Source organism: Delphinus delphis, chromosome 6, assembly GCF_949987515.2.
Source record: "Delphinus delphis chromosome 6, mDelDel1.2, whole genome shotgun sequence".
NCBI classification, from domain to species: Eukaryota; Metazoa; Chordata; class Mammalia; order Artiodactyla; family Delphinidae; genus Delphinus; species Delphinus delphis.
This window is the reverse complement of record NC_082688.1, coordinates 80,954,798-81,009,371: the sequence shown is the minus strand read 5'-3', so window position 1 is coordinate 81,009,371 and position 54,574 is coordinate 80,954,798. Positions and strand designations below refer to the sequence as shown.

Sequence of the window (54,574 nt, the reverse complement as noted above, 5' to 3'; positions counted from 1 at the left end):
TCTCTGCCCTACTTTCCAGTGTGGCCTAGCAAATGTTGAAGTGGTTCACATCTTCTGCCAGGGCCTTAGCTTCCATCCCTCATCCCTCTCCCTGCATGCCTGGATCTGTACAGCCCAGGGGAGATGGAGAGTCATGATAAAAATAGCTATCAATTATATCCTTTCTCCTGGTTCCTTCTCACCAGTATTTAAACATGCCTGTGTAAGAAACACATAAGAAATTTTTAGAAAAGAAAGAAAACTTCCTCTAATCCTACATCCTTCTGTATCTATTCTCCTTCCACCTAACTTTTCCAGTCAATCATCTATACTGCATCCACTTCTTACTCATGAAACCACTAAAAGCTGGCGTCCACCACATACCCCATCTCTACTGTCCACTGCAACTACTTCTTGCCAAGATAATCAACAACCTCCTTGTTCTTAAATCCAATGGTCCCTTTCTATAAACTACTGGACCTTCTATGACATTTTGGATTGCTGACCTCTCCCTCCTTCTTGAACCTCTGTCCTTTCTTGGCTTTCTTAAAACTATGTTCCCTTCCAGTTTTCCTTCTCTCTGAGAGCTTCTTCCTTATTTACGTTGAATATTTATCTTTTCCCCTGCACCCATGAACGTTAGTATGGTATCCTTTTTTACATTTTGTTTCCCTTCTGGTGGGAACTCATATGGTTATCAGGGGAGTCACCATCCTATGACCCCACCGCCCACCCCCTCCACAGGTCACTGGTGCAGGGAATGGCATCTGACCAAAGCCAGGCTGATGAGAGCCAGTCCCTAGAAATTTTGGACCTGGAACTGAGAAGAATAAGCCTGAACTGGAACTGAAAGGGATGAGCCAACATTTTGTTAGGTACCTGGATTTAAGCTATAAAATTGAGAACTGTAAGAAGCTGGGTTTATTATTATTATTATGTGGACTGAGAAAGCATCAGAAGCTTGTCAGGAGAGAAAAAAGGAGAGAGAGAAGGCAGGGTGGGGACAAAAAGCAGGGCTTGTTCAATTCCTCTGGCTCTTCCAACGTACCTCCACCCTGATTTCTGGGACCTCTCAGTTTCCTAATCAGGGCATCAACATCAGTGAACGGCCAATAACTCAGCGTCTACAGTTCAGCCAGGCGCATAATGACCTAGCTCCTAGCAGTCTGAGGTCAAGAATGAAACACATTTCGTTATCCAAGTTAAATAAGTTAACACTTACTCTGTTGTCCTCTAACTGCTTGCAGACCACCATTTTGGATTTACCCTTCCAGGCACATGTGACGGTGCCTCTCATCGTAAAATGAGTTGAATGGAATGTAGGCGACGCAAAGGCATCATTCAAGGGCAGGTTGAAGAAGAAAGGTTTCCAGTCCTGTTACTCCAGCCTAAGATGTCCCATGAAGCCAGAAGCCATAGTCAGAGAGATTGAAAGAGCCCCCAGATGTAGTGCTACAAAAGGGAAACTGCTCCAAGAGCTTGCACAGACCTTGCATCTTCTTGACAAACCTGAAGATTCAGAGAGCAAGGTCCTACAAGATTCTAGTATTGATTATGGAAGTGGAAGTCTGTTGTATTCATGGATGTGTTCAACTTTTAAATAGTTTTTCTACATGGGAAAATTCCCATTTTAAAACCTAGCCTCCTCAGTACAGAAGTCAGAACTAAAATTCCCAGCACCCCTTGCAGCTTGTCTATAGGCATGCTACTTCCCCCACGTGAGATTTTGATTGGAAGTGAGTGATATGAGCAAGGTAAATATCACCAAAGTTCACCAATATTTCTGGTTCTCCTCTCCTTCTAAGCACAAGGAGGATTGCACTTGTGGCCACGAGATTTGTTTTGATCAATGCCATGTGAGCAGAAGCCAGTACACGTTTTCCCTCACTCTCTTCTGCCACAGCCAACTCTGAAGGTTCATATCAAGAAGGTGGCATCATTGTAAGATGGTGGAGCTTCCAAAAGCTTAGATCCTTGAGTGACCGCAGTGAGCAAGGCTCTTCCTCCCCACTTCACCCATGCTGGAACTGTAGCTGAGCAAGAAATACATCTTTGCTATTTTAAGCCAGTAAGATCTGGGGGTTGTTTGTAACTACTGTGTTGCCTAACGAATTCTGACTGATGAAGAAAGGAAGCAGGTTGGACATAGGACTTCATTTTCGTATAGCGCAAGTATCTAGCTTTTGGGAATGGTAGTAGTAACAGCATTGGTTTCCTAGTGGTTGTAGAACCGAGTTCTTACCACAGAAGTGCCGTAGAGCTTAGTATTTGGAGTGGTAATGACTGTGATTTCCTCAACAGGTTGTATGGTATGGTTTGGGTGTTGTTCCTAGAAACTTATCCTCAGGTCCATTTCCCTAGCCCTCCTAACGATTCTGAGCTAAGTAATATCTTTTTTTTTTCAGTACGCGGGCCTCTCACTGTTGTGACGTCTCCCGTTGCGGAGCAACAGTCTCCGGACGCGCAGGCTCAGCGGCCATGGCTCACGGGCCCAGCCGCTCCGCGGCATGTGGGATCTTCTCGGACCAGGGCATGAACCCGTGTCCCCCGCATCGGCAGGCGGACTCTCAACCACTGCGCCACCAGGGAAGCCCCTTAAGTAATATCTTTTAACAAATCCCTTTTATGCTTCAACTATCCAGTGGATTCTATTATTTGTGATAAAGAACTCTGACTGATAAAATTACTATATTTAGTAGATCACATGTTCCATCAATTATAAGAGGCAAGTTATTTGAATTACTAAATGAATAACTAAAAAAAAAGCGGCTTAAAAACTATTACATGCCGTTAATTGTAAGACATATTCTGATTTTAGAGTTGTTTAAACTAGAAAAAAATGTGCCTTAGGATCAATGAAATATAGTATTAGCCAAAGGAATTCTCCCCACCCCCCCACCCCCCACAGATGAGACTAACAGATGGCTGATTTTAAAAGAATAGTTGTAAAAGAATTGTATCATCTGGGAGGAAAAATAAAACCATACCCAATCCTCATAAATGCAGAGATCTGTGATTGCTCAATTCCAGGAAAATCCCTAAGACACCACCAGAAAGTGTAGTGCTAAATAGTAGAGTACCCCACAGAGAAATCCTCCACAATGGTGCTCTCAGAGCACTGGGTAAGAAATCTTGTCTTTGTGGGCAAAACCTGGGGCAGCCAGATTGGCTGATGGAGGAACTCTGCAGCCAAAGAAGTGAGTCAACACACAGCTGCCAGGAGATTTCCTAGTCCCATCATCGTCATTGTTATTCGTGGCCAAAATATTATAGACAATGTTCTGGATAGTGACCACCATACAATGCTTTCTTTTTACTCCATTTTATTCTCTATTTCTTCCATCTCTAAATATCAGGGGTTTTTTGGGGGGCGTGGGGAGGAGTGGTTTAAAGGTAGTTCAAAGGCAGTTCAAACAAAGGTAATGGGATTATTAGAAGCCATGTTCACACCCTATAGAGACCTGACTAGAACATGAAGGGACATTACCCAGGGAAACTATACACGAAGAATATTGGTCCTATGATATAACCTCCAGAAGCAGTAGCTGGATGTGTCATTGAGCTGCCCTCCACTGAAAAGGAGATGAATTTATTGGCATATGTACAGTGAGATGGTTGGATTATATAGGTGAGGGCATTTGGGGAATCATACATATAGGGAAAAAATGTGTTTGTGTTGGGCAAAGGATGGACTATAGTGAACAACTGCCGTTCTGCTTTTTCAGAATCTCTCTTCTCCTCCTCCACTCACCCCAGTGTCCATGCAGTTATGATGTGGGTCATGTTAGGCAATCTGATCCTCATCGATCCCTTGGCCCCAGTTGATTGGTCCAGAGTTAAGCATCTAACTAAGCTGAGCCAATCAGAGTACTTCCTGAGAAATCTGCAAACGGCAACCAAGAAAATGAAGCCAGTGTCTTGTTGGATGCCTAGACATTAAGATTTTAAGCTACGGGATTGTCTGAAGTCTTGTTTTTCACCACGTGGACCAGAAGAGCATTGGAAGCCAGACTGGGGGTGGGGATGACAATGCTGGGGCAGGGCAGGGGACAGAAATGAAGGAGACAGGCAGAAAGTAAGAGATAAGTGGAGAGAGAACCTAATGGCTTTTGTGTCTATTAGTTCCAGTTGTTCTTGAGGCATCCTTGTCTTTAGGTTTCAGGTATCTGATTATAAATATATCTTTTTCTTTAAACCAGTTCCTATTCTTCTTGGGTGAGTTCTTCCACTTTTCTGGTTTGACTACTACTGTTTTGCTGAAACTCACACAATGTTACCTTCAGCCTGGACCTCTCTCCTGAACCTCAGACCTGTTTACCCAACTGCCTATTGAACATCTCAACTTGGGTGTCCAATTCGTACCTCAAATTCAACATATCCAAAAGAGAATTCTTCACCTCCCCACCCCAACCCTCTGCTGAAACTTACCCCTTCTCCTGTGTTCTCTATCTTAGTAAATAGCATCACGGTATCCCTATCATCAAGCTGGGAGTTATCCCAGACTTTTTCCTCCCTCTTACCCCCCATATCCTATAGGTCTAGGTCTCTAAGTCCTGCCAGTTGTAACTCTCCAATATTCTCAATGCTTTCCTGTTCTCTCTACTCCTATTCCCCTACTTCATTTCAATGTCCTGTCATTACTTCTTGCCTTTACTCTCAAATGCCTTCAATCCCTCCTTCCACCCAGCAGCCCAAATCATCCTTCTAATTTCTGGATATGATCACATTTACTCCTCTGTTCAAAATTTCTTCAGTGGCTCCCCACTGTCTTTAGGATAAAATCTGAACTCCAGCAGCTGGGTCACAAATTCACTCATATTACACTCAGATGTGCAATATTATTAGTCTTCTCTCTTTCCTAGAACTGATTTGATCTTGTTCACAATGCCCCCACCCTGCTGAGTAACAGGGGCAGGGGAAACTAAAATTAATCCACTCTGGTAAACTCAGGCAGGTCTAAAAATTTATTTTAGTCAGTCTCTAAGAAATTCAGTAGGTTTGGATGACTCAGTTTTTCAGGTTATTTTACCCTTCCCTTTCTCATTTTCAAGATAGCACTTGGTTTTATAGGGATCTCACTGGGGGAAGGGGCTCCTTACCCATGTGGTCCTTGGAGTTGTGTCACTTGGTATTTGCTGAGCTATGGTTGGTCTGGTATAAATAGTGAATTACAATCCTGAGAGGTAGCTGCTACTAAAACCATTTTACAGATAAAGAAGCTGAGGCTAAAAGAGGTTGAGTAAATTGCCCCAAGATCACAAAGTTAGTTAAGTGGCAGAACCAGTAATCAACACCACCCTGATTCTGCTTGGCACTTGGATCTGCGTCTAGAATTCCAGAGATAAGTTAACATCGGATTTGGGAGCACTGAGAGACTTCATGGTATAGCTTTAGAGCTGCGCTTATCCATGGGAGAATATGTCCAGTGGAATGAGAGAAGGGTCCATTCAGAACACTTAGGAATCACTTGCATATGAAGTAGGGTAGGAAGCCCTACCTGAGGGCTCCTGCCCAAGGTGACCTTTCTCTTAGGAGAGCTTCTAGGATGGAGGAGTCAGGAGCTTCTAGGATGGAGAGTCATGCCTGGTCCTATTCCAGCCAGGGCTGAGCCATCCCTCGGAATACCCCATTCCTCTCTGTCCTAGGCTCCCCCATAGCAGGGTAAAGTACAAACCCCCGACCAGTACTGGGTGGGAACTCAATAAATGTGTCAAAACAACTTATGTTGGCAGAGCTGCTCACACCTCCTGGGGCCAGGGAATGTGGAACCAACTACAGACCCTCTGAAGTGGGGATGCAGAGTCCACACCCAGGTGGGAGTGGACGTGCGGGAGTATAGGGGACTTCCAAGACCAGGAGGTTCGGTCTCCTCCCAGATGTATCCCAGTGCCTCCCTCCAGATGATGGGGACAGAGACCTCTCGCAGATATGGAAGGGTGGTCTCCTGGTAGAGGGGTACGGCGGCTCTGGCCTTTCTCAGATGTTGAGTGTGCAGATCTTCCGGGTGTTGAAAGTGCAAGAAATCCCCTCAAGTAGGTGGGCCCCGCCCCCTTCCCCCCAGTGGAGGGATCCACACTGAGTAGCCCCTTCAGCCCTCTGCCCGCCCCCGCCCCGCCTGCACAAGGGGCGGGCCAGTCTTCACACCGGCGCACAACCAATGGCAAGGGAGCCTGGCACGGCCAGCCAATTAACTGGCGGCAGCTGCGAGGGATGGCTCCTCCTCCGACAGGCCGCCGGCCGCTGGCCTCCGAGAAGGCGGGGCTCTTTCCCTGTTTTTGCTGCCGGCCGAGCCTGGCCGAGCCCAGCCGGGAGACCAGTCGAGCCCAGCCGAACGTAGCCGAACGCAGCCGAGCCCAGCCGAGCCCCGCGCCCAAACGGCCGCCGCCGCCCGAGCGCCGCCGTGCGAGCAGGCGAGCGGCCTCGGCCGCGGAGGAGGCGCCGCCCCAGGGGGAGGAGGTCCCTGCTCGCCGCAGACCGCCCGCGGCAGAGGCCGCCCCGGTCGCGCCGCCGCGGGAGCGGCCGGCGGAGGCTGCGCTGCCGAGGGGGAGGGTCGGGGGGAGGGGAAGTCACCCCTGCCCGCCTCCCGCTGCTCCCCGCCCGCAGGCTCCCGAGCAGCAGTCGGCGCCCTGCATCCCGCTGCCCCGGACCCTCCCGCGGGCGCGCACCGGGCTCAACTCAGGTAAGAGGGGCCCTCCCACCACGGGCATGGGGGGCGTTGAAAACCAGAGACGGAGATGAAGAGACATAGACACACACGGAGACAGAGACACAGCCGGGGAGAAAGAGACACACACACAAAGACAGACACACACAAGAGACGCACAGAACTACAGAGACAGACCGCACGGAGAGGGGATAGAGACACGTCCACGGGGACAGACGGACACACAGCGGGGAAGAAAGAGAGACGGAGACACAAGAGACCCATACACACAGAGACAGGGAGAAAGAGACACATAGAGACTGATACAGAGATACACAAAGAAATAGACTGGGAGAGAAACGAGACACAAGAGAGACCCTTATAGACTCAGAGATGGGGACACAGAGAGAGACAGATACAAAGAGAGCTACAGAGAGACAGACAGGTACACACGGAGGTGGGTATACAGAGACGGAGGTGGGTATACAGAGGCAGAGGCACAGATCCAGGCAAGGGAACCAAGGGACAGAGTAAGGGCCAGACACACAGACACACGCACCTGACCTGGAGAGACAGTCTCACAGAGAGGTGCACCTAGGTACACAGTCTTAGATAACACAGACCCACACATGCCTGCCAGGCCTCCACAAAGTTTCCTCTGTGTGAGCTGGCGCCTCTGGAGGTCTCCTGGGCTGGCTGGCTGGAGTCCTGAGTCAGGGGAGGTGCCCAGGCCATGTCGAAGCTGGTCACAGTGCCCATCCTTCAAGGCCTTGGGCTTCCTCAATCCCACCCACTCACACAGTTCTTCTGAGGGCTGGATGTTCAGTGGGCAGGGCCACGCCATGCCCACTGGTCAAAAGGAGAATGAGTTATAGGCTGCCTAATGCAGCTTCCCCACAGTAGCCACACCCCCATCCAGGTGCCCAGAGCCAGGTGTTGGCTCTGCGGGGTACTGAGGCCTGCTGGGAGGCCAGAGGTGTGGGAGCGGGCTGTCTTCCCTACGCCTCTCCTCCTAGGCCTAACCCCACCCCTTCCTCCTCACCACCCTTTGCCTTTGCTCTGTACCCCCCACAGGCTGAGAACTGCAGGCGGACGTCTTCACTGTCCGGGAATCATTGAGTGTGTGGACAGGACAGCCTCCTTGGAAGGCCGGGTGTACCGGAGTTCCGCCTCGGCATGGGCCTTGCCATTGAGGCAGCTTCTCAGTCTGTGCTTGTCTGAGGTGCTGCCCGTCATGGGGGCAGCCATCTCCCAGGGGGCCCTCATCGCCATCATCTGCAACGGCCTCGTAGGCTTCTTGCTGTTGCTGCTCTGGGTCATTCTCTGCTGGGCCTGCCACTCCCGTTCTGCCAACATCGACTCCCTCTCCGAATCCAGTCCCAACTCCAGCCCTGGCCCCTGTCCCGAGAAGGCGCCCCCGCCCCAGAAGCTCAGCCATGAAGGCAGCTACCTGCTGCAGCCCTGAAGGCCCCTGGCCTAGCCCGGAGTCTGGGACTTAAGTCCACCCCACTTGGAACCTGGAATCGGGATCCCAGGGTCCAGCCAGCCTGGGGTCCAGAACTCAGAGTCCAGCCTGTCTGGAGTTGGACCCAGCAGCCCAGAGTCTGGTCGGCCTGGCTCCAAGAGGGGCTCTGCTGGCCCTCGGTAGACAGGCCTGGGGTGGGGGATTCATGAGTTGGTGCTAGGGCCAGGGCCATCTGGACTTTGCTCCATCCCAGTGGTCGGGGCTGGGTCCACCGCCCCCTAGGCCAAGCGCCTCCAGGCCCTCGAGGTTGGGGAATCAATCCATGGCAATAATGGGAGGGTGTCCAGGCTGGGCCCCTTCTCTGGTCCTCCTACTGTTTGCTGGATAATAAATGAAACTATGGCTCTACCCTGAGATTTTCTCCTCTTCCTGGGGGCCTTGCTGTAGCAAAATGAAAGGTTGTGGGTGGGCTTCCAGACACAAGTTTATTTGCACAGAGAAGGAGCGGGTAATGGTGGTTGAGGGCCAAGTCCTGGGGTGAGGTGCTGGGACCAGGGCTGGAGCAGGGTGCTAAGGGCAGGTGCTGGGACCTGATCAGGGGTGTGGTCACACACATACTGGGTGCTAAGCCTGGGCTGGGGTACCAGGGTCAGGTGCTACAAGTACGGGGTTCAAGACATGGGCCAGGCCCTGGGGCCAGGCCCTCAGGTCTTAGGTTTTACTTCCCTCACCAGGTTCAGCAGTTTGTCCAGTTTTGCGATCTCCACAGCTGGACCCTTCTGCACTTCCTGGCCCTTCTTTTCCTGGTGAGAAGGGAAGTACACATGGGGGAGGAATGGTGAGGGATGGGCCACCTCTCTCTACTTCCCAGCACCACCTCCTGTGCCCAGCTTAGGCAGCTGTGCCACGCCTCTCTCCTGCCCAATTAGATTCCGGACCCCTGCCTGCCGCCCCCAACCCCTGCAAGGATCCTTCCCCATCCCAGGTTGAGTGGCAGGGGCCCAGCTGAGGCCTGCAAGAGACATCCAGCTGTGTTTCTGATCCTCCGATCAACGTAGGATCCTTATGCTGGGAGGAGTGGGGGAAGCCAGGAAGAGCTGTAGCCCAGGGCCTCTACCTGTTGGGAGCATCCTTCCCACAGGAAGGTCCCTGGCTGAGTCCTAACGCGGAGCTAAGAGGTGTGTGTTTGTGGAGGGAAAAGAGTGTGGACAAAGCCACAGGTGCCCTCACCTAGTACTGTTACCTAGCACTTTCAGGTCAGGTTGGGAGTGGGGTACCGTTTGGGGCCAGGCCCGCTGTGTCAGACATACCCAGGGTGGGGGCAGGTGTCAGGAGACCCAGGAGGGCTGATGGGATATCCCGTGTGATTCCAGATGTCCTTGGCTGGGACTGTCCCTCAGAAGGGCGGGTCCTGAATTTATGACCCCTCACCCCTGCCTACAGGCCACTCTAATCCTTTAGCTGGTAAGCTGGGCCCTGAGAAGAAGAGAGCTGGGACACTGGGGTATGTGTCACTCAGGCCCTGAGAGCTCCCTGGCAGACCAGCACCAGTGCCATCCTCCCTTCTGTCCAGGCGGTGGGGTGTGGGCTAGGCTGGGGCAGCTGCCATTTCCTGCCTTCCCTTTGTGCCCGGGCCCCCACCCTCTCAGCCACCTGTGCCCACTGCTCACTGGCACCTGCCCCAGCCTTGCCTGCTGAGGGCCCAGCGTGGATCTGGCCCGGGCTGTGAGGTGGGAGGAGAATGCAGGGCCAGCAGGCCCCTTCCTGGCCCCATCTTGCCTGCTGCCACCCTGTGGAACTCAGATTTCCTCCTGGTGTGACCCCTGCGCCTGTTCCCAAATCTGTCTCCCCCTCCCCGTGCGGCCCAGTGCCTTTGCCACTCCCCGGCTCACCTGTGCATTCCTGAGGCAGAGGACAAAGATGTCTTTTTCTCTCTCACCCCCCTCTCCCTCCCAAGTTAACCTCACGTTCTCTTGCCCTCACCTCACCTCCTGGGAGTCAGGAGATCTGGCTTTTAGTTCCAGCTTTGTCATTAACTCCCTATATGACTTTGGGCAAGTTCTGCCCAAACTGTTTCTATCTATACTGCAGTTGGGGAAAGTAGGCCTTGACCTTTGACAAGTTGGGCTCTGACACCAATCCTGGGAAGCTCCTGGGGCTGGGAAGTCGGGCCTCTGTGGCCAAGCCCTCTTGGGAAGATCAGGGAGACTGCAGCCTGCAGAGAGGGGCGGTAGGGATGCCCAGAGGACTTCCTTTGGCCCGAATCACTTGGCTGCTGGTAGAGTCAGGTGGCGATTTCACAGGAACTGCCAATCCACCCAAGAACTAGCCCCCAGCTATCACCTGCCCAGGTCCTCTGATTCCCAGGTACCCGTGTCCTCAGGTCCTCAGAGATATAGATGCTGAGCATTGCTCTGAGAGGAGCTGGGACTGTGGGAGATCCTTCCATCCCTGGGTCAAAGTGGGCAGGGCAGGCCCCCACCCAGATCTACTGCCTTCAAGGTGTGATGGTCATACCCCAGCCCCAAGGGGTCACCACCATCCCTCCCACAGTGCTGTCCAGCTCTCCTAGCTCAAGCCTGGGTTTCTCTCCTCACTAAATTAAGAGCAGATTTTATCTGTTCCACAAATTATACTGCCTTCTTCCCCCTCCTTGAGGCCAGCTAGCTGGGCTTAGCAGAGTTTTAGACCACACCCAACCCCCCCCCCCGCCCCCCATCCTATCCCATCCCATCCCACCCCCAGCCCACCACGGCCTCTGGGCCACAGCTGCAGGCACTCAGCAGCCTTCTGAGTATTTATAGCCAAGTTCACCCCTTCCCCCAGCTGGCTACAATTACAGGCCGGGCCAAACTCCCAGCCCTTGCCTCCCTGGCCCTGGTGGGGAATAGGCCAGGCTGGCGCGAGAGGGTTAGTGCGGTGGCCCCTGCCTTGGTAGGCAGCAGTTGAAAGAGACAGGCCCCTGCTCTTGCCTCAAACTGCAAGTAAATGCCTCAAACTGCAACCAGGGGGTACAGTCATCAGGGCAACATGGCCCAGCTCCGGCCCAGCTCTGATGCTGGCCCAGAACCTGGCAGGAAGCAAATTCCATTTTCTCTCCTAGCGCCCAAATGGACAGGACTGGGCTCTAGGTTTTTGGACACTGGATTTTTAAGTTGGACCTCTGGGCGCTGGATTCTAAGGCCTGGGTTCTTAAGTCTGAATTGGGACTCTGAGAGCTAGACTTCGAGGTCATGGCTCTGGGCTTGGTGGCCTGTATTCAGGGCCCTTGGGCTCTGGGCAGGGCCTCCGGACGATTAGAGATTCCAGAAAGGAACCAGAGCTCAAAAGGAGGACTGCCTAGCTGCTGACCTAGTTACCCTCCTCATGGCTCATTTCCTACTTCCCGTGTGGACCCGGAGCTCCCAGTTCAGAAGCCCTGTGCGAGCCCAGCCAATGAAGCAGAAACTAAGCCTCACGCCCCTACCTGCATGACACCAAACAAGCCAATGATGCCCGTGTGCTTCCCCCAGGCTTTGGGTCCTCATAGTCACCTGCTTACCTGATGTCTCCACCTGGGGGCCCCACAGGAACTCAGATTCAGCATGTCAGAACTGATCTGTCTCCTGCTTCCCCTGTGCTCCTCACTTGGGCAATGACACCACCCTTACCCTGGGCCCCCAAAGCCAGAAACCTGGGGGCCACCCCCTGGCTCCTCCCCTTTCTCTCAACCCCCTGCCATCCTGGAGACTTTCTCTCACGGCAGCCCAAACTCCCCAAAACCGTACCTTCGGCATCTTGCGCAAATTGGGTGAGAGCTTGAGGCAGGTGACGTTCCCACGATCATCGCCCACAATGATGATGGGGTGGATGGGGTTGAACTGCACATGAGTGAGCTTGTTCTTCTTTCGGGCCACCACAGGCTGGTTGCATATGGCCTCGTACTTGTTGATGGACAAGTCAAACACGTGGGTCTGTGAAGAGGTGGGTGTCAGCACACTCGGGGAAATGAGACCCCTGTCGCCCACCTCAGAGTAACTGCCCCTGAACTTTCTGGGGAAAGTCGACAGAAGCCTAGGCAGTGTGAGAGGCAATTTGTGTCTCTGTTTTTCCTGTGGTTGAGGGAATGGGGATAAAACGTTCAGGAAAAAATTTAAGTCTATGCAGAATTAACAGTAAGAGCAGCTACCATTTATGGAGCACTTACTATGTACTAGACTCTGGGCAAGCGTGTCACATGGTTGCATCATCGAATTATAATCCTCACAGCCACTCTATAAGGTAGGTTCTGTTATTATCCCCATTTTATAAATGATGAGAAAGAGGCTCTTAAGGCTAACTTGCCAGTAAGTGGCAGAGCCAGGTTTTCTACCAACTAATATATGTCAGGTGTTCAGACAGTGCATGTCATAAAGGTGCTCAACAGGGACTTCCCTGGTGGCACAGGGGATAAGACTCCGCACTCCCGATGCCGGGGGCCCAGGTTTGATCCCTGGCCAGGGAACCAGATCCTACATGCATGCCACAACGAAGAGTTCGCATGCCACAAATAAGGAGCTGGCGAGCTGCAACTAAGGAGCCCGCCTGCCACAACTAAGACCGGGTGCAACCAAATAAATAAATATAAAATAAAATAAAACTGTTTAAAAAAAAAACGGTGCTCAATAAATGTTTGATCTTATTTTTACCGCATCCTAAGTCTGAACCATTAGCAACTCTTGCCTAGACGACTGTGGCGGCATCCTAACTGGTCTTCCTGCTTCAGCTCTTGCCTTTCTATCATCCATCCTTCATGCAGCAGCCATACTTACCTTTAAAAAATCTAAAATCCTCCGATAGTCTCCCTGGGCACGCTACATAAAATCCAGATGTGCTTACTCTAGATTCTGCACTGTCTGCTCTCATCTCAGGCTCTCACCCCTTTGCCTACTAGACCCCAGCCACCCTACCTGCCTGTTTCTTAAACCCTTCCAGCTAATTCTCCCCTCAGGGCATTTGCACTAGCTGTTCCTCTGTCTGGAATGCATCCCCGCATCTTCACCTGGCTGGCTCTTTCTTGCGACTCAGCTCTCAGCTTGAATGTCTCCTCTTTAAAGAAGATTTCCCTGACCACTCTATCTAAGAGACCACCGAGTCCTTTTCTTTTACATCACTCTCTCTCGTTTTAAAGATATAACAGTGTTATGAAGATAGAACTCACATACTATAAAATTTACCCATTTAAAGTATACAATTCCTCTTTTTTAGTATATTCACAGTATGTAACCATCACCACAACCAATTTTAGGACATTTTCATCACCCCCAAAAGAACGCTTATACCTATTACCAGTCATTCCCCGTTTTCTCCCAACTCCTCTAGCCCTAGGTAACCACACATCTACTTTGTCCCTATAGATTTGCCTATTCTAGACCTATATAAATGGAAGCATACAATGTTTGGTCTTTTGTGACTGGCTTCTTAACCTAAGCATTTTTCAAGGTTCATTCATGATATAGCATGCATCAGTACTTCATTCCTTGTTATTACTGAATAATACTCCTCGTGGATATAGCACCTATTGTTTACCCATTCATCAGTTGACAGACATTTGGGTTGTTTCTACTTTTTGGCTGTTATGAATAATGCTGCTACAAACATGGGTGTACATACATCATCCTCTTTTAATCTCTGCCTAGCACTTAACTCTATTGGGGGTTTTGTTGTTGTTCCTTTTGTCTCTTTCCCTTCACTGGAACGTAAGTTCTGTGACAGCAGGAACCTGAATCACCAGGCCCTGGCCTGGAGCTGGGAACCACAGCTGACCCTTGGTTACGCATTTGTTCAGCAAATAGATGACTGACTCGAGGGTGATGCGTTAATCACTATATTCTTTTCTGGTAGGTGCTTCTCAGTGTATATCAAAGTCCAAAAGGAAAATGTACTGCAGAAGAATTTTCTCACAAACTGTTTCTGAACTTTCACCAACTCTCATTGCGGCATAGAGCCCCTTCCATCTCCCCTTCTCAGACTCAGCTTGCACACTCCCAGGGATGGGGACCTTGTTGGCTTTCAGACACTATTTCCGTCACAGATCAACTCTGGCTGAGAAGTTTTTCCTTACATCAGGTTGGCACCTGCCACCCTGCAGCTCCCTCCCCAGGGCCCTCAGAGAGGATAACTGCTCCTCATGGCACCTTAACCCCCAGAGTGCTCTCTCCTTCAAGGTGAACAGCCCCACTCTCTCCTCCAGGCCTCATGGGATGAATGATCCTTCTTTTGACAGGGCCCTGGGTGGCCTGGCCCTTGAGGACACACAGTCCTTATGTTCTGCCTTCCCCCACCTGACCTGGGCATGGCGTGGGCTCTCCAGGAGGGAGACCTTGAGACAGCTCATCCTACCTTCAGTAGGGGGTCAGCTGGGTCAGGAAGGGGGCACTCACCTTCCCATTGGTGGTGACTGCTGCAAACACAGTGGAAGAGTATGGGGCCCAGGCCACGTCGCCCACGGCTGAATTTAGGTCATAGATGAACATCGGGGTCCTGCAGTGGGGAGGGGTGGAAAGCTCAGGGCACAGAGGGCTTACGGTGCCAGAGCTCCGCCGGCCCCAGCCCAGGGTGGTGCCTGAGGGAGGGCAGGCCCCTCACTTGATGGTGTGGTCCCAGATCTTCACGGTCCAGTCGGAGCTGCAGGACATGAAGACCTTGGTGTGGTAGGGGTTCCAGGACACAGCATCCACTGCCATGCTGTGGGCGTCATAGGTGCTGAGGAACTGGCTGGAGTAGGATTTGGAGCACTGGGGTGAGGGCGGGGAAGCGGGGTTCAGGAGTGAGAGAGGCCAGCAGCCACCACTTCCCTGGGGGCCCTAAAGGGTCAGGCCCTGAGATTCCTCTTCTGTCCTCGCCCCACATCACTGTCACAGCTGAGCTGGGACCAAGCTCTCGGCTGCATTTCTCACCCTCAAAGCAACCAGAGAGAAAGGAGGGGCTTAAGGGGCTGGGCAGGGGAGTCCTCCTGGAGGGTGAGGGAAGTCTGCCCAGAGGATTCCAGGTCTGGCAGAAAAGGCCTTCCCTCCCTGAACCCAGGCAGAGCAGGTGTAAGGGGCCCTGGGGGAGGTGTGGTGTCTCGCCTGTGTCCAGACCAAGGCCTGTGGACGGGCAGACAGAGCTCTGGATCCACCTGCACGGACAGAAGCCTTGCAGCAGTGATAAACATCCCACCTTGCCCAGGTGAGAGCAGGTACAGAGCCTGGAGCAAGTCCCAATCTCACGATTTCTCATTCGGTTTCTTGCCCTGACCAGCAGGCCCCTCACACCCTCCCTCCAGGAGACTGAGTGGCCAACTAGCCTCTTCCTCTCTCCCGCACGGCCACTGGGAAGGGGGTGGGGGTGGGGACCTCTTTTACATTCAGACCAGCTCTGCCTGGGCCTCAGGGGCTCCCGGAGGCGGCCTGTAATTAACATTCTGAGTCTCAGAGCCTAAGAAAAGCTTGCGGCGGAGCTATTTCTGGGTGGATGAAGGTTCAGAAGGATGTTCACCTACTAACACTGAGACTTGGCAGAAACTGGCCCTGAAGTTCCATCCCGCTGCCGGCTGGGATGAACCCGGTATTCAGAGATAAATTTTCTTGTTCCCTGGCCTTGGAAGCTCAGCTCAAGTTCAGATCTCCTCCAGGAAGTCTCCCCAGAATGTTCCAAGCCCCCCAACCTCCACTCCCAGGAAGGGAGCAGGACCCAGAGGGAAGGATGCTGGGCTGGGCCAAAGTCACCCTCTAGATTCTCCATCCCCTTTCCTGCACTCGGCCACTCTTCCCGCCACCCAAGCAGGTCAAGAAATGCATTCTCTTCCCGCAAGAAGCCTTCCAGAACTGATGAGCCCTAAGATCTGTCCGAATAGGCTCTGTTGAGAAGGATAAGCTCCCAGGTCTAGGAGGCCCTGTAAGGAGCTGGCATTGAGGGCAGTGCTGCCTCACCTTGTAGATTTTCCCCTCCTCTGTGCCCACTAGGAACAGGTAGTCGATCTCTTTGTGGAAGTCAAAGGCAGTGCCACAGCCTTGGGAGAAGAGGGAACAGTTTTAGGCCAGTTCTGGGAGGGAGGCTCCCAGCACCTCCTCTACCCAGGATGGCCTGAGCCCAGGTGCTTGTGAGGGACGGCTGGGGCCAGCCAGGCAAACAGAAACTGGGTCTCTGGCCTGCAGCTTGTCCCGGGCAGTTGGGACTCTGCAAACGGGCCAGGGCTTCTGCAGACAGGAATGGGGCCTGGATAAACAAGGCAGGGATTGAGTTAAACAGGGTCAGGGTCAGGGTAAACAGGGACAGGGTCTGCAAACAGGGATATGGTCTGTGCAAACAGGGTTCTAGTCTGCATAAACAGGGGAGGAATTGAGTAAACAGGGAGAGGATCTGGGCAAACAGGGACCTGATCTGCATAAACAGGGCTGGATCTGCATAACAGCACCCAATCTGCATAAACAGGGAGGGTCTGCAAATGGCCAAGGGCTGGGTGCACTGGGCCAGGCTTTCTCATTACCTCCGGTCAGGCACAAGTGGAGGCACGGTGCGGCAGAAAGAGGGAGGACCAGACACCTCATGGGCTGGGGGGACGTGGCAAGGCGTGGATGTGAGGGGCTGGGGCTCTTACCCACTGTGTGTATCTGCAAGCCCTCGAGACCCTCGGTCGTGCTGTCCTCCACCTTCAGCTTGATGACATCTGTGTGAACCAGCTCGCTCTGCAGTCACACAGGGAGGGGGAAGCACATGGGTGGGGCTGGACCGGCAAGGTTGGGGGTCCCTCTGTCATTCATCTCCCCCCACTCCCTCTCTCCACCCCGGCATGACCCTTTCTGGGAAACAGGCACCTTCATGAGCGTCCAAGACACGATCCTGCCATCAGATGATACAGAGAAGAAGTTAAGGTTGTGGTCCATGTCATCCTTCTGCCACTTGACCTGAAACATCCCAAACTGTGAGCTCTAGGGTGTTGGGTTAGGGCCCCTCAAGAACCCGTCTGAGGTCCAGAAGCCAGTTCTGGGAGCCCATATCTCAGAATCCCCTGATTTCCCCGCCCTCCCTCCTTCCACTCATTTCTCTCTCCCTGAGCATCCTGAGGCAGCAGGCCAGTCGGGGCACTGCCCAGTGTCCGGGCTCAGCACTGGAGATGCCCGGTTCCTCCCTGGGTTGAGTTTTAGGAGCCCAGTTGTAAGAAGGCAGTGGCTCTGGGTTTGACCTCCTTACAGAGCCTGGGAAGGACAGAGCCCATCAACCAGCTTCCTCATTTATAAAACAGGAGCCATGATAGCACGGGCTTGTTGTAAGGAATAAATGAAACAATGAGTGTGAAGCCCTTAGGCCAGAACATTGCAAATATGAAGTGTTCAATAAATATTATTAGCTGACATCCTCAGTATTACCATCATGCTAGGAATCAGGGTGGCAAGGCTCTCGGGAGGCTTTTTCCTGCTTCCTTGGGCAGTGGGGAGGAACAGCCTCCCTCCACCACCCTCCCCATCCAGGCTTGGCCTTCTCTAGGCGGCTCTCTTCTGTTCCCAACTTCACTTCACCACTAGCCCCTGCTTCCAGAATCTTGCTCCCAGATCTCAGATGTGAGCTGCATTTCTCCATCTGCAAATTGGGGTTAATAATCCTGCCCCACCCATCTTCTCTGGGCTGGAAGCAAACATATGCGAAAGTGTTTGGGAGACAGAGCTGTCGTCTTATGAAGATGACACGCTTGAGGCTCAAGTTTCTGTTGCCAGATGTGGAGGCCTGGCCAAGCCACGTCCGGGAGAGCTGGGGCAGGGCTGGGTGCCCAGATCTTCCCACCCTCCAGTTCCTTCCAGGCCTCCTGTGCTGGGGCCACTGTCCCTTCCCCCTGTCACAAGCAGAGGCCCAGTGAGGGAGGACAGGAACCCAGGGTTGCTGCCTGTAACCACAGTTGCCACCTGGCCCTTGAGGGGTGTGTGTAGCGGGGAGGGGATTGCTCTTCTGGGGCCACGCCCCAGGCCTGACTGGTCAGAGCTGCAGGAGGGCAGACCCAGTCCCGCCTGGGTCTGTCTGGGCAGGCTGCTCTTTTGTGCGTTCACTGGGGGGCCTAGAACACCACAGAGCTTGTGAGGCACAAGTCAGAGCAGCCCTGATGCTGAGACCGTTTCCTCTTCTGTGTAAAGGCAGTCCCTTTAAAGGGGGGAGGGGACAGGGGGTGTCAAAGGCCAGGCTGTAAGAGGCGCGAGGGAGCTGCCAAGGGAAGTGTTTAATGAGCGGCGCCAGCGTGCACGGAAATTGTATTTCACACCCCACTTAGCAGCCTGATGCCCAGCTGGGGGGTGGTGTGTGTGTGTATATGCAATGAGCCATGTACGTGTGTGTGTGCGTGTGTGTGTGCAAGTCACACACGTGCTCCTGGGGTCCAGGTGGGAGGGTAGGAATAAAGAGGGCCAAGAGGGGGCAGGTGGAAGTGGGGTTAAGACAATACATGAATGCCCAGGAAGCAGGTGGTAGGGAGGAGACGGAGGCCTGTTTCACCAATTCCTTCTCTTTTGCCTTATCTGATTAGGGCAGGCATGTTTGACCCCAGGGGTCTGCTCATATCCTTCCTGCCCTCTTCCCTTCCCCCGTGTAGCACAGAATATACACACACACACACACACCCTGCAGAGTGTCGTGGTTGAGGCTTCACAGCGGGGCCTGAACAGGGCTGCACTCTCCTTCGGACAGACGGTTCTCTCCCTGGCTCCAAAACCTTCCATGGCTCCCCGCTGCCAACGGAACAAAGTCCGTCTGCCCCCAGCCTGGCATCTGAGATCTAAAACAACCTATCTCGTTCCTCCCAAGACACAGTCCCGTTGAGAAGGACTTAGACTCTGATGTCTCTGACGCCTCATTCGTCAGCCTGGCTCTTCTTCAAGCTCCAGGATATACAGTCAACTGCCGGTAGGACATCTCCTCCTCTGGCTTCTTATATTAACTTCCGGCCAGAAATCCACGGATTTCCTACTGGGTCCCCCAAGCCGGAGTCCCAGGCACCGTCACCAATTTTTCCTTTTCCCCATATCCAATCAGTCGTTTCCTGTTCATGATTTGACTGCCTCGACAGCTCTCAACCCTACCTCCTCATTTTTATCTCCACTGCCCCTGTTGTAGCTCAGGCTTCAAGATCTCTCATGCCGTGGCCAGAGGACATCTCCGAGACACTACCTGACTGTGGGACTTCTCTGCCCCAAACCCTCTGATGGTTGGGCACTCTCGTCTTATTCATACATCGGGCTTCTGTACTGACACTTCATGTGAGACCACTAACATGCAAAGTCCAAGCTTCCTACTTGCTAGAGAAGCACACTCACGACTGAGCTCAGGAGTCCCTGACGCTGAGCTCCACGCGGTGTGTTGTTGCCCAGCAGGCCCCTCTGCTTGCCCGTGTCTTTCCGGTGCACGCGTGACCCCTTTGTACCCTTCTTCATCTAACGAATACTCCCTCATTCTTCACGATTCAGCTTAGGTGTTCCTTCCTTTAGGAAGATCTCCCTGGCCCTCTGGCCCCTGGTCCCTATCCCAGACAATCTGGACAATCCTCAGCGCCCCCATGAGCCTTCCTTAGCACACTCCGTATCCTGCTCAGCTGTGGCTGCCGTATCCAGACACCAAGCCCTGAGCATCCTCAGCTCCCAGAGGAGAGAACAGGCAGGAGTTGATGAATGAATGGATGAATGAGGAGGCAGGGAGGGAATGAGAGCGAAAGAAGAGAACAGGAAGTCATTAAAGGAGTGAGAGGCAGGCCCCTCCCATGTCGCAAGCCCTGATTCCAGCCAAGAACTCTGAGTCTTCGGTTTTGCAAAGGCAGCAGCCCTGTTTTCCTGACAGGATGGTGGGAGAACAGAAGGCCACCCCATCCAGTGTCCCTGGCAGCCGCCCAGTGAAGGAGAACCTGTGTCTCCTGCACACCCTACTTCTCTCTCCAACCTGCGACTTGATTCAGAGAACAGAGCAGAGTGGGAGTAGGGTAGTTGGCCTTGGCCCCTCGCCCTCTCCTGGGCTTGAGGAGGATAGTCAGGCCACCCGGAGATGCTCCGTGCTTGGCCCTGGGCTGTCTGCCCGTGCTGGGAAAGCCGGGCCGGGGCTGGTGCTGGTTCTGTTTGATCAAAGCGAGTCTTTTCTCCTCGCCCTGGGCTTTAAAGTCTCTGCAGACACCCTCCCCGTGTCTGGAGACTTCTGCGGGCCTGGACGCGATGAATGGGGAGGTGGGCTTTTCAGAGGAGAGAACTCCTGAGGCTGCAAGTCGGGCTCCTGCTTTGGTCGAGAACTGTGGGGAGGGTGTTTAGGGGGAGGGGGTGCCCCAGCTCTGGGTAAAGGATGAAGCTGAGAGGCCACCATATCCCCTGTGCCTGAACAGCCCTCCCTCTGCTCAGGCCTGTCTGGGAGCTGAGAGCCAGTGCCTGGGGTGCCCACATGACTCAGGAAGCTCAGGGCCAGACAGGCAGGGGTGCAGAGCCCGCCTGCAGACCCTGTCAGGGCAAGGGGGAGAGGAAGGTGAGAAGACAGATCCCAGCACTGCCTGAGGAGCCCAGAGGCCTTGGGCAACTTGAGGCAGAAATCTATGCTTAGACTCTCCCAGGCCTGCCCATGGGGTGAGGGTACACAGCCTCAGAAGGAGGGGGACCTTTGGAACACAGTGAGGAAGGGCCTGCAAAGCCAGAGCTAAGAGACTCTGAGAATGAAACTGTGAAATCCACTCCCAGCGCAATAAGATGGGAGACGCAGAGTCAGGGTGAAATCTAGCCCTAGTGACTAGGTAATGGTCCCATTCTATGCCTGACTGGAGAAGATGGGTGTTACACAGAAGCCTCAGGGACAGACATCACCTACCAGGCCTTACAGCCCCACCAAGAAGGCAGAGAACAGGCAGTGCCTACTGCTATCTGGGAGTTCCCCAAATCTAGCCCAGATGGCAGAAGAGAGCCCCTGTGGGGAGCTGAGGAAGATCATAGACCCTTGGAGCCCTTGACACACTCAGCAGAGGCCCATCAGGCCCTGGGGGCTTCCCACCACGGGCTCTGAGTCACTGACCACTACTTCTAAGAGATCCGAGATCCTTAGCAGACAGATGGGCCCTGCTTGATGGGAGCTCTGAGGCAGCGGACCCCAGCTCTTACCACAAACCGTCTTGCCTCCTGATGCCTCGCCTGTGCCCTTCTCTGCCCCTTCTCACACCCAGCTCCTTGGACTCTAAGCTAGTAGCTGTCATCCCCATGCCCTTGCCTGTGGCCCTCTCCTCCCCAAGGCCCCTCGTCCGGTGGCTCCCAGGCCCACACGCTACTCAGTCCCACCCACTTCTCCCACCCTGGTCCAAGGCTGACCTGCCACACGGGGTCTGTGTGCTTGCCAGACTTGGCTGAGCTGCGAAAGGAGGGCTGGGAGTAGGGCTTCTTGAGGTTGTAAATGGCCACGTTGCCGTCGTAGTGGCCCACGACCACTAGGTGGGGGTGGTCCACGTGCACGTCCAGGCACAGGATGCCGCTCTCGCTGCTGAAGGTGTATTCGGGGAAGCTGGGGTTCTTCATGCTATAGAAGAGCAGCATGCCCCGGCTCTGCTTCCTGAAGTCATCTGGCCCAGGGAAGAGGGCGGCGGTGATTGGACAGTCCCTGCTGGGGAAGCCCCGGCCCCTCCCTCACAGGGTGGACAAGCCCTGCCCAGTCCTGCCTCTGACAGAGAGCGTGGGAGACCTCTCGGGGCTTCATCTTCTCTGTCCGTGAGACAGAATCATGCGACTTGACCCACCCCCTTCTCAGGGTTCACGAGAGGATCCAACAGATAAGGTGACCAGGCATATCTGAGGGACGGACATTCTCTTTAGTCTCCCTGGGGTACAGGAAAGGGGGGGGCTGCAGGCTCAAAGAGTTGTTAAGTGAAGAATGTGGGTGGGCTTGGGAAGGAGCAGTATCCTCAGAGAGGGTCCAGATGCCCAGCCCATCTCCTGCCCTTAGGTGCTGGGATAATGGCCATGTACCCCTCGTCCCCAGCCAGCGACAGGGGTTCAGTCTGGACTAACACGGAATTGCCTGTAGGAGTCCCACACTAGCCACCTGTGGGCATCTTCCCAGACCCTCTGGTCCCACAGTCCCCAGCTGCAGCCTGAGCCCTAGCTCTAAGCATGCTCCCAGATTCGAAAGGTCCCAGGCCAGCCCGTCAGGCTTCCATAGGCCACAGTGCTATCCCTCTGGCCTGGGCGCAGCCTTCGGTGATCAACAGTGGACCGCTCAGCAGACGTCCTCCTCCCGGCCCGCCCCATGGCAAGGGAACGCCTCCCACACTCCTTCATGCTCCACGCACTTGGCGCCCATCCTGATAATGCAGTCACTGGATGGAATACAGTCCCAGCCATCCATTCCCGCCCTCCCGCCACCAGCCCAGGACCCTTCCCAAGCTCAGAAGAGCCAGAGCTGGAGAGGTGGAAGTCTAGAGCAGCCCCGTCTTGGGGGCCCTATGCTAAGGCAGCCTTTTAGCTCTGCCGGCCCCCCAGGGCTATCTCCTCTGCCCCTGGCCACTGCAGGCCTGGGCCCTCCTCCCAGAGTGGCCAGTCCTGAGGTGAGGAGCCCATGGGCGGGAAGGATAGGTAAGCAGCCCCAACTTGGTGAGTTTTTTGTGTGTGTGTGTGGTACGCGGGCCTCTCACTGTTGTGGCCTCTCCTGTTGCGGAGCACAGGCTCCGGACGCGCAGGCTCAGCGGCCATGGCTCACGGGCGCAGCCGCTCCGCGGCATGTGGGATCTTCCCAGACCGGGGCACGAACCTGTGTCCCCTGCATCGGCAGGCGGACTCTCAATCACTGCGCCACCAGGGAAGCCCTTGGTGAGTTTTGCTGAGTCATTCTCTCTGTCTTGTGTCTAAGACTGCCCCTTTCTTGAGGGAGCAGGTGACTGGGCTGGGCTCAGGGACAGTCTGGGCTGGGCTCCCTGGGCTCTGGGCGTGAGCCCAGCTATGACCAGGTCCCAGCTATCCTCACCCTGGGCACTCTGCAAGCACAGCGGATGCTTCCTGGGAGCCAGGGTTAGGGAGCAGGGAGCAGCCAGGAGCCAGGCTGGCCTTAGGTGGGCAGAGCTGGAAGCTGAGGCCAGCCGGCCTGCCCACCAGCGCAGCTGTCTGTGGGGGAGCCCACCTTCCCTTGCCGTGGCTAACTGTCACCAGCTCTGGGACTCCTGTCAGGAACCCCTCCCCTGATCAACTGCACGGGAGTCTTCCTGTGCAAGGAGGGGGCTGCCCCTGGAGTGGAAGGTACAAGGGTCCAGCCTGAGCCACGGGGAGGGCACGCAGTGGTTCAGGAAGGAAAATGCTTCTGCTCTGGGGAAAGTGAGGAAAGCCAGGTTGGGTCACCCTGTGCCCGGCACTATCTCAAAGACTGGCCTTGAGGTGGGGGATGGAAGCTGGCAGTACCTCACCGCGTAGGGCTCCAGGCTGGGCCCCAAGGGCTGACTCTTGAATTCAGGGAGAGATCTGCAGTTGGCTGAGGGGAGTGTCTTTCCCACCCAGACCACGAAGGGCTTGAACCGGGCAGTGTGACAGTCACTTGCCGTTCCTTTAATTCATGACCCAAATCCTGAGCACCTGATCTGGGCCTCCCCCTGGGCTGAGCCTGGCAGGGACAGACACACCCCACTGGAGACGTGGGCTTGCCCTCAGCAGCCCCTAGTGTGGTGACAGGGAGCCAGACCCCGTGGCTGAATGGGCAAGCCCTTGCTGGGTAATCAAAGTATTAAATGCCAGGCCAGAGGTGAGCTGTAGATGCCCTTGACATCCAATCTGGCCTTGATGCTGGGCAAGACTGACAGAATGGGAGTGGGCGGGCCAGAGGGCGAATGAAAGGCAGGGTGGCCGGGTGAGTGACGCTCAGGCTGAGTTCTCAGATGCTCTCCTTATGGCACCAAGGGGCAAAGGCAGGCATGACCTCACACTTGCTCTCACTGTGCCACGGTATCTGGCCCCTTGAGGGACAGCAGTGATGACTTTCTCTAGACAGGCTTCCAGCACTGTGTGCCCCTGCACTCACACACAGCCTTCATGACCAGTGGAACCAGGAAAGGAGGGTTGGAAACCCTAGGTCGGCTTAGTAACTCTGCAGTGAGGACATCTCTGACCCACTCACAGAACCACTGGGACTAGACACTGAACTATGGCCCCTGGATTTTATAGTTGGGTAAACTGAGGCCAGAGGGGAGAATGGTGTCCCCTAGTGCGTTAGACCCATTGCTTGGTGTTTGCCACACCCAATAGCCTGTTTATCGCTGCAGTTACTCTGCTCAGGGTAGTGGCACTAATCTGATCTTTACATGGAGGTGGAGAAAGGAGGAGAAGGGGGCACCAGACCTGTTGGGGTGGTGGGGCGACTGGCACAGCCAATCCTTCCAGAATCTTGGACTAGAGAATGAGTAAGGGCCAGGGCAGTCAGGCATGACGAGAGAAAACTTCTGGCAGAGAGAAGCGTGGATTTCACGAGGCAGGGACACAGAGAGCAACCAGCCACACTAAGGCCTGAGGTCCTGCCTGCGTTCCCAGGCCACGTGCATCCTGACAATAAGCCTCCTGTTCTTAACCTGGCCCTAGGGGTCTCTGCTATTTGCAACCAAACAAGCCCTCCTGACATAAAGATCACAGCTTCTCGGGACTTCCCTGGTGGCGCAGTGGTTAAGAATCTGCCTGCCAATGCAGGGGACACAGGTTCGATCCCTGGTCCGGGAAGATCCCACATGCCGGGGAGCAACTGAGCCCGTGCGCCACAACTACTGAACTACTGAGCCCACATGCTGCAACTACTGAAGCCCGTGCACCTAGAGGCTGTGCTCTGCAACAAGAGAGGCCACCGCAATGAGAAGCCCACGCACCGCAACGAAGACCCAATGCAGCCAAAAAAAAAAAAAAAAGATCACAGCTTCTAATCATGGCTAGACCATGCGTTTCCTGAATTCCAATTCCAGTTCAGGAAAGCAGAGAAAAATTCCCATTCGGCTGGGGCTTCCTCTCCACTCTGTCTTATTCTATGATCTTCTCATGCCCATCTCCAGCCCCCTATGAGACCTCACTGTTCCACTCTCTAAGTGTGCCCAGCGTGACATCACTGCCCTAACCTGCAACGGTGCCAGCATGATAGCATCATCTTGTCTTCTAGAAGTCCTAAAATGACATCACTACTCAGACCACCAATGGTCTCCACGTGATATCGTTGCTCAGGCTACCAGCAGTCCTAGTGACATCATCGCCCAGCCTGCCATCATTCCCAGTACGATGCCGCCAGCCAGGTCACCAGCAGTCCCAGTAAGACATTGGCATCAAGGTCACCTACAGCGCCTCAGTTCCCAGTGAGAGATAGAATCCTATCAGGCTCAAGGCTCACAGAGCCTTGGGCCCTGGGCCCTGGGGTACTTTGTCCTGAATCCCACAGACTACCTGGCTCCCCACAGCAGGACCGGAGGGCCCAGTGACACAGATGGGAGCCCCCCGACTCCACACTCCATTACATAAAGAGGCAGGAGCCCTGAAGTCTGGGGCCAGCGAAGGAATTCCAGGTTATTCTAGGCCATAGGACTTCAGAGAGTATGTGTGGCTGGGTGAAAGGGAAAGAGGAATAGAGGAAGGGAAAGGGAGAGAAAGACAGAGGGAGGGCGGAGGGGAGGTGGGGAGGAGAAACCACGTGGTGTGTGACTCCAAGACAGGGGGAGAGGGCCGCTGGCCTGGCCTTAGCTCCACTTTGCACTTTTGCCCTTCTCCAGGAAGTCTTCTAGACCACTCAGCCTCTCCTCTGTGAGTGCCCACCCTCCCCCCAGGAACTCCTCTACCTGTACCGCATTATTACAGGTGGCTGTGAGCAGGTGTTTTCCTTAGCCTGCCACCAAAGGATGGAGTGAGGGAGCATGCCCTGGCGTGGCCCAGCAGGCTTACTCTGTCCAGTGAGAGAGTTGCCTCCTGCTAACCCTGCTCTGCTGGATAATCTCTAAGGCCTCCCTGACTCTGACCTTCAATGATCCACGAGATTTGGGGGAGGAGAATCAACTCCCTAATAGAGCCTGATCTGGTGCTTCTCAGAAAGCCATGGTCTCAGGGGACGGGTGGCTTAATTCCACCATAGACCAAAGCTCTCACTGCCCTCAGCTCCCTCTGCCAGGGCCCTAGCAGAGTAGTGCCCAGTGAGTAGCATGGATGGATGCCTTCTTGGACTGGCAATCACAGCTCTACCCCTGCCCTACAAGGAAGAGCTCTAGATCACTCTGGAGAGTTCTGGCTGTCAGGAGAAGCCTGGGCTTCTGCTCAGGATTCGGGGATGGCAAGGCAGACAGAGGGCATGTTGGGGCATCTGGCTAAAGCCAGGTCCGTGGTCAGAGGGAAGTAGATGCCAAGCTGCAGAGACAACGATACCAAGACAGTGTCGGTCAGCAGGCCTCCTCCTCTCTTCCTGTGGCTCCCAAACGAACCCAGCCCAGAACTGACTCTAAGGCAGCAGCTGTTGAATGACTCCCTTTTTAAGGCATGAAAAAGGCGCTCGGAGGGGGCTGTGGTAGGCATAATAATGCCCCCCAAATGTCCATGTCCTAATCTCCGGAGCCCATAAATACGTTACTTTGCACAGAAAAAGGGATTTTGTAGATGTGATTAAATTAAAGACCTTGAGGTGGGGAGATTATCCTGGATTATCCGGGTGGACCCAGTGTAATCACAGGAGTCCTTATAAGGGAAGGAAAGAGGCAGGAGAGTCAGAGAAGGAGGTGTGACAACAGAAGCAGATATCGCAATGATGCAATTGCTAGCTGGAAGGAGGCCACAAGCCATGAAATATGGGCAGCCTCCAAACTGGGAAAGGCAGGGAAGTGGATGGTCCTGCTGACACCTGATTTTTGCTCAGCAAAACGCAGTTTAGATGTCTGACCTCCAGAACTGTAAGATAATAAATTTGTGTTGTTTTAAGCCATCATGTTCACAGTAATTTGTTACTTCAGCAGTAGGAAACTAATACAGTAGACTTTCAGGGAAGGTTGACCCAAACTCTACTTTTAGGAATCAGAGGGAGAGGCCACTCAGGATGGCTGTTCTCTTGCTCTCTGCGCATCCCCTGATCAACCAGTCCCTGCTTCACCTACACCTTACTCCCATGACCATCTAATTCTCTTAATCATAGGACTTAATCAGTAACTACCTACGTGCTTGCCCCCTGCCCCAGCTGCTGGTTTCCCTGGCGACTGATGAGCCAACCTGATGCCAATTCCCCCTATAAATGGTAGCCTCCTCCCCCAGCAGCAAGGATTGTGGCCATGTCCTGTGTGCAGTCTGCCATACACGGTGTGGGTGTTGCTCCAGGACATTTTGCTTCTGACTTGTAAGATTCCCTATCCAATAAGTTGCGGGTGTCCCTGTCACTTTCTCTGGGCTCCTTCTTTGGTCTCACAGCTGGGCGGTTACCAGGCTTGCAGGCCTGTGATGGTACCTTTTTCTGCGGTGGTTTGGAAGCAATCCCTCTAGAAGTCAGGGGGATAGAGGCAATGATCCCCAGCTCTTCTGATGATAAGAATGAAACCCTCCCTCAGTTTCCCACAGCCCAGCCCTGCCACCTTGGACTCCAGGAACAGATATGCCCCTTGGGTTAGGATTTTCAGTCTCCAAAGGCAGGGGACTGGCCCAAGGCTGCCCCCAAGAAAGTACATCAGTGCTAGAGTGTTCCAAACCTCCAGTGTGGACCACAGACCGTGGTGCCAGGCTGGATCCAGCCTTCCAGGTAGCTGGGCTTTTCCAAGAGCCCTCACCTGATTAGAAGTCATATTTAAACAGTGTGGGAAATAAGAGCACAGCCTTGGAGACAGAATACATCAAGCGGGACATTTAATTTGATTTAGGGAAAATGAGGCAAACATTTGAGAACCTAAATAACTAACCAGTAATTAAACTAACAATGGGAATGCCCTTGCACTACAACCCAGTGAGCACAGTGGCCTTTATGGACTGTATTTACAAAGAGACCTGACAACATAATTAGTCCTGTAAATTTTACACAGCCTGCAGCTGAGGAGTGATGGATTTTGTGTGTGGAGGATGAACAGGGAGAAATGAGGTGGATGAATTTCCATTTTCAGTAAATGAAATTAACACTGCTTAATTAGTGAAGCTGACAAATAAATGATCAGGAAAGATTTAAATCCCTACAAGTGCATCCCTGGCCTGGGCAGGCTGACGGACCGGCCAGGAGGTGGTGGGGCAGAGTGGGAATGGGTTTAGCGCTGGGACTCAAGGCCTGACTCTGGCCCCTTTTGAGGGTGCTGTTTCTCAGAGGCTGGGCTGAGGGACAGCTGGCTCTTCTGACTTTCTAAGATGTGTCCTGCTGGGAGGCTTCCTCCCTGTCTCCTGTGTGATAGCCAGTCAGGACCACACAGTGTCTAGGATGTGTTCCACCATCCCTGCCCAGCAGATCACGAGGAGTCCCCATTTCCCTGCCGTGAACTGCCTAATGGGCTGGAAAGCACCCCTTCAGTGCAGCAGGTGCACTGATAAAATTGCATCCCAGCTTTGCCCCGTGGGCCAGCTCTTCCTAGACTACCTCCTTTGCCTTCCAGTGTTCCTCTATCTGCTTTCACCTGCTGACAGCCTTTCTTCACTCTGCTGAGACATGGAGCCTGGCCCTAGAGGGCACCCCAGTCTCTGCCCTATATGCAGCCTGACATGTCCACCATCTGGTACCCAGCAGCCACGAGGGGAGGCGGGTGTGATCGCTTCTGTGCGGTTGCAGGTAGTTGCCCGGGCTCTTTTCCTCACCAGCTTGCTCCTGGCCTGGCTCCAGATGACCACCCTTGGCCCCAGTCCTTCCTAGGGTGCATGCCTACCCCTGCCCAAGTCTTATTTGGCTGGGTCAGAGAATCCACATCTGGGAATTCCAGGCAAAAGGAGCCCTGGGCTGAGCTCATCAGGGTCAAACCCAACAACAAACCCAAATTCTCACTTTAGAGTCTGGCCACAGGAGGCCAAGTCTGATCCTGGGAGGTTGGCTGCTGGGAATTTCCAAAGACAGTGTGATGGATGCTGGTGAGCCAGCTGCCCCTCACAGTGACCCCGTCCAGTAACTAGGGTACCTTTTGCCTGCCTCAGCTTTGCCCCTCTTTCTTCCAGGGAGGCACCTGGGCACTTGAGAGAATGGGACTCCCAGGGGTGACCTCAGGAGTGAATGCAGGGGCCCCTCTGCGTTCCAGCCCAGCCTGGCTCTGCTCAGGCCTCTGCAGATTGATGCTGACATGTACAAGGCTCTGGAGAATAGATGCCCGTTGGAAAACTGGTCAACAGCTCCCATACCAGTGACAGCAAATACCACCGCCGCCGCCGCTGCCGGGCCCAGCTCTCTAAGAGAAGAGGTAGGGGCCTTGTCTGATACCCCTCTGTCCCTATAGCCCCCGCTCTCTGCTCAGGGCCCCGGAGGGTCCTGCAGGAAAGCTAGGAGACAGAACGCCAGACAAGTCAGCAATGGTCGTCCTTTATGTGAGAGTGGTTCCTATAGCTCATGGGGCACATTTGCTGCTTTTCTTCCACGCATGTCTCATGACGGCCCTGGGACAAAGGGCCCGCAGGTGTCAGCCTCTCCAGGTCACCAGTGAAAACACCAAGGCTGACAGCAGCTTCTGGCCCGAGGTCACACCACTGGGAAGTGACCCTCCAGCCAGAAGGTCTGCAGCTGATAGCAGTGCCATCCAGGGACGTGGATGTGGCCAACAAAGGACAAAGAGACCCTTCCTGGGTGTGTGTCTGCCCAAAGGAGGCCTCTGGGCCTGTTGGGCTTGGGGCCATCGATTCCTGTGGGGTGGGTTACTCTTCTCCACTGCTCCTGGCTAAGGCTGCCCCCATGGACAACCTCTATATGACCCCAACCAGCTGACGCCCCTCCTGGCCCTCGGCGAGAGGAGGATAGGGCTAGAGCTGAAGCAGTTTCTCCTCCCACCTGCTGGGGAGCAGCCCACATCCCTGCCTCAGTCCTGGGCAGAGAGCCTGGGCTGATCAGCCTCAGAGATGGGTCCACACCCACTCCTGGGCGGGCCTGCTCAGCCCCCTGCCCTGTTCCGGCCCAGTAGCTGCAGCAGAGGGGGAGGAATGTGCTAGTTCCCTGCCAGAGGGGGTGGGCACTTCCCTCTTGGCAGTAGCCCATCCTCAGGAGTGGGGACACAAAGCGGGCATTTAGGGCATCCTCAAAGGCGGCCCAGACCACGAGACTGGGCGCAGCTCCAAGGGCTTCTCCCTGAGAGGAATGACAAACACCCACTCCTCCTGGCCTTCCCCTCCCTCCCTGACACTGGTCAAAGAATGGGCTGGGCCGACAGGCGGTCTGAGGGGCAGAGACCAGGAGCTTGTACGCCTGCCAGCCAGCAGCAGCTTAGAGAATGGGAAGGTCTTTCTGTCCGCAGAAGCTAATCCTCCTAGCCAGAGAACATGTTGTTCGCCTAGGGAGCTGCGGCTAGCGCGAAGTATGGGGCCCTCTCCCGTTAGGAAGAGGGAACGCCCAGGCCAGTGCAGAGGCAGGGGCTTCTGCAGGGACCAAGGAACACGAAGGGAAAGCAAAGTGCCACACGGTTTCCACAGTGTTGCCTCCTGCTGTGGGGTGATGGAAACTGGCGGGGACGGGAGCATCCCGGAAGGCGGTGGTCTCCCAGGGTTCGGGGCCAGTGATGAACATCAAGTGCTTGCCCCCCTTCCCCACCCCGCCTGCTCCAGGGCCTGCTCAGGAAACTCTCCTCCTTCAGGCCTCACCACCAAATCCCTCCCCAGGTCTGGTCCAGTCTACCTTCTCATCCTTCTCAAATCCACTTCTCCATCTCCACTCCACGCTGGTGGTTCAGATCCTGCCATCTCTCCTTGGGATGCCTCCCCAGTCTCCTAGCTGGTCTCCAGCCTCCAGTCTCACGCCTGCAAATCCCCCCTGCAGTGGTTGTGTCCCAGCCCTTGTCAAATTCCTTCAGTGTTTTCCCCTCCGGAGAAGGTCCAAGTTTCCTGGAATGGCTTACCAAGCCCTTTGGGGGCTAACCCTGGCCCCCTCTACAGCTTCATTTCCTCCCATATTGCTCATGCCTCCAGACCTTTGCATATGCTGCTCCCTTTACCATAATAACTCCTTCGAGGCTCATTTTGGCATATTCCTTCATCCAGCACTAATTACCAGTATGACAGTGGGTCTTCTCCATTAGACTGTGAGCACCCTGAGGGCGCTAGACTTAGTCATCTTTGTATCTTTCACACCTGGCAAAGAGCTCTGCACTGAGTAGGTACTTCGTGTTTGCTGGTTGAGTGAGAAAATGAACAAATAGCCGCATTACTTACAGGAGCCATGTCCCACCGCAAACAGATCATTGTATTTTGGACTCCTGCAAGAGAAATAAGAACCCCTTGGCCCAGGAAATGGACATGGCTCTCCCCTGTACAGTGGTGCCTTAACTGCACTGTAGACATCCACTGTTGAGCTTAGAGACCTGGGACGATCCCATAAGAATCCCAGTCTCACGTTTTTCCGTAATGCTACGCGTCACCTTCAAAGTGCTTAAGCGCGGCAGAAGCTCCCTGCTCAGGGCTTGGCATGCAGCAGGCGCTCAGGGATTCCAGGTTTTCCGCAATGTCTATACTCACCAGCAGAGGGCGGTGACGGCCAGGCGCTTGGCTTTGTCATTTTGGAACTTCCAGAGAGGCAGCAGCGTACCCTCCTGGTCCCGGTATTCGTCAGCAGCATCCTCGTAGTACTTAAAATCTTAAACACACACAGGCTGAGTCAGCCCTGGGATTGCCACTTTCTGTCTGGACCTCCTTGGCCCAAACAATTAACCTCTTTGTATTTCAGAGTGGGAATAGTAATAGTACCTATCTCAAAGGACTGTTGTGAGGATTGATTGCTAATATATGTAAAGTACTTAGAAAAATACCTGGCACAGAGTAAGCTCTCTACAATGTTGTTGTTACTGTCATTGTTGTTTTTGGAGGTAAATTACACTAAAGAGGCTATGTCCTTGAGGGTAATAATTCCAGGTCTGTCCATCTTCATATCCACGGCCAAGCCCCGCTGGAGTGAAGCTGCCTGGCCCCCTCATGGGTCCTCTGAGCTCAAGTTCATCTCCTGCCCTAAATTGTCTCTACCTCCCGTTTCCTCTAACTTAGGTAGAAGCCCCCTCCATCCTTGTATTTGTCTAAACCAGAAATCTTGGTAAACCTTGACTGATCTTTTCCCATCATTTCTCATGTTTTCCTTCTGATTATCTTTTTAGTCCATTCACTTCTCTCCAGACCCATAGCCACGTCCTAGGTTCAGGCCCCAAAAGCCATCACCCAGACTCTTACGCCACCCTCCTAGCTGGTCTCTCTACCTCCGGACGCTCCTCCAGTCCACATTCTGCAGAATAAACCACCTCCCCTACTGCCCTGAAAACCCCTCAATGGCTCCCCTTGCACAGGGGCTCCCTGGTCAAACCGAGGCTCCTGGCCGCTACTTCCATGTCATTTCCAGCCAACTGTTCACCTACCCTCTGTATCAAACAGCGTCTAAAATGTCCTGCTCCTCCTGAAAACTCCCACTCACTCTAGATCCAGATCAAACTCCCCCTGCTCTGTGAGGCCTTCACTTTCTTGCTGAGCAGAGTTCACCTCCTCCTCCGTCCCAGCCCTGCCTCTTGTCTGCTGAAACGTGTGTCATACAGCGTTGCCTCTCTTTATCCTTTTGCCTGTCTCCCCACTCTGGCAGACGGCTCCTGGGGAGCAGGAAGTACGTTATTTTCATCTCTGGACCCGCAGTCCCTAGCACAGGGGCCAGCCACAGAGCAGACACCTGATGACTGTTCAAAAAAGGCAACAAAATAGATCAACAGAAGGGAAATGGTTCTCGGTCTTCTTTCCAACCCATTAGAAAATGATCCTCTTATCCAACGTGGTCAAGGACGTGCCCAGGCACGGCCCCAGCCTCTCTCACAATGCCCCACACTTCGAGGTTTGGGGACTACATTCAGCCCTCAAAAATGGCTCAGACGAAAAAAAAGATTAGAGTGGTCAGAGGCATGAGCCTTGATCACATCAGAGATCCCTGAGCTCAGACTATCTTTGAAAAGACTTCGTTTCAGAGAGGAGATTAATTGGTAACACTTCTCTGTTTTCACTTCTTCCCAAAGGGAAAAGTGTATGCAATTTTAAAAAATCAAGGTTCAATGCATTTTTCTGTGACTGTGTTCTCATAGATGAAAAAGGTTCACCGAGGCCAATTTCTCCATGGATATTAATCATGTTTGCAGCTCTTTGGTGGGCTGATTGCAGAGTCTGGGTTTCAGGAAGCCAAGCTGTGTGAGTGACAAATTCATTCACAGCCGCCGTGTACTTTGACAGCTTTGAAAAGCACTCAAGGTCGTTTTCCAGCCTGAATGATAACAAGGGGGCTTGTTTAGGCTGCTGGTCTTGGCAGCCCTGGTTTCTCTGTCCCATGGGTGAGCAATGAGCATCAAGTCACCAAGAAGAGCCCTGGGCTGTCAGCAGAGGAGACCAGCCAGCAGTGGGGAGCTGCCAGCTCTGGGGAGGCAGCTGCTCCAGATAAATGCACAACCTCTTAGGGAAATACAAGCCACTTGGGAATGTGCTGTTCATGCCATGGGAAGGATTCCGTTTCCCTGGCTCTGTCAAAGACACCAGAATTTCCCAGGCCCCCAGGATTTAAGCGTTTCTGAATCAATCTCTTTCTTCACCTCGTCACTAATTAATCACTCACATAGACCTATTGAGTGTTTATTTGAAATGTCTCTTCCAGCTCAGTGGCTCTGTGGCCTCGTGCTAAAGTGCTTAGGCTATGGGTCCAGGGGGCCTGTGTTCGAGTCCTGATTGTGCCGCTCTCACCTCACACTAGCTGTGTTTTCGAACAAGTGGTGACATTTCAGCCTGAATGTCTCATCTATAACATGGAGATAATAGTGGTTTTCACCTGACAGTGTGGCTGTCAGGATGAAATAGAATAATACATGTAAACTGCACAGTACAACGCCTGGTACATAGGCCATTCCCAGGGAAGGCTGGTGCTTGCTGTTCACTGTTGTAACTGCACCTTTTTCTCCAACCCTGATGATGCATTCTGGGTAAGGTGCAGTGAGGCCCACTCTACCCACACCGGAACCTCACCCTCGCCTCTGCTGCTGTATTCTGCCCAGTGGTACGCTCCTCCAGCCCTGCTCTCCTCGGGCTGCGTCCCTGCCTGGACAGTATCTTTGAACTCTCTGCAGAGAAAGCTCAGATTCCCTGCGTGACATTCGAGGCCCTTTCTTAAGTGGCCCCGACCACTTCTCCAGCCTGAACTCTCACCACTTTCCAACAGAGCCCCTGTCGAGGTCACTGAGCCTGCTGCCCCTTGTTCCCAGAGTCCTTTCCAATTCATTTTCACCACTGAGTCACTGCTCGTGCTGTCTCCTGCCCAGCACACCTGCCCTCTGCTAATCTCCCACTCAAACTCTGCTATCCCTTGGCATCCAGCTCAGCCCTCCCTGAAGCCTTCCTTGACTGCTGCCACTCCTCACTTCCCCTCCTCCATTCTTGACGATCCCCAGAGCAGTTTCTGTCTGCGTTCTATCACTTATATGGTCCCTAAGCTGGACAGAGTAGAGAACAGAGCACAGAATTAGGTGGCTTAAGACCTAGGTTTGGGTCCTCTCTGCCTTTCACTAGTCAGGTGGCCTTGGCCTTAGCTTTGTCGTGTATGAAGAAGGGATAAAAATCTCTGCTCTGCCGCCTCCCAGGATTGTTAGAAAGATGCTATTAAATCACTAATGTGCAGATTTTTTGCTGCACCATTGTCAGATCTCATCACCACACCCATTTTTTTCTTACGCCATTGTTCCTGTTTGACCTGTGTTAAGCCTTATCTCCCTAGTGACATCCAGAGAAGGGATTATTTTTTCTCCCCTTGCACCTGTAGGACCTAGCATGGGACACTCAAATACTCATTTTGTATGAGGGATTTTTTTTTTTTTTTTTTGCGGTACGCGGGCCTCCCACTGTTGTGGCCTCTCCCGTTGCGGAGCACAGGCTCCGGACGCGCAGGCTCAGCGGCCATGGCTCACGGGCCCAGCCGCTCCGCGCCATGTGGGATCCTCCCGGACCGGGGCACGAACCCGTGTCCCCTGCATCGGCAGGCGGACTCTCAACCACTGCGCCACCAGGGAAGCCCCTGTATGAGGGATTTTTAATACAGGTAATAATAGTAGTTGCCAGCACTTTAAGTCTAACCTTGAGCAACATCATCATATGTGTTCTGGTTGACCATCCGCTCCATGATTTTAGCAGCTTGGGTCACTTTGATGATGTCATCACTCTGTGGAGATACAGGAGCCACAGGTCCTAAGCCAGCATCTGGAAGGTCGTGCCCTGAGCCACAGCCCTGACTTACAACTGGTTCAGCGATGCCTCTTTGACACCACCCACCCCAGATAGCTCTGTAAAGGTATCTCTTTGTGCCTCAAGGCCCAGTTCTCCCCAACATCCTCTTCTGGGAATGCCCAGCTCACAGGTGGCACAAGGAGTCTGCACTGCCATATTTGGCCCCTGAGCAGAGCCTGCCTCCTGCTCTTTCATCCTGAGCTTATCCTGGGGAAGGCGTATCTCTGAGCACAAGACAGGGCATTGAAGAGAGCCTAGGAGGGGTATTGGAGGGGACAGCAGACAGGGTAGGTAGGAGACTTCTTTGGTGGGGACAGAAGTTTCACCAGCCTGAGCAACAAGGGCTCCTGTTAAAGTTCTCAGAGATCTTCTGGTCCAACTTATTTAGTCAAGAGCTGAGGAGGACACCGAGGCCCAGGGAGAGGAAAGAGACCCGCTTTTACACAGGGAGTACAAGGCAGAACTGACTCCTAACCCAGGGCCCTGTCCACGGCCCAGGCCAAGGAGAAAGCATGAAGTTTCATGTCAGGGGAAAATGACTCATTCTGAACAAAAAAACAGGATCATCATTATGTGAAATTCCATAACGTAAACCATTTAACAGGTTAAAAGAGGAGCAAAGAGTTTGGGGCTGGCAAGACGGGCCTAAAGAGTTTAGGGCAGGTGGCAGGAATGAACCAGTGGAGTGGACAGCCCTCCAGAGGGGCTCCAGAGGGCCAGGCCCATGGCTCTCAAAGATGAGATTTCCCAGGACTGACAGTGTCAGGCAGTGGTTAAGAGAACGGGTTCTGGGACCACACGGACCTGCATCCCCATCCCATCCCACAGATTAGGAGCCGAGTGGCAACTTTAGGTAAGTTACATCTCTGTGTTTTAGAGTACTCTGATACAGTGGGGATGGATAATGCCACTTGCGTCATGGGGTCGTTGTAGGATTAAATGTAATAAGCACCATGGTGTTAGTAGCCCAGTGCCCGGTGGTGATGGTGATGGTGGTGTCAGAGGAAACATGCGGCCCAGTGTGGTGGGGGATTACTTACAAAGTCACACATGGGGGACTGCCTTTGAGACTCTCTCATCAGTTTTCAAACCGACTCCAAGCTTATTTCAGAAAACTGACCAAGGACGTTCACTGGAGTCTTATAATCACAACTCTCAGAGTTCACCTGGTCCCAGCCACTACCCCCTATTCCCTGACCCAAAGCAGGAATCCTTCCCCCTCAGCAGCTTCCTGGCAAACACCTCTCCCCAAGTCAGGCAGTATCTTGTACGGTAAGACAGCGTGTTAGCTGAAACCTACTTCCCTGGGTCTTATACCCATGGTCCTAACTCTGTCCTCCAGCCATAGAGACTTGTGTGCCAGATGCTAGGTCCTCTGATGTAGGAGGACAGCGCCTCATTCCTCGAGTCAGCACTCCTTCAGGCGAACCCTCCCAGTTCCATCAGCCATGCATGGCATATTAACAGCCACCACCTGTCAACCAGTATCAAGCAAGTACTATTTTAGGGGCTGTGCATATATTATCTTGGGTTCTCACGACAGTCTTGCAAATCAGGTATCATTAGGCTGTCTACAGATGAGGGAACAGGTTTTAGAAAAATCCAGCTCCACAGCAAAGCCAGGATGTACACTCAAATCTGTGGACTCTAGGGCCTGTGTTCTCAGCCCCACACAGAGAGCCAGTTCCTACCCAGCCTGACCACCCTTTCCTGGTCCTGGGAGACTCAGGGATGCACATGCGCTCTGAGGAGAGAGTATGGTTCCGGAAGCTATGCTACTTGAGCAGACACAGCTCTTTGTTGGTTCTGACTGAACTTGTGGCCTCTGAGCCCTTTCCCCCTTTGCTGTCTTAATTTCTCAGATAAGACAAACTTACATTCATTTCTGTACATTTACCCAAATCATTAGTGAGACAGAAACCTGAGATCTACCACTGCAGACCTTCTGACAGAGTATCATGAAGTTATTCTGCTTTCTCTCCTCCCACACACTGGAATTTTATACAAACCTAATCAGATCTGGGTCTCTGAGAAAGGGGTATCACTCTGTTCATGTGCTGGGCCTCAGCAAAGGGGAAGGCAACTGCCACCCCCAATCTGCTCTACAGATAGCCTTGCCCAGTACTTGGGATTCCCAGTTAGAGATCAGTTCCCTTGGGGGGAGGTTGAATAGAATACTAAAGTATTAACTGTCTATGTTATACCCCCAGTGTCCTGTTCCACTGTATTTCTTGGTTCAGAGGGCTGGAATCTGCCTGCATCACAGCCTTTCATGTTAGCCAAGCTGGAAGAACCCAGTGTGGTCCTGCCTCCCTAGACACCAACTCTGGTAGGGCTGAGACCCAAGGACAGTTTTCAGTCTCAGTCACAGGGATCTCTCTTCTGGTCTGTGGGTCCTGGTGACTGCAGTTAAGAGCCAGAGCCCATAGCCAAACCCCTGATGGACCTTCAAGCGAAACTGGACCCAGTCCAACAGCCCCTCTGAAGCCCCTAACCTCTAGGGAACGGTGCAGGGAAAGTTAAGGGTCTGAACAGGGCAACCTTCAGGGCAGGGACTTATCTTTCACCTCAGGGTTCCAGTACTCAGCATGGTCATGATCACCAAGTGCGTGCTCTGTGATTAAATGAAACTGAATTGGGCAGTTCCTATTAAGCCAGGGCCGGGAACGCTCAAACCTCCCCTAAAATGTGACTTTTCACAGGCATGGAATTGAGTGGAAGTGGACAGACTTCAGACAAAGGAAGAGTACGATCTGGCTTCTGTTCTGGAGTGGAGCAGAACCATTTCCCTGAGAGCTGTCTGGGAGCTCTCCGAGGTGCTGAACTTGACCCTGGCTTCTTGTGGATATTGTCCTTCCCTCCCCATTGCACGTCAAACTCATCCTGATCTCCGTAATGGGACTCTGGCTCCTGACACAGCTCTCTCTCTATTGAAGGGACAAATGTGGCCCCTCAGCATCTCCCTGTGGTGACCCTCCCTGCAGTGACCTATCACTGTTAACTTCCATGATGATCTCCAAACCTATGCTGGCTACACCCACAGTGAGCTCCCAACCATGACCTCTATTATGACTCTTGCATAGCTCTTCATGGCAAATCCAACACAGGGTTTCAATACCCATTGGCTTGGACTCTATGATCAGCTGTGATCAGCTCTTACTTGGCTCCTGGACATGAAGAATTGAGTGTAAGTAAACCCAAAGACTGAAGGTCCAAGAGAAAATCACCCTCCCAAACCCCATGAACTTTTGGCCAGGGAGGTGGTGCCTTATCCTCACATGCCACTCTGCCGTGGGAAGACTCCCAAGCTCTTCCAGGGTGCACATAAGGCTTTTAGTAACATTCATGTCTTCTGTTGCCCCCTAGCCTAACAATCCTGAATTCCTTCTAGCCTCCAGACCTATATAAAATTGGGGTGATCTGTGGAATGCCAGAGGCAGTTATAGCTCTCCTCACACCTTCCCACAAGGAAAGAACTGTTCATAAGTATCATTAGCATCCTGCCTTAAGTGTCTGTGAAGTCCTCACAGACAGCCAGGCTTCTGTCTACCCAGGAGCCAAGGTACCACTCAGTCATTCTCTGTGACTGAGCCATGGGAGCCCTCACCAAACCTGGGACTCCATAGCTGTCATCTTCCTCATCGCCATCTTCCCTGTTTTTTTAGCCACTGGAGTCTTTGTCTTCTCCTTCTCCTTAGTCTTTTCCTGCTTCTCAAGCTCTTCCATGTAGGCATCATAGATCTCCCACTAGGCAAGGGAGAGATGAGAAGGATCATCTTAGGGCAAAACCTCCACCCAGCCAGCTCCTCTTCAGCCTTTAGGGCTTGAGGAGTCGATCTTCAATCCATCACAGGTCTTCATAGTATCCTCTACTTGGCCCACCTTAATTATGTATTCAGTGTCTGTCTTCCCTGCTAACTGTCAGCTCTAGGACAGGAATGAAGGGGCTCTCAGAGCCCCCAGCCCTGGCTGGGCTTTCCACCGTGCAACCCAGGGGCTCAGTTGTCAGCTGGAGATGAAGTATCGTTCCAGCCTACCACCTCCACTAGGGCAGAACAAGTGGGCAGAGATCAGCTAGCTCACAGTTTTCTTAGGGATTTATGAGACTCTGAACTAGGAAATTTTAAAAAGGACTCCCCCTGTAGGGATGGGATAAACGTATTGGCTCAGGCTGGCTGTCTACAGCCCTGAGCAAAACTTATCAGCATAAAAGATAACCAAAAGTAAGGGAACCCCTGCTAACTGTCTCTGACAGTAAGAGAAGCCCAAGGATAGTAGCAGAGGAAGCAGCATGGATCTGGGGCTGGGCAAATGCCCCCGGCCGCACTGTGTGCTCCCCAGATCTGAACAGTCACTGCTCCCTGGAGGCCAGATAGGCACACCTTACATTGAATAATTCACCCATGGGCCAGTTCTCCACACTGCACTGTACTTCAGTGTTTATTCAGAGCCCTCCAACAACCCTGTGAGGCTGTTGTCATCCTCATTTGGCAGAGAAAGAGACTAAGGCATTAAGGGTGACATGATTTGCCTAGGATCTTGCAGTGTGAGCAGCAGAGTTGGGCGCTGAGCTCAGGTCACCTGGCACCATATCCTGCCCAAATCAGCATGGCTATCCAGTGGGACTTGAGGCGGAAGGACCGTCTGCAGGAACACTGAAGGCTGCTGGATGGGCAGGGTCAGAGTGCTAGCACTTCAGAGTCAGCCGTGAGGTGCCACAGGCTGTAGAGAATCCGGGGGAATGAATGTTTTCCCCAGTTTGCAGGAACTTCCAGAAGCCATACCTGTTTCCGCCTTGGACAGTCTTGCCCTGGGCTGATATAGAGCTCTCTGGGTGGAGACCTACTGTCTCATGTGCCTGGAGTTCAGAGACTAGACAAGGAGCAGGGAGGTGGGTGGATGAGGAGGGCAGATTTCCAGAGGGATCCTTGACCACGCCAGTCTCCCTTGTTGCCAAGGGAGATAGACAAGGATACAGAGGGGGAGGGAGTGATGGCTTTTAGATTGGCCCAGGGTCTCACCTGATTGGCTGTGGCTGAAAAGTTTGTCCTGGGAGGAGGCTCCATCTGGCATTCTCGGTCCTAGAGAACAGTGACAACAGGTGACCCACAGAAAGCCCTCAACTCCTTCTCACTTAACCCAATGGTATATCCGCAGGAGAAGCATTTTTGTTGGAGCTGAGGAAGGGGTGGGACACAGCACTGGGGAATGAAAGAATGGTCTGGGCAAAGGACAAAATGACATGGTGAAAGCCTAAAATTTCCATCCAGGGCTCCTTCAGAAGAAGCCTAAGCTAGAAAGTAGGGGCAGTGAAGGCTGATTGTGCCAGTTTCAACCAGGAAGAACTCCAAGAGGGGGATGAACAGATCTGCAAGAACTCAGCCCTCGGCCAGCCTCCAATGCTGGACCAGAGGTCAACCCCTGGCAGGCCATTGGGCTAATATTCCTCACCTTGAGAAGGTTTCCCCCTAATAGTTGGGTCTGTGACTCCACCAGGGGAATGCACCCCCTCCGCATTGTGTATCACCCAAATTACTGAACGTCAGCTTAGGGACTACAGAGGGTGGTTAGGAGCCGCCGAAACCCCACCCTGTAGATTGCTGCCCTCCTTTCAGGTTGATTTGTGGAGAACACTGCCTTAACATACGTGAGTCTCTCACCTGAAACCCTGAGAGATTCTTTCAGCCTGGTACTCAGGGTCCTCCGCACTTATGAGCCAGGGAACTACCAGCTAGTCTACCACGGAGACCATCAACTTCAGTCAGACTGGCTCCTAATCTTGACTCCCTGGCACATTCTGGCCTCCCCTTCCTTCCCCAAATCCTGACCTTCACTTCAAGGCCCAATTCAAGTTTCAGGCTCTCAGTAGAGCAATCCAGCCTCCTTGTTACTCCCTCTGAACTCCTGCCTGGATGACTTACTGGGACCTGAACACATGCTCCCAGCTCCCTCGGAAGAGCAAAACTCTTCCATCCGCCCTGTCGCCTGCCAGGCTGAGGGCTGCTGCTGCGGGGTCAGGCCTGCTCCCTCCCCGCTATGCACAGTGTGGAGCTGGGAGGGGAAGGGGCTCGGGGCAGGGGGGGTTGCTCTACCCGGAGGGGGTTGTTGAAGGTCTGTGAGGCCCTCTCACTGAAGTTGAACTTGTTGGTGAGCTTTCGTTCCTTGGGCTGCTTAGGAGTCATCGATTCTTCTTCGGCCATTTTCTCAGGTGCCTGGAAAGAAAGGCCACAGGACCAGGACTCAGCTGTGAGAAGGTGGTGGTGCAGGATGGGGAGTGGGGAGAAGTCGTGTCCTGGGATAGGATGGAAGTGGGAGAGAGTGATTATGCCAGAGGTGTTGGCACCTGAGGTCTCTTGACTTCTCACCTTCAGCCCCCAGCCCCGGTGAGTCACCCCTGAAGCCTCCAGCCATAGCTGGAGGGGAAAAGGGGTGGGATGGAGAGCAATATTATACTGAACCTCAGCGGCAGGCACATCTGTTTGACTCCCAGCTTCAGTTTCCTTGGGTTCTTCTTCTTCTTCAAGGATTTCTGTTTCTGAAGTCACCACCTTGGCGAACTCCTGAGAACCTTGGTAGGATATTGGTGTTGAGCTCAAAGTCCAGCCCACTCCCCCATACCATGGAGGGGTAAGGCTTTCTTGATTTCTGCCTTTCAGAGCTCGCCTTCCCCAGGGTTCTCCTTGGCCTGAGCCTCATGGGTTAGCTCCCAGACCTACCCAGGACAGCCAGCTGTTAGTCTTATGTAAGAAGAGGCTCTGCAAAGTTCTGGCTTAGCCATCTCCTCCCTAGAGTGACCAGAGAAAGGGGACCACGCTCTAGGCTGCAGCCCCAGAAGCTTACTTGCTGCTAACTCATCGAGGTAGTGCTGTCGCCGTCCTTCATCCGAGTCTTTGGGGATCAGGTTTCCGACTTGGCTGAAGTGAACTGCCAGTTGGTCCACAAAGCCGATTAGCTTATATGTGCCTTCCTAAGAAGAAAGGGGCTGAGTCAGACCAGGGGTCCCTGAAACGGCTGGAATCAGAATACAGTCTGCCTTTATTCTAAAGGCCTAAGATAGTCCATCTATTAACAGAATTATAACTTACTAAATCCTCAGTTAACCTGCAGTTTTCATTGCATTGCCAGTTTAAAGAAGAGAAAGCAAATGAAATAAAGTTTTTTTTAAGTTCTCATGAAGACTTTTTATGCTTTTCTTTTGTTTAAAAAAATTTTTTTATATAGCAGGTTCTTATTGTTATCTGTTTTATACATATTAGTGTATATATGTCAATCCCAATCTCCCAATTCATCCCACCACCACCACCCCCACCCCACTTTCCCCCCTTGGTGTCCATATGCGTGTTCTCTACATCTGTGTCTCTATTTCTGCCTTGCAAACTGGTTCATCTGCACCAGTTTTCTAGATTCCACATATATGCGTTAATATACGATATTTGTTTTTCTCTTTCTGACTTACTCCACTTTGTATGACAGTCTCTAGGTCCATCCACGTCTCTACAAATGACCCAATTTCGTTCCTTTTTATGGCTGAGTAATATTCCATTGTATATATGTACCACATCTTTATCCATTCATTTGTCGATGGGCATTTAGGTTGCTTCCATGACCTGGCTATTGTAAATAGTGCTGCAGTGGACATTGGGGTGCATGTGTCTTTTTTTTTTTTTTTTTTGCGGTACGCGGGCCTCTCACTCTTGTGGCCTCTCCCGTTGCGGAGCACAAGCTCTGGATGCGCAGGCTCAGCGGCCATGGCTCATGGGCCCAGCTGCCCCGTGGCATGTGGGATCTTCCCGGACCGGGACACGAACCCACGTCCCCTGCATCGGCAGGCGGACTCTCAATCACTGCGCCACCAGGGAAGCCTGCATGTGTCTTTTTGAACTATGGTTTTTTCTGGGTATATGCCCAGTAGTGGGATTCCTGGGTCATATGGTAATTCTATTTTTAGTTTTTTAAGGAACCTCCATAAGGTTCTCCATAGTGGCTGTATCAATTTACTTTCCCACCAACAGTGCAAGAGGGTTCCCTTTTCTCCACATCCTCTCCAGCATTTGTTGTTTGTAGATTTTCTGATGATGCCCATTCTAACTAGTGTGAGGTGATACCTCATTGTAGTTTTGACTTGCATTTCTCTAATAATTAGTGAGGTTGAGCAGCTTTTCATGTGTCTCTTGGCCATCTGTCTTCTTTGGAGAGAAGTCTATTTAGATCTTCTGCCCATTTTTAGATTGGGTTGTTTGTTTTTTTAATATTGAGCTTCATGAGCTGTTTATATATTTTGGAGATCAATCCTTTGTCCATTGATTCGTTTGCAAATATTCTCTCTCACTCTGAGGATTGTCTTTTTTTTTTTTTTTTTTTGCGGTACACAGGCCTCTCCCTGTTGTGGCCTCTCCCGTTGCGGAGCACAGGCTCCGGACGCGCAGGCTCAGCGGCCATGGCTCACGGGCCCAGCCGCTCCACGGCATGTGGGATCCTCCCGGACCGGGGCACGAACCCTTGTCCCCTGCATCAGCAGGCGGACTCTCAACCACTGAGCCACCAGGGAAGCCCTGAGGATTGTCTTTTTGTCTTGTTTATAGTTTCCTTTGATGTGCAAAAGCTTTTAAGTTTCACTAGGTCCCATTTGTTTATTTTTATTTTAAAATTAATTAATTTTATTTTATTTATTTTATTTTTGGTTGTGTTGGGTCTTTGTTGCTGCATGCGGGCTTATCTCTGGTTGTGGCGAGGGGGAAGCTACTCTTTGTTGTGGTGTGCAGGCTTCTCATTGCAGTGGCTTCTCTTGTTGCAGAGCACAGGCTCTAGGCATGTGGGCTTCAGTAGTTGTGGTACACGGGCTCAGTAGCTGTGGCTCGCAGGCTTTAGAGTGCAGGCTCAGCAGTTGTGGTGCACGGGCTTAGTTGCTCCACGGCATGTGGGATCTTCCCGGACCAGGGCTCAAACCCGTGTCCCCTGCATTGGCAGGAGGATTCTTAACCACTGTGCCACCAGGGAAGCCCCCATTTGTTTATTTTTATTTCCATTACTCTTTTAAAATTTTATTGAAGTATAGTTGATGTACAATATTATATAAGTTACAGGTGTACAATATAGTGATTCACAATTTTTAAAGGTTATACTCCAATTATAGTTGTTATAAAATATTGGTTATATTCCCTGTGTTGTACAATATATCCTCGTAGCTTATTTTATACCTAATAATTTGTACCTTTTAATCCCCTACCCTTATATTTCCGCTCTCCCCTTCCCCCTCCCCACTGGTAACGACCAGTTTGTTTTCTATATTTGTGAATCTGCTTCTTTTTTGTTATATTCATTAGTTTGTTGTGTTTTTTAGATTCCACATTAAGTGGTATCATACAGTATTTGTCTTTCTCTGTTTGACTTATTTCACTTAGGATAACATCCTCCAAGTCCATCCATGTTGTTGCAAATGGCAAAATTTCATTTTTATGGCTGAGTAGTTTTCCATTGTATATATATACCACACCTTTATCCATTCATCTGTTGATGGACTCGTAGCTTGCTTTCATATCTTGGCAATTGTAAACAGTGCTGCTATGAACATTGGGGTGCATATATCTTTTTGAATTAGTGTTTCTGTTTTTTTCAGATATATACTCAGGAGTGGAATTGCTGGGTCATATGGTAGTTCTATTTTCGTTTTTTGAGAAACCTCTATATTGTTTTCCACAGTGTCTGCACCAATTTACATTCCCACCAGCAGTGTACGAGGGTCCCCTTTTCTCCATATCCTCACCAACATTTGTTATTTGTGGTCTTTTGATGATAGCCATTCTGACAGGTGTGAGGTGATATCTCATTGTGGTTTTGATTTGCATTTCCCTGATAATTAGTGATGTTGAGCATCTTTTCATGTGCCTGTTGGCCATCTACATGTTCTCTTTGGAAAAATGTCTAGTCAGGTCTTCTGCCCATTTTTTAACAGGGTTGTTTGTTTTTTTAATGTTGAGTTATATGAGCTGTTTAATTATTTTGGATATTAACCCCCTTATTGGTCATATTATTTGCAAATATTTTCTCCCATTCAGTGGGTTGTCTTTTCATTTTCTCGATGGTTTCCTTTGCTGTGCAAAAGCTTTTAAGTTTAATTAGATCCCATTTGTTTATTTTTGCTTTTATTTCCTTTGCTTTAAGAAACAGATCCAAAAAAAAAATATTGCTACAATTTATGTCAAAGAAGGTTCTGCCTATGTTTTCCTCTGGGAGTTTTATGGTTTCCAGTCTTACATTTAGGTCTTTAATCCATTTTGAGTTTCCTTTTATATATGGTGTTAGAGAATGTTTTAATTTCATTATTAGTTTATATGTAGCTGTCAAAGACATATTTTAAAATACATTCTTCCAACTCTGAGCAGCTCTGGATTTACCTATCACTGGCTCCTACATCCATGCCAAGGGATCCTGTCTCACCTGTCTAACCAGACCTCAGAGAGGTCACAAACAGTCGTCAAACACACCTGGCCTGGCTTTTTCTCCACTCTATTTAATGGATGCCAGGGCTGGATAGATCTTCAGAGACACCAAGTCCCCAGTCCCCCTGTTCCATACAAGAGGATCACAGAAATCTAGAAAAGATTTGGGTTAGGCATTTGTCAAGTCACACAAGGCACTTGCCCAGGCAACTGGGTTCATTCCTTCTTCAACAAATAATTTTTGAATAGACACAATGTGTCAAGTATATTCTAGGTTCCAGAGATACAAAGCTTAGCAAAAACAGATATGATCCCTGCTTTCATAGAGCCTATAGTTTTGTTCCTCTAGGCTGCCCCCTCTTTTTTTTTTTTTTTGAGGTACGCGGGCCTCTCACTGTTGTGGCCTCTCCCATTGCGGAGCACAGGCTCCGGATGCACAGGCTCCGGATGCACAGGCTCAGCGGCCATGGCTCACGGGCCCAGCCGCTCCGCGGCATGTGGGATCTTCCCGGACCGGGGCACGAACCCGTGTCCCCTGCATCGGCAGGTGGACTCTCAACCACTGCGCCACCAGGGAAGCCCTCGGCTGCCCCCTCCTTGATCAGCATCCTAGTCCTAAAGTTGACTTTGAGACCCGGGGTCACTTCCTTTTTCAAAAAAGTTCTTTCCAACCCTTTGCAAGTCATAGAGAAAATTATTACATTTGTATGGCACACTGGTGTAAACTCACCAGAGAGGAAACCAACCCATGGGGTGGTACCAGACACAGCTATCCCTGGAGGACTGCAAGAATCACTATTTCTGCACACAGACTGGGATGTTCTGCCTCAAAAAGTCACCACAAAGCTCTTCTTCTCTCAGTAACTCAGATGGATGGAAAGATGGGACAGTGCAGTGGTTAAGAGCATGATCTACGGATGTGGGCAGAATTGGATTCAAATTTTGATTCTACTCCCTATTATCTGCATGATCTTGGGCTTAACCACTCTAAGCCTTAATTTCTTCATCTGCAAAATGAGGATAATAATTAATTTGCAGGATAGTTGAGTATTGAAAATAATGAAAGCAATCTATTAACACAGAGTCTGACGCATAGTAAGTGCTCAATAAAAATAGTAGCTATTATTATGATGACGATGGAGGGTCCCACGGGAATAAATTATCCATATAGGTATCATTTGAGATTTCACTGTCGTCCTGTCCCCAGTGGTGACTAGGACCTTCCTCTTCAGTTTAGGGATGGAATTCAGATCCCATTGTTTCTGTGCGAGGAGGAGAGGCATGCCTAGATCCGAACCATCTGCCTCTTCAGGCCAGCACTTCAAGGGAAAGTAATAGCTTTGGAGACCTAAAGCTCTTGGATCTCAGTGAAGGACCAATGAGATGGAGGCCAGCTCTGTGGGAGGATGCCAGGCAGGCCTCGGAGGCTGTTAGAAGGTTTAATGAGGTGAGCCTGCCTGGGAGTCTATGGCTACCCAGCTGACAGTTGACTCACAGGAATCTCTTCTAATAACTGAGCTTCCCAGGGGCCAAGAGAGGTGCATTGACACCAATCTTCTGCCTGTAGCATGCCTCCCATGGCTGGCACACTGAGTCCTAAAGAGACTCTCTTTCAGAGGTCAGGAGAACTGGAGCCCATAGAATGTATCACACTCCAGCATAAGCTCAGGGGGGCGAGGCAACTTCTCTCTGCCCATCCCATCCCCTGCCCCTTTACAGGCTGCCTAAGGGATGCCATTAGCACAACTCAGAAGTGGAACCTCTCAAGAAATACGCTGGATTTGTCCTAACCTCTTTGTGGAGGGGGCTGACTACTCAGTCTTGAATAAGAAGCAGTGTGTTAAAAAAACAGTTCACAAGGGAATTCCCTGGTGGTCTAGTAGTTACGACTCAGTGCTTTCACTGCCAGGGCAGTGGGTTCAATCCCTGGTCAGGGAACTAAGATACCACAGCCATGCAGCATGGCCAAAAATACTTGTACGTGAATGTTCATAGAAGCATTGTTCATAATAGCCAAGGTGCAGAGACAATGTAAATGTCCATCAATTGATGAATGGATAAATAAAATATGGTAGAGTCATAAAATTGAATATTGATTGTCAATAAAAAGAAATGAAGTACTGATACATATTACAACATGGATGAACCTTGAAAACAGTATGCTAAATGAAGGAAGCCAGTCACAAAAGGTGACATATTGTTTGATTCTCTTTTTATGAAAGAGAATCTGGCAGAACAGGCAAATCTGTAGAGCTGGAAAATGGATTAGTGGTTGCCTAAGGCTGGAAGGAATGGAGGACTGGGGAGAGACAGCTAAGAGGCATGGGGTTTCTTTTGGGGGAAATGAAAATGCTCTAAAATCGATTGTGGTGATAGTTGCATAACCTGTGAATATACTAAAAGCCATTGAATTATACACTTTAAAATGGATGATTGACGGGATAAGACACAATGATCTTTTAATATATTTTTCTAATACTAGAGAATATCTGCTAATTCAGCAAATATCATAAAATTCTTAAACACTAATAATTAAAAACTAAATACCATCTTTTAAAAAATAAATGGGTGATTTTATCTCAATATGTAAATTATATCTCAATAAAATTGTTTTTAAAGAAGAGAAAGAAACTGCTAATAGTAGTTGTCCCTAAGGAAAGGGACAGGAGAGGGAGGTTTAATTTCCATTGTATTTTCATTGCTCTTTTGACTCTTAAAATTAGTACCATGGGTTTCTAGATTTCTATTATATATTCAAAACTCTGTATGTGTGTGTCTGTATGTATAGATATGTGTATGTGTATATATATGTATACTTTTTTTTTTAAAGAAGCAGTGTAATGTTGCTTTAGAGTCAATCAAACTAGTTCAAATTTTGCTTTGAATCCTGGCTATGTGACTTTTGTAATTTGTTTTATCTAATTTATCTTTGGTTTCTATAAAATAAAGATAAAAATAGTTCCTATATCAAAGAAACCTGAGGATTAAATGAGATATCCTATATAAAAGTTCTAATATAGGACCTGACACTGGCACACTGGCTTCTGGAGACCCAATAGTTGATGTTAGTGACAAACACACTGTATACACTGGAAAAGTATTTTTCCTACCAAATTATTCACTTCAGGATTCCTGAAAAGAGTGGCTCTGCAGGGCACTTTAGCGAGAATGAAGGGAGATTCATCAAGAAACTTCAAAATCTCTGGAAAACTCCATGTACAATCTCAGGGTTCCAGCCAAAGACCTCATTTTAAAGGTGATCTCTATGAGAGCTGAGAGGCTTTTGCAGCACAGCAAGGCACCAAGGCAAGAAGCACCTAGAGGCCCCTGCCCCAGAGAGGATGACTTACCTTGAAGCTGTACCTGACGATGTTCTGGGGTGCATGTGGGTTGTTGGCTGTCAGAATCCGGGTGAACTCCTCCTTTAGCTCCTAAGGGAGAGAAATGCCAACAGGGTCAAATGTAGAGGGCCCCCCAGCCCCTCTGATGATTCCCCTGGATGTCAGCAGACATCTCACAACCTAGGTTCTGGGCACAATACATCTCTGAGGCTGGAGGAGGTGGAAGGAGCGAGGGTAGGATGTTGCTTACTTACTGCATCAGTCAAATCCAGCTGGTCAGGGGGTCTAACGGTGGCTTTGGACTGGGCCCATTCATCTGTCCCTTCCCCTACTTCAGTCCCTGGATCTTCATCCTGGACAAAAACCTCATGTGAGAATCAAGAGTGCCTGACCTGCTTAGACACGCAAGCAGTGCTGCAGAAAGCCCTTTCATTCGCAAATCCTCCCAGAAGCCAAGCTCTGTCCCAATACATAGAACACGAAACATGCAACAGACCACTCATGGAAGAGCCTGAAGGAACTGCTCAGGCCAGAGATCTCATTGCCTGGAAGATCATGGCCACCTCAGCCCTGGGGTTCTGGACTTAGCTGGAACATTGTGGTGGGTCTTTGGCCCCAGTAGTGGGGCCAGAAGAGCTGGTTCCTCCTTACTGCTTCCCATACAGCCTGGATGCTAATAGCCAGGACCAACTATGAAATGACACCCAGCTGTTCTTTAAGCTACTTCAACTCTAATTCACATTTTACCTTCCAATTTGCCACCTTAAGGTTACTCTTACAGCAATACTCCCAGTACTTGGTAACTTGAAGCCTCATAGTCCCATCAAAACCTTGGAGCAAAAAAATCTAGAACTAGAAGTTTTCCCCTACCCCGATAGACAGTTAAATACCTTGCCAAAGTGGCCCATGACATAATAAAAAATATTCACTCTCACTGGCAATCAAAGATATGCAAAATAAAACAATGCAATTTTTTCACTATAAAACTGGTGAAGGGCGGTGACCACCTCCCCACGAGAACATGCAGAGGATCTCCTTCATCCCTCTCTAGAAGAGGAGAAGAGGAAACACAAAAAGAAGCACCTGGTGCAGAGCCCAAATTCCTACTTCATGGATGTGAAATGCCCAGGATGCTATAAAATCACCCACCGTCTTTAGCCAACATGCACACACAGTAGTTTTGTGTGTTGGCTGCTCTACTGTCCTCTGCCAGCCTGCAGGAGGAAAAGCAAGGCTTACAGAAGGATGCACCTTCAGACGGAAGCAGCGCTAAAAGCACCCTGAATCAAGATGAATGGGAAACCATCCCAATCAATACATTTTGGATACAACAAACAAACAAAGCAAAAAAAAACAAAATAAAATCTGGTGAAAACTAAATCTAAAACAAACAAACAAAACCAATATCCAGCGTTGGTGAGGTTGTGGGAAAATGGACATCCATAAATTAGTACAACCTTTCTAAAGAGCAATTTGGAAATATTTATCAAAAGCCTAACAAGTATTTATACTTTTTGACCCAAATTTCTATGTCTAGGAATTTATGTTAAGAAATAACCGAGGATATGCCTAAAGATTTAAATGCATGAATGTTTGTTGGAGGATTGATCATACTTGTAGAAAAGAGGAAATATTTAAATATCCAACAGTGGGGCATGGTTGAACAAAATTATGGAACGGCCTTAATGAGCACATGGTAAAATATTATGCAGTAATTTTATTATTTTTAATTTTTTTAAATAACAAACATTTATTGGTGTCACTTATGGTAGAAAAAAGTTCCTACACCAGATGCACATGACCCAATTGTTAAATAGAACATTTTCAAGGTGAACACACATCCTTAACCCAGCTTTTTTACCCACTTTTGATGATAGCCAATTCTTCCTTGCCCCCCACCCCGAGACACGTGAGCAACTGCTAATGAAAAGCAGTAAACAGCCACTTGGGCTATATAGCATTTTCAACTCCACTCCAAGGTGAAGATTCCAATTACATTCGACCTTAAGTTCTCTCAATTTTCTCTTAACGAAAGTTCCTGAGTCCAGTTATTTACAATATTACATATGCAGTAATTTTAAATGATGCTATGAAAGTATATTTATTGGCAATGGAAAGCACTTTAAATATATTATGTAAAAAACAGATTGTAAAATAACATACAGTTTGATTCTATTTAAAAATAAAGGGACTTCCCTGGTAGCGCAGTGGTTCAGAATCCACCTGCTAATGCACAGGACACGGGTTCGAGCCCTGGTCCGGGAAGATCCCACATGCCACGGAGCAACTAAGCCCGTGTGCCACAGCTACTGAGCCTGCGCTCTAGAGCTTGCAAGCCACAACTACTGAAGCCCGCGCACCTAGAGCCCGTGCTCTGCAACAAGAGAAGCCAGCGTAATGAGAAGCCCACGCACTGCAATGAAGACCTAATGCAGCCAAAAATAAATAAATAAATTTATTTTTTTAAAAAATAGAATCTGCCGGCCAATGCAGGGGACACGGGTTCGAGCCCTGGTCTGGGAATATCCCACATGCCACGGAGCGGCTAAGCCCGTGCGCCACAACTACTGAGCCTGCGCTCTAGAGCCCCTGAGCCACAACTACTGAAGCCCACACACTGTAATGAAGAGTAGCCCCCGCTTGCCGCAACTAGAGAAAGCCCGCGCGCAGCAACAAAGACCCAACACAGCCATAAATAAATAAATAAAGTTATTTAAAAAAATGTAATTTTTACATATGCATAGAAATATCTGGGAGGATACAGCGTCATACGTTAACTAAGAGGTTTCCCGGGGTGATAGGCTTAAGGGTGATTTTAATGTTCTTTTTGATTTTCTTTAAAAACATATAGCTAATATTTCAACAGAAGAAATGCTATTAGCTTCTTGCTGAGAAACAGTGTGGTCTCAGCACTTACTCTCTTCCTGGCTCCTCTGCCCACATTGATGCTCTGAAAAAAGAACAGAAACAGAAGGTAAGTCATAAGTGAATCTCCATGGGAATGTCAAAAACAGTATTACAGGGGGGCTTCTTCCCAGGGACCTCAAAGACAAGGGACATTGAACTCCCCAAGTCTCACAAACAGTGAGACTTGGTAACAGGTGCCCAGCCAAGGAAGTCCTATATCTGAGGCAACCTGATTCCAGCATCAGTGGGACTGACCCATGAAGAGCAACCAGGTGACTTAGCGCCTGGCATTTCTTATTTGCAACTAGTTCAACAAACATTTTTTAAAACTACATACTAAGTGCTCAGCTCTGTACTAGGCATTAAGAGGATTTTGAAGGCAGATTATATTCATAAACATTTGTTTATGATGAAGGTTTGGGTACTTTGTTTTGTACGCTGCTGTCTCAGAATATGGTAGGTGTTCAAAATACTTATTGAATACATGCATGAATGCCATCAAACCCATTAGTAATCATGACCCTGGGAAAAATATTTTTCCTTAGCCTGTTTCCTCATCAATAAAATGCATAAGATTGGATATGATGACCTTCCAATTCTAACATGCTAAAATTTTATGTTCTCAAGAACAGCATGCTTGATTCAACTTGATAAACATTTCTTGAGCATCTACTTATGGTCGGGGACTAACCTAAGCAGTGGGACAAAATGACAAGAGATGAGGTCTCTACCCACGTTTGCTCAGAGTCCGTGAAGGTCCAATAAGTGTGATCAGTGCTCCTTATTTACTCACTCGCTTACTCACTCAGCATATGTTCTTTTGAAAGTCTGCTCTGTGCCAGCAGTAGAGACGTGTGACCAGGGTGCTATAGGAATGCACGGAGGCACCTACCCAGCGTGGGTGCACAAAAAAGATTCCCCGAGGTGGCTATTTCTTAGCTCAGTATCAAAAGAAAAGTATGGATCATCCAAGTGGAGAAAATGTTTTTCAGAAAGGCTTTTCAGACGAAGAAAGCAGCATGTACAATGGCAAGAGCAGAACAATAACAGAGGTAGTAAAATGTTCCCCCAAACAAACCAACCAAAACCCTGCAGTATATGCACCGAACAAACAGTTGTTTCAGGTGATGGAGCAAGAGGGAGATCAGTGGAGGCTGGAGATGTGAGGGAGGGGCTCTTGGAAGAAGCAGGTCTAGAGCCCTGAAGGAGGGGTCAAGCTAGCAGAGAAGCCAAAGAGCACATGTTGGTGGCAGCATGGCACACTGGGCAGAGACCTTGGCTCCCAGATCTTGCTGACCACCTGTGTGATCTTGGGGAGGTCTCTGGGCCTTGGTTTCCCAAATGCAAAGTGAGTGAGTTAGATGGAAAGGGCCTCACAACTCTTCCGTGGCAGGGTCTGTGGGAGAGGCTTTGATGGCGGAGGGGAAAAGGATTCCGGGGGGAGAGAAGGGCATGTCTCAGCTTGGGCAGGGATTGTTGCTGGTAGGGAAGGCAGCAGGATTCAGATTTCTGCCAGGTTGCCAAGGTTTCCAGAGATGAGAACCCTTCTCTGAGGCTAAGCCACATGAGCCAGAAAGCTGCTTTCCTTTGAAGAGCCTCTGATCCCTAAGGTAACGAGATGGAAGTGTCGTAACATCCAACAGCTTTCTGGCCCACAGCAGAGTACTGGAGGGCCAACCCCAGCCCAAGCTGCCAGCCTTAAGTAGGAAACGAGATCCAGTTACCATTGCCCCCCGTAAATACGTCTGTAAAACATTTATCTGGCAATAAAAGAACTGACAAGGCAATTTGAGTGTAATTGTTTTTGGCAGTTGGAAATATTTCAATTAACATACTATAAAAGCCACACTACAATAAATGAAAAACAGGCCAATGAAATCAGCTACAGCCCTGACTTCCCAACCATGGCAAAGGAGATTGAATGTCAGGTTGCCACTTTGGGCCCTTGGTCTTTCAGAAGGAGAAGTCTGAGACAGACAAGGCTGAATTCCTGAAAAGCTTTTGATGGTTCTTCCCTGAAGCTGTCAAACCGCAGAAGAAGAAAGCCCAAAGTCCCTCCTCTGGCCCTCAGAACTCTGTCATCCGGCTCCACGTCTCCATTCCAGCCTGCTCTCCCGCCACTCTGAGATGCAGCCCAGCTACTCACATTTCCTGAGCTTGGCCTCTGCTTTCCCACCTTTGCTTTTACCTTTCCTCTTGCCAAGAACGCCATCTTCCCCTTCTCTCTCCCTGCTCCCACTATCTCTGCCTAACCAAACCCTACCCATCTAGCCTCCTAGTCCATTATCTACTCCTGACCTTTCTCCTACCTCCCTCTATTCTTCCTGTCTTCACTCTGAGCAAGGCTCTGCCCCGCCTCCCGTCACCACCATAAGCATTGGCTGTTGTGAGATGAAGGATGAAATGTAACTTCAAATAGACACTCTGTTGTCTCTGGGTTTTGGTCTACAAAAGGG

At 51.0% G+C, this 54,574-nt stretch overlaps 2 protein-coding genes across 2 annotated transcripts; one reads left to right on the top strand and one right to left on the bottom strand.

Annotated features, from left to right (window-relative positions):
- The first annotated feature begins 7,714 nt into the window (after positions 1–7,714).
- Positions 7,715–8,496, top strand: ENHO (energy homeostasis associated). Its single transcript, XM_060013493.1, has one exon. It carries the CDS (start codon positions 7,857–7,859, stop codon positions 8,085–8,087), a length of 231 nt encoding a protein of 76 aa, XP_059869476.1. The 5' UTR covers positions 7,715–7,856; the 3' UTR covers positions 8,088–8,496.
- A 70-nt stretch (positions 8,497–8,566) lies between these two features.
- On the bottom strand, positions 8,567–54,330 carry DNAI1 (dynein axonemal intermediate chain 1). The gene is made up of 20 exons (XM_060015355.1): positions 54,307–54,330; positions 52,129–52,161; positions 49,466–49,564; positions 49,221–49,301; positions 42,272–42,398; positions 41,890–41,999; positions 41,524–41,643; positions 40,453–40,512; positions 39,044–39,178; positions 35,282–35,366; positions 31,667–31,784; positions 31,364–31,407; positions 21,395–21,642; positions 16,904–16,993; positions 16,687–16,774; positions 16,019–16,098; positions 14,694–14,842; positions 14,489–14,588; positions 11,855–12,040; positions 8,567–8,890 (listed from the first exon to the last, which is right to left on the bottom strand). The coding sequence occupies exons 1-20, from the start codon at positions 54,328–54,330 to the stop codon at positions 8,792–8,794; spliced, it is 2,076 nt and encodes a 691-aa protein (XP_059871338.1). The 3' UTR covers positions 8,567–8,791.
- Between the last annotated feature and the right edge of the window lie 244 nt (positions 54,331–54,574).

What these genes read in the sequence shown, in the direction of transcription:
- DNAI1 (XM_060015355.1), bottom strand. Translation starts at nt 54,330, where the DNA reads ATGGCGTTCTTGGCAAGAGGAAAG. An exon ending in TGACAGCTATGGAGTCCCAG is followed by an intron (nt 35,367 to 39,043) that starts GTTTGGTGAGGG and finishes GTATCTCCACAG; the next exon opens with AGTGATGACATCATCAAAGT. An exon ending in ATATGATGATGTTGCTCAAG is followed by an intron (nt 31,785 to 35,281) that starts GTTAGACTTAAA and finishes TGTGTGTTTAAG; the next exon opens with ATTTTAAGTACTACGAGGAT.
- ENHO (XM_060013493.1), top strand. Translation starts at nt 7,857, where the DNA reads ATGGGGGCAGCCATCTCCCAGGGGGCCCTCATCGCCATCATCTGCAAC.